The 68251-nt window shown below is 58.5% G+C and overlaps 2 protein-coding genes and 3 non-coding genes across 7 annotated transcripts; 4 read left to right on the top strand and 1 right to left on the bottom strand.

Annotated features, from left to right (window-relative positions):
• The first annotated feature begins 3340 nt into the window (after positions 1 to 3340).
• On the top strand, positions 3341 to 22114 carry TRPV2 (transient receptor potential cation channel subfamily V member 2). Of its 2 annotated transcripts, XM_055090232.1 has the most exons (18): positions 3341 to 3897; positions 5832 to 5965; positions 7792 to 8085; positions 8695 to 8993; positions 10749 to 10922; positions 11770 to 11925; positions 12470 to 12565; positions 13376 to 13446; positions 13915 to 14080; positions 14212 to 14278; positions 14373 to 14698; positions 15621 to 15748; positions 16568 to 16647; positions 18031 to 19859; positions 20466 to 20531; positions 20944 to 21022; positions 21424 to 21506; positions 21739 to 22114. In XM_055090232.1, the coding sequence occupies exons 1-14, from the start codon at positions 3698 to 3700 to the stop codon at positions 18123 to 18125; spliced, it is 2286 nt and encodes a 761-aa protein (XP_054946207.1). In that variant the 5' UTR covers positions 3341 to 3697; the 3' UTR covers positions 18126 to 19859; positions 20466 to 20531; positions 20944 to 21022; positions 21424 to 21506; positions 21739 to 22114. The 2 variants fall into 2 exon arrangements, 1 of the variants encoding a protein (XP_054946207.1); XR_008619187.1 differs by lacking the exons at positions 3341 to 3897; positions 5832 to 5965; positions 7792 to 8085; ... (9 more) ...; positions 16568 to 16647; positions 18031 to 19859 and adding an exon at positions 19941 to 20245.
• Positions 20319 to 20385, top strand: LOC112066056 (small nucleolar RNA SNORD49). The gene has a single exon (XR_002892415.1). It is a non-coding gene; the product is annotated as a small nucleolar RNA SNORD49 (small nucleolar RNA).
• On the top strand, positions 20793 to 20863 carry LOC112066055 (small nucleolar RNA SNORD49). Its single transcript, XR_002892414.1, has one exon. It is a non-coding gene; the product is annotated as a small nucleolar RNA SNORD49 (small nucleolar RNA).
• LOC112066008 (small nucleolar RNA SNORD65) lies at positions 21594 to 21666 on the top strand. Its single transcript, XR_002892371.1, has one exon. It is a non-coding gene; the product is annotated as a small nucleolar RNA SNORD65 (small nucleolar RNA).
• Positions 22115 to 22214: 100 nt separating the features above from the next.
• On the bottom strand, positions 22215 to 57945 carry LRRC75A (leucine rich repeat containing 75A). Of its 2 annotated transcripts, XM_024127834.2 has the most exons (4): positions 57694 to 57945; positions 33678 to 33806; positions 26161 to 26276; positions 22215 to 24172 (listed from the first exon to the last, which is right to left on the bottom strand). In XM_024127834.2, the coding sequence occupies exons 1-4, from the start codon at positions 57943 to 57945 to the stop codon at positions 23653 to 23655; spliced, it is 1017 nt and encodes a 338-aa protein (XP_023983602.1). In that variant the 3' UTR covers positions 22215 to 23652. The 2 variants fall into 2 exon arrangements, with proteins under 2 accessions (XP_023983602.1, XP_023983603.1); XM_024127835.2 differs by lacking the exon at positions 26161 to 26276.
• Positions 57946 to 68251: the final 10306 nt, after the last annotated feature.

The raw sequence follows: 68251 nt of genomic DNA on the forward strand, positions 1-68251 counted from the left end.
CAACTGGGGGCTGGACGCTGTGCTGGGTGATGAGATACAGCAAAAAAAAAAAAAAAAAAAGCAAGATCTCACCTCTTGGAGAGCTTGGTGGGTAAAGGTGTGGCTCTGGATTTGAATCCTTGCTCTGTCACCTCGCAGCCACGTGGCCTTGGACAGGGTATCTACTCTTGCCCAGCCTCAGTTTCCTCCCCTGTGAAATAAGGTTGCTCTGAGAGTTGCACATAAAGCACTTAGCACAGCGTCTGGCACATAGTGACTGCTCACGAGGCATCTGTTATTGTTAAAGACGAAGCCAGGACTTCCCTGGTGGCGCAGTGGTTAAGAACCCGCCTGCCAATGCAGGGGACACGGGTTCGAGCCCTGGTCTGGGAAGATTCCCAAATGCTGTGGAGCAGCTAAGCCCGTGCGCCACAACTACTGAGCCTGTGCTCTAGAGCCCGCGAGCCACAACTACTGAAGCCCACGCACCTAGAAGCCCATGCTCTGCAACAAGAGAAGCCACCACAATGAGAAGCCCACGTGCAGCAACGAAGACCCAATGCAGCCAAAAATAAATAAATTTATAAAAAAAAGATGAAGCCAGATGACTAAATAAATGTTAACAATACTGGACAATGAGTTATGATCAGAGAAATGCAAAGTGTCATGGAACACATAGTGGGGACCCCCAACCCAGTCCAGGGTCTAGGAAAGGCTACCCGGAAGAAGTGATGTTTAAACAGAGAGGTAGGAATTGGCTAGAGCAAGGCAGTGTGTGTTTGTTTGTGTGTGTGTGTGTGTTCCTGACAGTTGCAACAGCTTGTGCAAAGTCTTGGAGGCTTGGAGGCAACAGAAGAGAGCATGGCATCTGGAGAGACTGAAATGTGTTCAGAATGTCTAGAGCAGGGCTGTGCAATAGAATTCTCTGCTATGATGGAACAGTTCTATCTCTGTGCTATCCAATGTGGCAGCCACTAACCACATATGACTATGATCATTTGAAATGTGGCTAATGTGGCTGTAGAACTGAATGTTTGATTTAATTTTATTGTAACTGACAAATTTAAATAGCCACTGTGGCTGCTGACCTTACATTGGACAGCACAGCTGTTTACACCGGAGTGTAGTGTGTACCTGCAATCAGAGGTGAAAGTGGAGTGTGGAGAAGGGCACCCAGACTGCACCGGCTTGGTATGGACTTTGCCTTTTATTCCAAGTGTCGAGGGAAGCCAGCAGTTGGGGGGAGGGGAGTTAGGTGATCTGGTTTTCATTTTTGAAAGATCACTCTCGTTGCTGTAAGGAGAATCGATTATGGGGGTGTTGCGGACAGGAGTGAAGCAGGGAGACCAGCTTGAAGGCAGCTGTGGTCTCCCTGGCGGGGATGATAGTTGCTTGGATCAGGCAGAGATAGAGACAGATTGGTAGGTTTGCCGGGTGTGGGGTTCCTGACGGCTTGGAGTTTAGGAGTGAGGGAGAGGGAGGTGACCTAGGGCTGGATACTTACCTGGATGGTGGCTGCGTCCCCGGGCCCCAGCGCTGAGTCTGGACCAGGGCTGGTCTGGAAGGGAGGTCTAATTTCGAAGCACAGGTCGGCCTCCTGTCCGCCCCTGCTGGCTGGTGCTGGAAGCGCCTTTAGCTCAGGGAAGGAAGGCAGCGGCCGTCAGGGCCCCTGGCTGCGGGGCTGGGGGGCTGGGGGAAGGCCCCGGAAGGTCGGGTGGACGGGGTGCATTTCCAGGGGGAGGTGCTGGGCTGAGTCTCTCCTCTCCGGGGGGCGTCCACATCAGCTCTCCCTGCCCTGCGACGGGTCAACCAGCTCCCAGGCTGAGCCACATGGCCGCTGGGGGACAAGTGGTGGGGAAGGGGAGGGGCGGACGTCCGTGCAGTGGGGCGAGCCCCCTCCCCGCCCCACGCGCCACCCCAGCTCCCCCCGAGGCAGGGCCCCGCACCCAAGGGCTGCCTCTGACTGCCCCCCCGCACCTGGGGGCCTCAGCGGCAGGCAGTGGAGCGGGGGCGGGGGGGAGGAGGGGCGTGTCTCCCCGAGAGGGTGTGGCCCGTGGTGCGGAGGGTCAGTCTCCCGGCCAGCGGGTCCTGCGGGGGAGAGCTGACCCCGCTGCGGCCAGGCGGGCGGGCCGGGTGGGCTGAGCGTGCGGAGCGCCGACGGCCCCGGCCGGCTCGCGGGGCTCCCAGCCGGCCCGCGCCCCTCCGGGCCGCACTTCCTCGGCAGCCCCGCCGCCCGCCCGGACGCGCCGCGCGCAGCCTCCGCCGAGCCGGTGAGTCAGGGATGATGCGGGCTTCGCAGGGGCCCGGGCCCCGAATCCTGACGGTGAAGGGGGGCGGCCGGGAAGCCCGGGTGGGCGCCTTGCTCCCCCAGCCCTGAGCCAGGGTCTTCGAGGGGCTCCGGCTCTCTTCTCCAACTGGCCTACCAGATCCTTCCTCCCCGGCCGGGAGGATGGGGGGCCCGGGGGCCCAGCGGCTGGGCAGACAGCTGTTGCTGCGAAGACTTGGGAGCAGTGGGCTGGGAGCAGAATGGTGAGGGGCTGGGGACATCAGCCAGGCTAGGTGGCGTGTGGCCCGGGAAGGACGCCCCAGGGCGGGCAGAAAGGCGCAGGGTCGAAACTGCATGATGAGGCAGTCGACAGGCCCCGGCCTCTCCTGCTGCTGTGGGAAGATGCCCCCCCGCCGGCCCCCGCCCCCCCCCCCCGGGGCTGAAGCTGCGGAGAAGATGGTCCAGGCCCTGACCTCCCACCCTCCGCTTCCCGTCCCCAAGCTCTGCTCTGCTCCCTGCCCACCTCTCCTCCCGGCCAGCCCCCTGCCTCCCCCCTCCCCAGCTCTGGACTCTTTTTCCTTTTTTCTACCCACCCACTGGGGGCGCCCCGGGGCTTCCCCCTCCCCGCCCTGGGGCCCCGCCCTGGCGAGCGCTGGCGGCTGTGGTTTCAGCTCTCTCGGGAGGGTGAGCTGAGCTCGCCTGCCTGGCCTCGGGCCTGCCGGGGCGCTGCTGGGTGCGGGGGGGCTTGGGCACCAGCGAGGCGTCTCCCTCCTGCTGTGAAGCCCCTAGAGACCCTAAGGCACAGAGAGGTGGCACTCCTCAGAGACTGCAAGTACAGACGGGCCCTGAAAGGTTTTGAGAACTGAAGAGGAACGTCAGGTAGGCCGCGGTGGTTTCAGACTAGGCTCTGCCAGCAGCTTGGGACCTTGGTCAAGTCACTTCCCCTTTCTGAGCCCTAGTCCTCCTGGCAGCAAAATGAGGGGTTTGCTAGGCCAGGGGTTTCCCAACGGTTTCCCCAGAGCACCCCACACCCCCTGTGTGGGAGGTTGAGTGACCTGCCCCACCCAAAGCTGCATTTTTTTTGGATGTAAATATTGGCCACTGGGCAAGATGTTGTGTAGAGAAAGGGGTGCGCTGTTAACACAAATGTTTTTGGACCGGGGGCTGTGGCCTCTCAGAGATCAGGAAGTCCCAGAGGGAAAGTCAGGGACAGTTGTGGTCCCTGTTCCTCCAAGAGATCCTGGTGCTCCGTCCTCTTGCTGCCCTCCCCGCTCCTGCTGGGCTGAGCTCCCGCGCTGGCGGCTGGTCTACTTGTACCCAGCTTCCAAACCTCTCTGGGCCCGGGCTTCAGCCAGCCCTCCTACCCCCACTCCTACTGGGAGAAGCAGATGCCTCTGACATCTCTGTCCCCACAGAGGTTCCAGCCAGAAGGAGCAGCCTCCTCCGCTTAGGATGGCCTCGCCCTCCAGCCCTCCCGCTTTCAGGCTCGAGACGTCAGATGGAGGCCAAGAAGATGGTGCCCAGGTGGACAAAGGAAAACTGGGCGGTGGTGCCGGGCCGCCCCCCATGGAGTCAGCATTCCAGGGCGAGGACCGGAACTTCTCGCCTCAGATCAAAGTGAACCTCAGCTTCCGAAAGGGGGCAGGTGCCAGGTGAGGCAGCAAGCGGGGCCGGGGGAGCCGGGGGCCTCACCGCCAGCAGTCAGACTGGGTGGCCTAGCCCAGCCCCAGTGCCCCTGTGCCACAGCCTTGGGGGTCCTGGCTCTGGCTCTGATGGCTCCTGGGCCTGACAGGCTGAACCCTGCTCTGCTCTCTGGGGTTGCTCCTTCCAGAACCTTCCCCATTCTTGGCCTTCTGTCTCCTGGGGTTGTGTTCTTCTTGTAGGGACATACTCTTTCACCTCCTGGCATGTCCCTTGTTGGTGCCGGCCCCTCCCCAGCCACAGTGCCTGCGGGGGGTGCTAGCAAGATCCACGCTCCAGTCCAAGAGAATCAAGGACATCTGGAAATGTCCCGGGTGTTCCCGGGCTCTGCTCCAAGGCTGGACCTGTTGCCCTGGGGTCGTGGACTCTGGGGATTGAGGACGGTGGCCTTCTGCTTGGAGCCACCTTCACTGTGACTTTCCCGTGATGTCTTCTAATTCAGACTGTGGGAGCCACTCTCGCGGGAGCGCCACCTCCGGTCCTGTGGGTGTGGGGGAAGGGTGCGCCTGGATCCCCGCAGTGTGAGGTCTGACATACGAGGCTGGAGAACCTGCATGGGCCAGGCAGCACTCTGCCAGGGAAGCCCCTCCCTCCCTGCTCATGCCTGGGACTCGGCCCCCAGCCTCGGCCTCCCAGCCCAGAGCCGCCTGTCCTGTTTGCGCTGCAGGACCGAGGTCAGGTTCAGACCAGGGCAGGAGAGGATGCTTGCAAGGCTTCTGGGAGCGGGGTCACCTGCCCGAGGCAGAACCGGCCCCTCGGTGCCCTTTGGTGCTTCAATCTGTGCTCCCGTTGGGCCTCCTATGCCAGGACCGTGATGCCTCCCTGTGACAGGAAGTGCTTTGTCCAAATAGCCACTCCCCCCCGCCAGACTGCCCACGGGACTCCCCAGTCAGCCGCGGTGACCTCTTGGTCACGTCGTGGCCGCATGGCCTGCTGGACGGATGATGCTGCGTCTGGCCAGGCAGCTTCCTGCCCTGTCAGTCACGCGATCATGGCTTAAAACATGACTGATCCCAATAACCCCCCCACTTATCAGAGCCCCCAACCCTCTCTTGGTTGATCCATTCCATGGCAGACCTGAGGGTCCCCGAAGCATCAAATAGTCCCCCCTTTCTTGTCCCTTCATATCTGCTGGTCGTGGTACCAGGAGTCCCAGGGGCGAGCCCAGGCGGGGACGCCCACCGCTGGATTCAGAGGGGCTACCAGCCCCTCCTGGGGCCTCTCCCGGAGGTGTGGCTTCTCAGGAAAATTCTGTGAGTGTCTGGTGTCCGCTCGGGACCCCACGTCTCTGAGAAACCTCCGTCTGTCCAGCCTGGAGTCTCCCTGGGGTTGGGAGTCGGGGTCTAGAGTTAGTTGAACAGCCAGCACCCCACACCCCGTGAGCTCTGCACCATGTGACTCTGGGAAAGGGACTCTACCTCCTTGTTTGTCTGATGGAGAAAACGGAGATTACTCACGCAGGGCAGAAGTGAGGGCCAAAGGGGCAGGTACTCCATTGTTCGTCCATAGATGGTTTCGGAGAGGACGTGGGGCTTTTCTTGGTGGAGGCCAGCGGCACGTACGGCCCCCAGCAGTCTGTGGGCACCTCCGGGAGCCCCGCCCCGCCCCAGAGCCCAGCTCAAGAGCCATGAGAGCTCCTGGGCTGAAACGGACCCACGAGCCTGTCGCGAGCAGCGGGGAACCTGGCGAATGGCAGGAGATGCGCGCGGTCAGGACGCGTGGCCCGGTGCCCCAGACGGGCCCCTCCTCCGGGCGTCTGAGCACTAGCCGTCCCCTTGGTCTGCCTGGGTGCGGAGAGGCTCTCAAAAGGGGCTCCCTGGGAAGCGGGACCTTCTGGGGGCCCGGGGCTCTCCTGCAGCGTCAGTCACAAACCACGTCCCCACAGGCAGCCAGACCCAAACCGCTTCGGCCGTGACCGGCTCTTCAGCGCGGTGGCCCGGGGTGTCGCCGAGGACCTGGTGGGGCTACCAGAGTACCTGCGCCGGACCAGCAAGTACCTCACGGACTCGGAGTACACAGGTAGGCCTGCTGCTTGGGCCAGAGCCGCCGTGTGCTGTGCCCAGACCAGGCTGCCGCTGGGAGGTGACCACAGCCAGCAGCTGAGGGGCGAGGAGGGGTGGTGTTCTAGCAGCCCTCCCGCCAGAACGACCGCAGGGCCCCGCCGACAGAGCGCAGGACAGCCCGCCCGCTCTCACACTCGCCGCACCGGCTCCCGGCCCGCCTCTGCCGCCCTCAGCCGCTTCAGTGGCCGAATGGATGGATATTCACGGCCTGCCTCGACGCAGCCTTTCCCTGTCTCTCTCTCTTTCTCAGTAACAGCATCGCTGAGACCTAATACACGTACCTTACACTTTATCCATCTCAGAGCATTCTCTGCCCCAAATCTAAATATCTGTATTGTTTGGGGATATCTGATTAGGAAAAGAACGTGTGTGCCTTCTAGAAGGTTCAAATAGGAATGAAATGTATAAAGCTGAGGGTAGAAACAGTCTGTCGTCCTGGACTCCTGAAAATGATTTGGGGTACATGTTTTCAAACTGTTTAAATACATTAGGCATATATTTACAGAAATGGGGTCATGCCGTTGATGAAAATACATAATGATGTGCTTGGAATGGGCTTTCCCCCAACTTAGTCCATTTCAGTACACAGGCCTCTAACTCAGTCACTGTAACAGCCTGCAGGGTTTCCCATCCTGTACATTTACCACAATTCACTTAACTAACCCCTTACTGGTGGCCATTTACGTTGCGTGTAGTTTTCGGCCTCAACACACTGTGTGCCAGGCTCTCTGTGGGCTAAGAATTTTGTATCTAATTCCATGTGATCCTTACAATAACCCTGGAATGGTCCCGTTTTACAGTGAGGAAAACTGAGGTTAAGAGAGGCCAAGGGGCTTTCCTGGTGGCGCAGTGGTTAAGAATCCGCCTGCCAATGCAGGGGACACGGGTTCGAGCCCTGGTCCAGTGGGCCACAACTACTGAGCCTGTGCTCTAGAGCCCATGAGCCACAACTGCTGAGCCCGCACACCACAACTCCTGAAGCCCGCGTGCCTAAAGCCCGTGCTCCGCAACAAGAGAAGCCACTGCAATGAGAAGCCCACTCACCGCAAGGAAGAGTAGCCCCCGCTCACCGCAACTAGAGAAAGCCCGCGCGCAGCAGCGAAGCCCCAGTGCAGCCAAAGATATAAATAAATAAACAGGAGGCCAAGTGACTTGCCCAGAGGAGACAGAGTCATTAAGTGGTAGAGCCACTTAAGAAATACTGCTCCAGGGCTTCCCTGGTGGTGCAGTGGTTAAGAATCCACCTGCCAATGCAGGGACACGGGTTCGAGCCCTGGTCCGGGAAGATCCCACACGCCGCGGAGCAACTAAGCCCGTGCGCCACAACTACTGAGCCTGCGCTCTAGAGCCCGCGAGCCACAACTACTGAAGCCCGTGCTCCTAGAGCCCGTGCTCCGCAACAAGAGAAGCCACCGTGACGAGAAGCCCGTGCACCACAATGAAGAGTAGCCCCCGCTCGCCGCAACTAGAGAAAGCCCGCGCGCAGCAATGAAGACCCAACGCAGCCATAAGTAAATAAATTTAAAAAAAAAGAAATACTGCTCCAAATGTTCTCGTGTAGACAGTGTTGCACACACGACCAACTCTGTCTTAGAAACTTAATTTCTAGGGCAGAAACTGTAGTCATACCTGTCGGTATTCTAACACCTGCTGGCTGGAGTCTTAACTCCCTGCAGCATGGCTGGGCTCCCTCCAGCCGGCCGGGGTACTTTGGGGCATGGGCTCACTGTACAGGCGGGTGGGTGGCCTGAGCACCGCGGTGCCCCCCCCCTCCTCCCACAGAGGGCTCCACGGGGAAGACATGCCTGATGAAGGCCGTGCTGAACCTTCGGGACGGGACCAACGCCTGCATTGAGCCGCTGCTGCAGATTGACCGGGACTCGGGCAATCCTCGGCCTCTGGTCAACGCCCAGTGCACAGATGAGTACTACCAAGGCCACAGCGCCCTGCACATCGCCATCGAGAAGAGGAGCCTGCCGTGTGTGAAGCTCCTGGTGGAGAACGGGGCCGACGTGCATGCCCGGGCCTGTGGCCAGTTCTTCCAGAAGAAGAGCCGAGAGATCGGCTTCTACTTCGGTGAGGAGCCTTCTTGGATAAACTGAGCTGCAGAGGGGGTAAGGCCTTGACCGAGGTCACAGGGTTAATGTGACCCTTAAACCCAGATCTGTCTGACCCTGAGGCTCAAGCTGCTAATAGCTCGGCCGCCTGCAAAAGCAGTCTGTCTTAAGAGGTGTTTTATCCTTGTCTGGCCAAGGCAGCTCACCACACATGAGCTCAGACCAGGGCAGGGGAACGGGGGCGTAGAACTGGTGCGTGAGGAGGCTCGACCAGACGGGGCCTGGAGAAAGGGGTGTCTGGGCCCCGGCGAAGCAAAGAGAAAGAGGTGGGGGGCGGGAACCCTGGTGGGCAGGCCCCCGTTCTGCTCCCTTAGGTGGTGAAGAGCTTTGGGCCCCTCTCCCTTGGGTCAGAGCCGGACAGAGCCACCTTGACTGGGGCCCCTAGGAGGCTGCGGGGCCCGGGGCCTTCTCCACTCACTGCGCCGGCCTGGGTGGGCCCGGGACCCCAAGGCAGCGCGCATCCCCTCCTGTGGGCGCCTGACCCGCCTCAAGGAGCTCCAGGGAGCGTGAGAAGCAGGCGGGTGGACTCTGGGAGGCCCGAGGCCCAAGCTGTCCCCTCGTCCCCCAGGCGAGATGCCCCTCTCTCTGGCCGCGTGCACCAAGCAGTGGGACGTGGTGACCTATCTCCTGGAGAACCCGCACCAGCCCGCCAGCCTGCAGGCCGCCGACTCGCTGGGCAACACGGCCCTGCACGCCTTGGTGATGGTTGCAGACAACTCGGCCGAGAACACGGAGCTGGTGACCCACATGTACGACGGGCTGCTCCAGGCGGGGGCCCGCCTCTGCCCCACGGTGCGGCTCGAGGACATCCCCAACCTGCAGGGCCTCACGCCCCTGAAGCTGGCCGCCAAGGAGGGCAAAATTGAGGTGAGTGGCCAGCCCCCCTTTCCAGGAAGCAGCAGGATTCAACCCGGGATTTCTGCAGGAAGAGCCTGGGGTGGTGCCTAGCTCAGGACCGTTTCAGCGTGCACCTCTCCTGTGTGTGTGTTTATGGATAAATTATATGTGAGCTACACAATGACTATATTACATTTTAAAACAGGGATTTTATTTTACTTATTTATTTTCTCTTGGCTGCGCAGCTTACAGAATCTCAGCTTCCTGATCAGGGGTCCAACCCAGGCCACGGCAGTGAAAGCGCCAAGTCGTAAACACTGGACCACCAGGGAACTCCCAGGGATTGTTTTCTTAAGTCACTTGGGTTTCTTCATTAGGAGACCGTCTTCTCATGTTCTTTGCTCTCAGGTTTTCTTCGTATTGATGGCTAAGTGTTCTTGATGGTGAACGTATCATCGTTTTGTTTACTATAACAGTTGCAAATTTTTCTCCCAGTTCAACATTACAGAATTTTTTATGGCATTTTTTGCGACAGAATTTTTACATTTTTATGTATCCAAGTGTTATTATCTTTTCCTTGGTTTTGCTATTGCTTAATTCCTTCTACAAGGTTTTAAAACTTTGTGTGTGTGTGTGCATGTGTGCACGTGAGTGTGTATATTCCATATCCATATTTGCTTCCAGACTTTTCTTTCGCAGTTTGATTTTTAATGCCTAAAACTTTGATTTATCTGAAAGTTATAGGTTACTCTTATAAAGAGTAAGCACGAGGGACTTCCCTAGTGGTCCAATGGTTAGGACTCTTTGCTTTCATTGCCGAGGGCCCGGGTTCAATCCCTGGTTGGGGAACTAAGAGCCGCTCGGCAAAAAAAAAAAAAAAAAAAAGCATGATCCAGCTTTACTTTTTTCCCAAACGACTTTCCTGTTGTCTGATCCTTATTATTAGGGGAACTTACAACCCACACAGCTGACACAGGGCCCAATGCTCAGAACACAGGTATTTTTTTTTTTTTTTTTTTTTTGTGGTATGCGGGCCTCCCCCCGCTGCGGCCCCTCCCGCCGCGGAGCACAGGCTCCGGACGCGCAGGCCCAGCGGCCACGGCCCACGGGCCCAGCCGCTCCGCGGCACGCGGGGCCCTCCCAGACCGGGGCGCGAACCCGGCCCCTCTGCATCGGCAGGCGGACGCGCAACCACTGCGCCACCAGGGAAGCCCTAGGTATTTTTAACGGTTAAGTTAAAAATAAACATAAGCGGAAGATTTATGTTTTTTTCCTGCCCTCCAAGGTCCCTGGGGTGTGGGTACCTCTCTTTGCCATCTAGAGGCATGACTGTGTGGCCTATGGAAGCCACTCCCCAATCTGGGAAGCCTCCCCACCATTCCTCATTTGTAAAACCAAACTGCTTCTGGACCTGTCCGGGTTAGTGGTGGCTTCTAGTCTGTTGAAAGCTCTAGACTCTGGCCACAAACGTGCACACACGTGTGTAGCTGGTAGCCTCTGATCTCATGGGGCCTTAAGGACCCTTGGATTGGGGGTCCCTCGGCCATATGCGCGTCCAGGAAAGAGGCATCGGGGCAGGAGTGCGGGAGGAAGAGGCAGGCTGGTACAGGCGGGTGGGTGGGAGTGTCTACGTGGTGGCTCAGTGCGCATGGACCTGTGTGAGAGTTCATACCATGGACCTGTGTGAGAGTTCATACGCGCAAGGGCCCGTGGGTGCAGGGCGTGTTCGCGTGTCCGGGCAGTGCGCGGCTCTGTGCACGCCACGCTCACGTGCCGGCCCTGTAGATTTTCAGACACATCCTGCAGCGGGAGTTCCTGGGGCCGTGCCAGTCGCTGTCCCGCAAGTTCACGGAGTGGTCCTACGGGCCTGTGCGGGTGTCGCTGTATGACCTGGCCTCTGTGGACAGCTGGGAGGAGAACTCAGTGCTGGAGATCATCGCCTTTCATTGCCAAAGCCCGGTGAGCCTGCTTCACCCCGAGGGCGGGGGTGTGCGTAGGGGGCCTGGCAGAGCTCCCTGCAAGGTCCACAGTTCGGGGCTGCCTGCAGGACCGCCCCTAGCCTTTAACCGAGCAGTCGGGGTGTGGCTGCACGTGCGAACCCGGCCGCTGGGCACACGCTTACCATGGACCTGTGTGAGAGTTCATACGCGCAAGGGCCCGTGGGTGCAGGGCGTGTTCGCGTGTCCGGGCAGTGCGCGGCTCTGTGCACGCCACGCTCACGTGCCGGCCCTGTAGATTTTCAGACACATCCTGCAGCGGGAGTTCCTGGGGCCGTGCCAGTCGCTGTCCCGCAAGTTCACGGAGTGGTCCTACGGGCCTGTGCGGGTGTCGCTGTATGACCTGGCCTCTGTGGACAGCTGGGAGGAGAACTCAGTGCTGGAGATCATCGCCTTTCATTGCCAAAGCCCGGTGAGCCTGCTTCACCCCGAGGGCGGGGGTGTGCGTAGGGGGCCTGGCAGAGCTCCCTGCAAGGTCCACAGTTCGGGGCTGCCTGCAGGACCGCCCCTAGCCTTTAACCGAGCAGTCGGGGTGTGGCTGCACGTGCGAACCCGGCCGCTGGGCACACGCTTGCTCCACACGGGCCGCTCCCACCCGACACGGGGGTCACACCGGGGTCCCGGTGGCTACCACTGGGGGCCTCTCTGTTGACCAGCACCTGCTCTGGACTGGTCACTCCACAGCCACGAGGGTGGGGTGGCGGCCGGCGGGGAGGGGTCGTTCGGGGCTCCGCACCCTCTCCGCTCTCCCCTGGTACCTCCACATGGACTTGCTGAACGCGCCTCTGGCTCTCGCCTTCCCATCCCAGCACCGGCACCGAATGGTGGTTTTGGAGCCGCTGAACAAACTGCTGCAGGCGAAGTGGAATCTGCTCATCCCCAGGTTCCTCTTCAACTTCCTGTGTTACTTGACCTACGTGTCCATCTTCACCGCTGTCACCTACCACCAGCCTGCCCTGGACAAGGCAAGGCAGGGAGGGGCACATCCTGGGGAGGCCGCCTGGAAACAATCCTGGCAGAAGATGGCGCAGGGATTACAACCCCGTCCTGCAAACGCTGACCCGAGGCCTGGCCGCTTGGTGGTCCGCCCATGGCGCTTACACAGCTGGTCGTGATGTGGAAGTAACAACGTAGTAGTAACAACAGCAATAATAGTACTTACTGAGTGTGCAGCACACGTGAGAAAGTGTTCAAGTGATTGACGACGTGTGTTAATGTATTTAATTAATTTCACAACAACCCTCTGAGATGATGAACTCTCATCATCGCCAGTTTGCAGTTGAGGGAAGGAAGGCACAGAGAGTTTAAGGGACTTACCCAGGGTCACACAGGCTGTGAGTGGTGGACTTGGGACCTGAACCCAGGGAGTCTGGCTCCAGAGCCCATGTTCGCTCTGCCGCTTGGGGGGCCTCCCCAGAGCTCTCACGAGGAATGGGCCCCCAGCCTCGCTCTCAGCGGGGAGCTGCTGCGGGGGGACCCCAGGCCCGACCCGAGTGTGTCTTCGTGCAGGCCTTCCTCCCGCTGGAAGTGACCGCTGGGAACTCCATGCTGCTGCTGGGCCACATCCTGATCCTGGTCGTGGGGGCCAACATCCTCATGGGCCAGGTGAGGGCTCCTCCCATCCCCCAGCCCAAACCTGGGATTCTGCTACAAGCAGCCTGGGAGTGAGTTCACCACAGTCCCTCCTTTCCGGGAAGCTGAACCCCACACCTGGCCCCATCCTGGCCAGCCTCAGGGCAGCTGAGGGCCGAGGGTTCTGGCCTTGCGTTTGGGCTGGGTACCCTCCCTGCTGTGCTTTCTGGGGTGCCCACGGGGCAGCAGATGTCTCCTGTGATTCCTTGGCAGTGCCGGCTCTGCTCCCCTGGGAACGGAGCTGGAAGGCCCCGACCCCAGGTCCCCGGCTCAGTCCTCACCTGGGGAGCACAGAAGGGTGGCGGCAGGGGGAACTCAGCCCAGTGCCTGCAGCACGGCCTCTTCAGGGCAACATGCTGCCAGCTTGCAGGAGACAGGCCGGGCCGTGGCACTGAGGCTCTCTGAGCGAGTCTTTGAGGGCGGGCAGGACTTGGGCACCCAGGCCAGGTTGGCTGGAGCACCCGGCGGTCCCTGTGAGGCCGGGCGGGGGAAGGGAAAGGAGCCTCTTTCACCATATGGAGTATGAGTCCTCCACCTGGATCCACAGGGAGACGGGAGGCCCCTGGCATTGTCTGGGTGTCTGCACTTTTTGGAGACAGGGTCCAGACTTCCTCGGCTATCAGCAGGACTCATGAGCACCCCCAAAATTCAAAGCTGCCGCCCGAGCCCCTGAGGTGGTCCTGGCGAGACTTTTACCAGCAGGCCGGCCGGTGGCCCTGAGGGCAGCGGGGCTGCTTGTGGCCTGGAGACCAGGTGTCACGGCCTGTCCTCCTTCCCCCGCAGCTGTGGTACTTCTGGAGGCGCCGTCTGTTCATCTGGATCTCGTTCATGGACAGCTACTTTGAAATCCTCTTGTACGTGTGGCCTCACTCCTCCTCCCCTGTCTCCTGCCTGGGAGAGGGCACCAGGCGGGCTTTGGGGGTGAGGCCCCTGGGCCCGGGAGCTCCGGGAGGCTGGGAGCAGCTCACAGGCCAGACTCCGGAGTCGGGCTGCTGTCCGGTCCGGGTCCTGAGCATGATGCTCGCATCGACCGAGCCCTCGCTCTGCACCAGTGGAGCCCGAAGTCTTTACGTGCGTGTCTCCCTGAATCCCCGCCGACACTCTCCGAGCCGGGCGTCATTACTGTTACCCCCGTTGTACGGGGGAGGGAACTGAGGCCCACGGGGGTTGAATGCCTTGCCCGAGGTGGAGGTCAGCGTGCTTGGATCCAGTCCCAGACGGAGGCGGACCTTCTCATCTCTGAGACCGTGGAGGGAGAGGCAGCAGGGGTCAGCGCTGGCGACAGCAGGCCTGCGAGCTGACCCCGCCCTGCCTCCACGCAGCCTGGTCCAGGCGCTGCTCGGCGTGCTGTCCCAGGTGCTGTGCTTCCTGGCCATCGAGTGGTACCTGCCCCTGCTCGCGTGCTCGCTGGCGCTGGGCTGGCTGAACCTGCTGTACTACATGCGCGGCCTGCAGCACACGGGCATCTACAGTGTCATGATCCAGAAGGTGAGAGGCAGGGGTGGCCCCGTGCAGCCAGGCGGGGCAGGGCTGGACACCGCACCCCGGGGGGCTCCTTGTGGGCCCCGCAGGCAGGTGCCTCCCCCAGGCTGAGCCACCCACCGGCCCGTGCCTTCTAGGTCATCCTGCGGGACCTGCTTCGCTTCCTCCTGGTCTACCTAGTCTTCCTTTTCGGCTTCGCTGTAGGTAAAGGCCCCCCGTCCCCTACCCACTCCCTGCCCCGCCCCGGAGGCTGCCCGCTGGTCTCCCCCGGCTGAGGACCCCCTGCCTATGTCCTCAGCACTGGTGAGCCTGAGCCGGGAGGCCCAGGGCCCCGGGGCCCCTGCGGGCTCCAGCAGCACGGAGATGGCGGGAAAGGGGGACAAGGAGGGCCACGCGGCCCCGTACGAGGGCGTCCTGCACGCCTCCTTGGAGCTGTTCAAGTTCACCATGGGCATGGGCGAGCTGGCCTTCCAGGCCCAGCTGCGGTTCCGCGGGGCGGTGCTGCTGCTACTCCTGGCCTACGTGCTGCTCACCTACGTTCTGCTGCTCAACATGCTCGTCGCCCTCATGAATGAGACCGTCAACAGCGTGGCCAGCGACAGCTGGAGCATCTGGAAGCTGCAGGTGCCCGGCGAGGTGCCCCGTCCCCTCCGGTGTTCTGGGCCCGGCAGGGGTGCGCAGGGCCCACCGAGCTGGGCCCCCGAGCCGGTCCGGCCCTCACGGGGCCTCCCTTGTCCACTCCTTCCCGCGCAGGGCTGACGTGAGGCTGCAGTGGGGCCCGAGGGCGGTGCCTGGCGCCCAGTAGGTGCTCAGGTGTGTCAGTCACCGTCATCGTTAGCATTAAGTGCTTCCTGAGAGCCTAGTGCAGGGCTAGGCACAGTTCCAGGCGCTAAAGACCCGGCGGAGAACAAGACGGAGACCCCGCCCTCACACAGCCCCCTTCTGTGTTCGTCGCTTGTTCCGTGGGGCTGGCTTGGTGGACAAGGCAGGCGGGATGTGCGAGCCTGGAGCTGGCCCAGCCTGCAGGAGCTGGGGGAGCAGGGGCTCGGGTAGCGGGGGGCTGATGTGACACCTGCCTGCCGTGGAAGCAAGAGCTGCTTCTTGACTGGGGAGGGTCGGGGGTGGGCCTAGGCAGTTGGTGCAGGGAGAACCTCACCCGGGGGGGCTGGACTGTGGGACCAAGTCACCGTTGACCTCGGGCAAGCCCCTTATCTTCTCTGAGCCTCGCCTGCAAAGTTCTGTGCCCGCCCGCTTGTGTGATAGCAGCAGGCACATGTGACGTTCCATAGCCGGTGGAATTCCAGAACCTGTAACGATGCAATTGCAAGGAACTGTAGGGCGCTCGTCACATGCTGACTTCCCAGCAACCACTCAAGGCCTGCTGGCCTCAGTCTGTTAAGTGGGGAAAGAGACTGAGAGGGATGCAGGGCCTGACACCACGTAGGTAGTCAAACCTCGGGGCTGGATGCAAATCCATGCACTTAGCAGATGCTGAGTTCTACTGTAAAGTGCTGGCCACTCTGTCTGATGTATCCTTTGTCCCCAGAAAGCCATCTCTGTCCTGGAGATGGAGAACGGCTACTGGTGGTGCAGGAGGAAGAAGAAGCGGGCAGGCGTGAGACTGACAGTTGGCACCAGGCCGGACGGTCGCCCCGACGAGCGCTGGTGCTTCAGGTGAGTGGAGAGGCTGGGGGGCGGCCTGAGGACCGCTGAAAACCAGGCGACAGCGGCTACGGGTCAGGTCTGGTGGGAAAGGCAGGGCCTCGGAGCACCAGGGGCCTCCGCCCTGGACAGGCGAGGTCAGCCATGCTGGATCTCAGGCCCGGCCTCCACTGGCTGCTCTTCGTGTCTGGTCACCTTCCTGTCCCACTGACTGAAACTGGAGGTCCCTCCCCAGTGGTCCCTGACCGACGCCTTCTGGTCTGAAATGGGGCACAGTTAGGAGGCCAAGAAGCCAGAGGCATCCTCGGGTTAGAGCATGCTAAGCTTGCCCTGGCTGGTCTGCTCTGCCCTCCCAAGGCCCCCATCCTGACCACGGAGGCTACAACCCTTCCGCGGAGAGCAGACGCTCCCATGGGGGCGGGAACCTGGTGACAAGTGCACGGCCAGCAACGCACTTTCCTGAGGTAGCAGCCAAGCAAGGGCGGCGGGTCTTAGTCACGTGGAGTAGCCGTGAAAGGGCCCCAGAACCTGGGAACACACAGATCCAGCTGATCTAAACTCGTCTCTGGATGCTGGGGGCAACCCAGGTCGCCGTGAACAGCCAGAGGGGACAGACGCCTGTTCCCCCCGGTTGGGCGCCTGGCCGGGGCGCTGGTCTGAGAGCCGAGAGGACGGGGCTCGCGGGGGCTGCTGGGTGGCCCAGTGTCCCGTGGAGGGAAGCTCCGTCCTCCTCCCAGCCCTGGTGTGCGCCCCTCGGGGGCCCCTCTCCTGGGGCCGAGCGCTCCGCCGCCTCGGCCTCCTGGAGCCTCACAGCTGCCCTGTGGCCCGCAGGGTGGAGGAGGTGAACTGGGCTGCGTGGGAGCAGACGCTGCCCACGCTGCGTGAGGAGCCCTCGGGGCCAGGCGGCCCTGGTGAGTAGCTGTGGAGGGTGTGTGTGCGCGCGCGCGCGTGTGCGCCTTAAGGGTTTGCCCCTTAAAGCGGCGCTTCCCCCCTCCCGCCCCCGTCGCCTGGGAAACCGGCTCTTGGGCACCCTCCCCTCCCTCCTCCGGGCGGCCTGGGCGGAACGGCCAGCAGGGGGACAAGTTAGGGAGGCCCCCCCACCCCCACCGGCCAGCCTCGCTGCTGCCACACCGCTGAGAGGCCACTTCCTCCGCCTTTGCCCCCGTCAGGCCCGCGTCCCCTCCATTCTAGCGTGGCGCTGGCCCCCTCCACCCCGACTCCTTCGCCCCCTCCACGCCCGGCAGGCGCCCACCTCAAGTCTTCGTCCCCCCTCCTCTCCTTTCTCGTGCTCTTTCCCACCCCTCCACTTGCCGTGGCCACCCGAGACCCTGTACGTGAGTCTCCTCCGGCCGCCCGGGCTCCTGGGTCCCTGACCGCGGCCCTCACTAAGCGACAGCTTTCCTGCGCACCCGGCTCTGTGTCGCCATTCCTCCGAGTCCCGCCGTCCCATCGTCCCATCCCTGCAAGACTCGGAAAGTCCCCTTGTCCCTCATCTTGCCCCAAGCCACCCCGCCTCCCTGCCGGAGCCTTGTACGTCGGCCTGCCCCTCCTGGCCCAGGCCGGAGGCCTTGCGGGTCTCCCCCTCCCCCGGTGCTGAGTGTCCTCGGGACCTCCGGTGGCTGAGGCCCCGCCGCCGGCCGCTCTGCCCTGCGCCTCACCTCTCCCACGTCTGCACCACGGGGGGGCTGCTTAGCTGGCACCCAGACCCCAGACAAGGCTTTAGGTCCAGGCTCGTCCTACTCCAATCCCTCGTACGTAGACAAAAACTACACACAGCCGCACCACACACCGCCTCCCACTCCCTGGCAGGCCGCACCCCTCCCCCGGGGTCAAGACCCAGAGCCGTTGTCCAGCCCCTTCCCCGCACCTCCCTCCATGTGCTCATCGTCCCGTCCCTTCCTTACCTGGGCTCTTGTCTCTGTACCCACCGGTGGCGGGTGTGTGTGTGTGTCTCGTGTGTGTGTGTGTGTCTCGTGTGTGTGTGTGTGTGTCTCCTCTCTCCTCTGAGCACCTGCCGCTCCCCTTCCTCTGGCTCCTCAGCACATCATCTCGGCTGTTCTGGTTTCTAACACAAAGGCCTGTCACCTGCAGGGACTTTCAGCTCCTGGGAGGAGGTCCCTGACTGGCACCTGGCAGGGGTTCAAGAGATGCTTGCGGAAGCAGGGAGGCAGGAGAGGGACTGCTGGGGACCCCGAGGCTGCTGTCCCCTGGCATGATGTGCTTTCATGGCTGTGGCTTCCTCCTGTTTCCCTGGTGCCTGCGTCCTGGGGACACTCCCTTCCTCCCATTCACAGGCGCCCTGAAGAACCCAGCCCTGGCCTCCCAATCCAGCCAGGACAGTGCCGTGGAGGAAGACCATGTGCCCCTCCAGCTCCTTGAGTCCCACTGATGCAGCAGGGGGCCGGGAGGACAGAGCACGGAATGTTTCCAGCCCCACCTACTGGCTCTGGGACCTCAAGGGACTTTGGTGGCAAAAATAAGTAATTTTTTGTGGCTAGCTCTCCTGGAAACATTAGTTGAGTAAAGGTACTGGGCCCCTGGGCTTCCCTGGTGGCGCAGTGGTTAAGAATCCATCCGCCTGCCAATGCAGGGGACACGGGTTCGAGCCCTGGTCCGGGAAGACCCCATATGCCGCGGAGCAACTAAGACCGTGCGCCACAACGGTCTCTAGAGCCCACATGCTTCAACTACTGAAGCCTGCATGCCTAGAGCCCGTGCTCCGCAACAAGAGAAGCCACCGCAATGAGAAGTCCACACACCGCAACGAAGAGTAGCCCCCGCTCATTGCAACTAGAGAAAAGCCCGCGCACTGCAACAAAGACCAACGCAGCCAAAAATAAAAAAGAATTAAAAAAAAAAAAAAAAGGTACTGGGCCCCTGAGCTGGTCGGCGTCTGCATGTCTCTGTGAGCTCACGTCTGTGTCTGGGGCCGGGCTGCTTCCGCCCTCTCCTGGGCACAGGGACCCTCACCTACCGCCCCACAGCTGCCCTCTTCGGGGTGCAGGCAGCTAGCCGAGGCGCTGTGCCTGCTGTCACCGCAGACGCGAGGTGGTGGATACCAGCAAGCACAGCCGCCTGTCCTTCCTCTCCCACAGCCTCCAGACACCCCTTAAAGCCACCCCAGGACGTCTCTCAAAGCCTTTGCGCTCCTGGGCTTACTTAGTTCAGGCTGTGGATTATTGCCTCCTCTCCCCGCTGGCTTCCTGCGCAGTTCCCACCCTTCCAAGCCAGAGGGACCGTCCTGAGACACAAGGGCAACAAGTTACCCCCGTCTCTGAAGGCTTGAGAGGCTCCCGGCGCCCACGGGGGCCCTAGCTGGCATCCCCAGCCCTCCGCGGTTTTGCAGACGCCTCCTGCTCTCCTTGGCACCTGCAGTATATCCTTCGCGCAGGATGGTGGACCTCGTGTGTGTCTGACTCCTAGGCTTGGCTCTCCCTAGAAGCCTCCCCTCCCTCCATTAAAATGCTAGGCTTATCTCTGAAACCAGCTCAAAAACCTATGTCCTCACTACCGCCTTTCCAGTTTTCACCCTTAGGATACTGTGTGTTCGTAAGACGCGCGTGCACGGGTTGAATGTTTTTTAAGTGGCAAGAGCCGAGCCTGTTCCCACGCTGGGACGGAGGGAGGTTTCGCCGCTGGTGAGACGGGGCACAGCTGGAGAAGTCCCGAGGGAGAGAGGACGGAGGAAGGAGACTGAGGAGGGGGATAGGAGCGCAGGGGGCTGGAGAGGCTCGTGCTGGGCGAGCAGACGGCACCGCCCCACAGGGCCAGGAGCAGCTACGGTGTGTGCACACTTGCCGCGCGCCCAGGCTCTGCAGGGTTTCAAGGGCGTGATCGCACGTGATGCGCAGAACCGACGTCTGCGGCCTCGGTCGCTCCACCTTCCAGAGGAGCAACCGGAAGCTCACGACGGCGGACTCTTTGCTCGGGACGACCCGGAGGCGGGGCGGCCAGGCGGCGGGGCGGCGGGAGAGTCTCCAAGCGGCAGGCGCGCACTGGACCTGCGCACGCGCGCTGGGGCTCGCTGCGCCCCTGTGACCCAGAATTCCACGGCCTCGGAAGAGACCATGGGCTCTGCAGGAGGGGGGAGTCCGAGGGCGGCGCCTGCACCATCGGAAGTTCCGTGAGTCTTTTGCCATAATCCCCCTCCCTTCTGTGAGGGGTGGGATGTTCCGACTGCTTAAGAGTCTGGGACGGCTGTTGTGGGGCCTTTCCACTGTAGGTATTGGGCGGCTGGTGCTGAGTTCCTCTAGGCCGGTCCGCGGGCCGCAAGGGCGAGGGAGCCAGAGCTTTTCTAATTTCTCGAACGATGTCCTCGGGGAGCCTAACTGGAGGGCGGCGGGCGGCTGCGTCCACGCGGGCCTCGGGGCGGGCGCCGTGGCCTTGTGTCCGAATTTGGCGGCCGAGGCCCGAGGACCGCGTGCGTCTTCGTCCGGCCGGGCAGCCGCCGTCTCGGGATCCCTGACCCCCGGCTCGCCGCTGGGAGTGAGCACCCCCCGAGAGAGCTAGGTAAGCGGGGCTGCCTGCACTCTAGGGCGCGGCACGACGTTCGTAGTGGGGCCGCAAGGGAGGCTTGCTCGGCTATCCTGATGATTCCGTAGCAATTGCCGTCAGACGCGGGGACTGACGATTTCTACGCCTATCCGACCGCAGTCGCTGACACCTGACGCTTTACGTTACTGTAGCTGCCAGAGTCTGTCCTAAATGCACGCCCTAATCCTTGTTTCAGAGGGCAGACACACTCGCTTTTGGAGACGGGAGCAGCATCCCTACCCGAGGTTAAGAGCCAGTCAGGGTAAGGATTAATACGTATTGTAAGTTAGCCGTGTCGGTCTTGCAACTTTAAATGCACTGATAACTGCCTGGTGTCTTATCCCTGTTGTCGTTTTCATGCATTTGACATAATTATGCCCTGCCTCGTTGCATAACTGCAACGGTTAGGAGGTTGCGGCCCCTAGTTATGTCTAAACCGCATCTGTATTCAGAAACGGATGCCTTAAGGCGGTTTTAGCCGAAGCCCAGGTCTCTGGGGCGGTACTTTGGTGAGGTGCTTGGCTGCTCTGATGAAATCACTAATAGGAAGTGCCGTCAGAAGCGATAACTGACGATACCAGTTCCTGACTGACTGCAGTCACGCGTCCTCACCAGTAGCTGGTGCCCGGGAGTAAGCTGGTCTGGACTGTGACCCATAATCTCTCTTCACTCAGGTTGCAAGTTCGTGAAGGGTGGCCAGCGCGTGATCACCAACAGCTGGGTATGGGAGCCCGAGCACAGGCCTGCTCCGAGGTAAGCTACCTTTGGGCTCTGGAGAGGTTCGTGGTTGAGGAGGCCTAGCTGTTGAGTTGATTGATGTGAAGTTGCTACTGGACCAGATACTGGCAGTGTTGTCCGGCTGACCTAATACCTTGTGTCGGTGCAGCCCTTGAGCATTATTGAGAGAATATCTGAGAATGCTTTTGGTTCGGGATGTCCGGACCAGACTGCTGAGTGAGCCCAGGAGTTCCTTTTGATGTCATGGCTGTATAGTCCCGAGCAAACTGCTTATCTGCTCTGAGGTGCTATGAAAATTGACAGCCTTAGGTCTGTTTGCAATAACGTGACTGAACGGAGGTGAAAACAGTGGGAACTGCCTCCAGTCGCTTTTGGCATCTGCTGTCTGTCCATGGGTGCCTCGTTCATCCCGCCAGGTTTGGAGCACTGAAGAGTGGGATCGGCGCAGCAGAGTTCTAAAGCGGGCGGCGGTGACGGCAGCACCCCAGCCCGAGAAGAGGTAAGATTTGGTCTGCACAGTGACCCCCCCACGGTAGAATGGAGAGGCAGCTAGTTTTGTTGAAATGGATTTGCAGAAAAGGATATCAAATGATGAAATCACCTAAAAAAGCTGGAATTACCGGCAGATTGTGTGGTGGTGAACCTACGGTTTTCTGAAGATATCTTTTAGGCTGTGAATGACTGTTCTTGGAGTATAAAGTGAGATTAACTGATACTTGGTTTCCTTGCAGGCTGTGCTGCAGCAGGGGCAGAATTTTTTGAAGTCCAAAGGACCAGGCGTGGCCAACAACTTGGACCCTGAAAACCTAGGCCTCCCACGTTTGGTGTAGAAACGCTCACCTTGTGCTGAGTATCAGAGGGCCATTCTTACCAATGAGAGAGCCAAGAAATGGATTTGGCAACCTTCTTCTGGGACCGCGTGGACTGGCACTTCTGGTGTCACTAAATTCATGAGCTTTCTTGTACGGTCCCTTAACCAAAAGGAGCTTTTGTACTTTTAAATATTGTATAAATGTGTTCTTGGGTGAGAGCCTGAGGTTTCTGAACTGGAAGCTTCCTGAAATTTGTATCTCCATGCAGTTGACCATAAACAATGTAATAAAAGTATGGCCTTTGGTATTGGTTCTTACAAATGTGTATTTGAAGAAAAAGTCCAGTTTGACCACTGCTGACAAATATTAGTGGTCCAGGTATTAGTACTTGTCACCTTCCCTTAACGTAGGTCTAAGCTGTTCTCCCCTCTTGAGACTTGGGGCGAAAACCCCAAAGCATCTTAAGGCATCTGTAACTCGTGAGTCCAGTCCGTCCCTCTGGGCTGTCTGCCCTTTTGCGTAGCCTCCCTCTAGCTCCTGAAGCTCTACCCACACCTGCCCGGACAGCGGCAGGCAAGGTCCCACTGTCTGGCTCTCCACCCACCCCCATCTTGCCACCTTCCGGTGTGAAGGTCTTGGCTACCCTACCTGGCATGAGGCTGGAGGCATGTCAGGCTGGGCTTCCCTAGTCCTCCGCTGTTTGCCTGAGGGGCTCTGTCTGGTTCACCAACACTGGGCACCCAAAATGATTTTCTCTGGCTCAAGAAGGGTTGGTTCCCCATCTCCCTGGACCTGCTAATTGTATCTGAAAGGGATGGCTCTTTAACCCGTAGGCCTTGGGTAAGGGGAAGGTAGGGTGAAAACCTTGGCTTTCTCCCCTTGGGAACCTCCAGTTTATTTTCTTCCCCTTCTCCCAGTTGTCTTGCTTGGAGGTACCTCATCTTTGTGGTCCTGGGTTTTCGGGAATGTGCTCAAAGTATTTCTTTGGGGACTCCTTGGGGAGGGGTTTATGGGAAAAGGGTCCTTTTAAAAGGAAGCAAGGCTCACTCTGGCCTGTACCCCAGGAACCCTGACGCATGTGGCGTGCCACTATTCTGCAGAGATGCTGTGCGGTTTCTGAGTGGCATGCACTGTCTGCCCCAGACTTCTAGGATGTCCTCAATATTGAAGGGTATAGGGGGGTGGCTGGTCCCGTGGCTAGGCCTCTGGGGTCACAGGCTGAAGGGTGAGCCTTGTATATGGAGGCGGAGACCGGGAAGTGGGTCCCAAGGGGCCTGGGCGCCACAAGGAGGGGGCAGACACCCCTCAGTCCAGATGGGGATGAGGCTCCTGGGGTCTCCAGCAGCCAGTCCCCTACCCCAACCTCCAGCCAGGAGCTAGAGATTCTGACCTGCCTTGATCAGGGGCACATCCAGCATCTGGATATCTGTAATTCAGGACTGGAAAATCCCGGGTGAGATGCAGAGCCCCCACTGTACTTCCTTTTCTGGGGGTGGGGGGGAAGCTCTGACCGTCCACATTAACTCAAGCTTCCAGCATCCCCAGCCCCTACACGGCACCCACAAGTTGGGAAGCTGAGGGCTGGTTCCTCTTGAGCCAGGGATGACTGCTCAGGAGCCAAAAGGCAGATGTGGATTGACAAGGGGGTGACGGAGAGGACCAGAGAGGAATTACAGCCCTCCTTTCCTAGATGCCACCATCTGGCTTCCTGGGTCGGGGGGAGGTGCTGCCAGGCCCATTCCGGATGGTGGCCTGCGACCCCGCTGGGAACGCCCGCCCTGCCTCAGCCATCCTACCCCAGCAGGACTCCCTGGAGAGGCCCCCAGCTCCCTGTCACGTCTGAGACGCACCCGTAGTCTCCCTGCCCTCCTGGTCCCCTCCAGGGTCCTCCTGGCCCACAGTCTCGTCCCGGGCCTCGTCCCCACTGCCCGGGCCCTCGCCCAGCTCCAGGATGGTGGGCAGGTGGCCCTGCTTGGGGGAGCGCTTGCGCAGGCCGAGCAGGAAGGGCTGGGGCAGCGCGAAGATGTCCACGTTGTTGCCCAGGTCGATCCACGTGACGCTGGGGAACTGACTGGGGTCCTTCAGGGCGTCGGTGAGGTCGCGCAGCAGGGCCCGCGTCAGCCGGTTGCCGTTGAGGGCCAGCGTGGTCAGCCGGGGCAGCGCGCCGAGAGCCGGCAGCAGCTGCAGGGCCATGTCGTCCGTGAGGCCCGTGAAGCCCAGCTCCACGCTGCCCACCTGCTCCCCGCAGCGCCGCAGGTAGCCGGCCACCCGCTCCAGGTCGCGGGGGGTCAGCGGGATGCCCGACAGGTCCACGGTGTTGTCCGGAGGGCTCCCGGCCAGGACTGCCTTGAGGCTGAAGGGGAGACGAGACAGCAGGGTTCAAGCGGGCGGGGCAGGCTTCTCTCCGGAGGCAGCCTCCACTCAGCCCTCTGCCCGCGGGGCAGAAACCAGCGGCCCCGGGCCCCTGGCACTGCCCACATCTCAGCCTGGCTGCCCAGCGGGCAGAGCCTGGGGGTCACAGGGCAAGGCCCAGGTGTTTCTGCAGTGACCAAGGGGACATTCTGGGGCCAACGCTGGGGTCTGCACTGGACTCCTTCCTTCCTACTTTTTTTTTTTTTTTAATTATTTATTTTATATTTTGGCTGCGCCGGGTCTTAGTTGTGGCACGCAGGATCTTTAGTTGCGGCAGGCGGGCTTCGTCCCTCATGCGACCTTTAGTTAGTTCTTTAACCTCTGCGCCTCTGTTATTTGCCTGAGAAATGAAGCCAACTGGGTGCCACAGGGTTGTCATGTGAAATAAACGCAGTCAGAACGGCGCCCTGTGCAGGAGGGCGGCGAATGGCCGAGCTCCCTGCTCCCCCACGAGTGCCACAGATCTCGGAAGCCTTTCCTTCAAGACCATCTTTCCTGCCAGACAGAGGGTCCTTGGGGGGGCCCTCGGGACAGCAGGCGGGGGAGGGCGCAGGGGCCCCGAGCCTGGTGTGGGCTGCTGTCCACCCCCTTCCACTCCCTACCGCCCGCCACCCCTTGCTCTTCTTTCTCACCCGCTCCCTTGCTCGGGGGCCCAGATCTCCCAGCTTCCAGATACCCCAGGCGAGCCCCGAGGCTCCAACCCTGGGAAGGACAGGGAGTTGGAGGGGGCTCAGCACGTGTTACCATCAGCAGCCCTGGGATCACAGCTTGGGCTTCCTGTCGGCCTCATAGGAGAAAACAACAGGCCAAGGGAAGAGCTCGGTAAGAGTCCCAGCGGAGGGAGCACAAGTGCAAAGGCCCTGAGGCTGGTAGAGCTCAGCGTGTCTGTGAACCAGCGGGAAGGCCAGTGTGTGGGTGGGGGCGAGGGGGGGACCATCACTTGGGCCTGAGTGGGTTTCAGTCAGCGGGACGGGGAGGCGTCCGAGCGGAGTGAGGCTTCTGAGCGAAGAATGGACTGAGCGCCTTGTGCGCTGGGGAGACAGGAGGCCCCTGGGTCCCAGCAGAGCTTACCCTCCCGCTTTTCCCTCCTCCAGAACTAGCGCACAAGCAGACAGAACTGCTCTGCCCCCGCATTTGGTCCCTGCCCTCAGCCCGCTTGGCGCCCCCTTTGGCGACTTCCTCCACCAGGGAAGGGCCCTTGGGGATCCATCTCCTCTCCTGCCCTGGGGGGCGGGGCGTGGTGTCCAGAAGAAGGGAAGCGGGCCCAGAGCTCTTCTCTTCAGCGAGGGGGCTGGCCGTCCCCTCCCGTCTGCGGGACCTGGAGAAGGAGCCTGCGCCAGCAGGGCCCTGCCAAAGCCTTCAGGACACCGGCCCCTCCGCTCCGTGATTCGCAAGCAGTTCCCCTCTGCTTCTTTCTGTGGTGCTGTTCTGGCCCCCAGGTCCTGTGTCCCAGTGTCCCCTGTGCCCCCAGGGTGCAGGGGGCCACACGAGCCCTGAGGGTCCTCACTGCTGTACGCCGGGGACAAGGCTGGGGTCTGGGTCCCCCTGGGAGACATCAGGAGGTCTGGGGGGAGGGGGTGGGGCGAGTGCCCGCATTCAGCGCACCAGGATCAGAAACCCCTCTTGTCCCCCTCCCCCAGCATCGGGACGGGCGCGCACCCCCAGATCCCACCACACAGAGCGGGGCCCAGCCGCCAGCATCTCCCAGGGCTCCTGCCCACCTGGAATGCCCACCCCGCCTGCCACTTTCCCCCGGCCCCCAGCCCTTCACTTCACCTTCTCCAAGCAGCTCTTGCCCTCCCCCAGCAAGGCCCCGGACGGGGTGCGGTCTCCCCAGTGCCCGGCCCAGCACAGCTGGCTTTGAGCTGCCCTTGTAGGAGGCGGCTGGGCGGCGGCGGGGGAGACCCGCCTCGGGTGACCGCGACTCACCAGGCCTGTGGCTTCCTCTTCACCAGCCCGCGATGGCGCCTCCACTGGGAATGGGGGCTGAGGTGGTAGGTCAGCTGCCGGCACAGCTTCTCCATGGCGCCCAGCGCGTCGCCCTCCTGCAGAGGAAGCCACAGGTCCCTGAGTCGATGGAGCAGGCAGGGAGCCCAGGCCCCCACCTCCAGCTTCCTGCCTCTGCGGGACCAGCACGGACCCCAGGCCTAGCTGGGGAGGCCTGCTGTGCGGGCCCAAGGTGGCCGCCCTGAGCAGGGAGCAGGGGTTGCAAACTCATCTGCACGATGGTTTCAGTTTCTGTGAATTCGTTGCTATCGTTGAAAAACCTGAGATTTCTATAGAAGTCTGGATTCCAGGTGATCGGACAGTTGACCCCTTAGCCAGGGTCGCCACGGTCCCCGCCGCTCCCCGACGCCCAGGGCCATCTTGCTCACTCGCTCGCCTGAAAGATACCCGCTGGGTACCTCCTAGGTGCCGGGCACTGGCTCTAGAAGCTGGGGATTCGACCACATGCAGACGTCCTTGCTCGCGTATTCCACACAGCAAAGGGGACAGTGAAATACTTTACCACGTCTCTTCTGCCCACGTCAACGGTGGGAAAATAAAAGAATGAGGCGCCAAGTGGTTCCCGGCCCAGTTCATTCATCTTTGTTACCTGTCTGGCCCCATCAGCATTTGACCTTGAGACCCTGGGTGTCATGGCCTGAATTGTGTCCCCCCGCCAAGTTCTTAAATTGAAGTCCTAATCCCCAATACCTCAGAATGTGGCTGTCTTTGGAAATTGGGCCTCTAAAGAGTAATTGAGGTAAAACGAGATCACCGCGGTGGGCCCTAATTCTATGTGACTGGTGTCCTCATGAGACGAGATCAGGACACAGACATGTACAGAGGGGAGACCATATGAGCACACAGGGAGAAGACGGCCGTCTACACGCCAAGGAGAGACGCCTCGGAAGAAACCAACCCTGCTGACGCCTTGATCTCGGACTTCCAGCCTCCAGAACTGTGAGGAAATACATTTCTGTTGTTTAAGTGGTATTTTTGTCACGGCAGCCCCAGCAAACAAATACGCTGGGTTAAAGGATGCAGCAGAGAGATTTTAGAGGCTCCAACTCTGTCAGTTCAACAAAGAGTCCCCGAGGCCTGGGAGACTGAGTGGCCCAGAGCGTGTGCTCCCACCAGATGGTCCAGTGCCAAGGGCCAAGGCCAGGAAGTGCCAGGCACGGATGCAAACCCACTTGCAGACAGCAACGCGATGTGGTGAGGTCAACCACGAGCCAGGGGCCAGTGCCAGGCAGGGCGCCTGGCACAGAGTGGCTGCTCAGTAAAGGCTGGCTTGATTATTACCATTATCATCATCACTCTGCGAGTGCAACATCATCTGCTGTTTGGCCCTCCAAGGTTTCAGGTTACCTGTGGTCAACCTCGGTCTGGAAATATTAAGTGGAAACTTCCAGAAATAAACTCAGAAGTTTACAATTGTGCGCCATTCTGAGTAGCGTGAGTAGTTGCGTGCTGTCGCACTCCTTCCCGCCTGGGACAGAAATCATCCCTTTGTACAGTGCATTATCGCTGTATATGTTACCTGTCCTTTAGTAGAGGAAAAACAGTGTTTTTAGGGTTTGGTGCTATCTGCGGTTTCAGGCATCCTATGAAGGTCTTGGAACGTATCCCAAGGGTCACGGTGCTGGCCGGGGTGAAGGCCAACTTTGGAGGCCAAAGGGAGAAGGGGAGGGGCTGGCACATCTCGAGCTGAGGGTCTGCACCCAGGACCCCTGCATGCTGGAATCACCCAGAGCTTTAGACAACACTGCTGCCTGGGCCCCCCCGCAGCGACGGGTGGGCAGCTCGGGCACGGCGACTTTTAAAAGCTCCCCCGGTGATTCCCGTGCTGCCAGGTGGACACACTTTAAAGACAAGAAGGACCAGCGGGTGGGGTGTGCTGGTCTGGCCGTTATCACCCCTGCGACCACCCGGGACAGAACGTGGCCAGTTTCCCACAGCACCCGTTCCAAAGCCGAGGAATGAGCTCCTGGCCCTAAACCTAACCTCCCGCAGGGGTTCCCAAATCAGGCGCCACGGAATCTCTCTCCCTCCGCCCTCCGGGCCCGGAAGGAAGAAACAGGAAGCGGCAAAGCAGCCGCCGCAGTGCGCCGACGCTGCCACCAGGGGGCAGCCGCGCGCAGGGCGAGGCCCCCAATCTGAGCCTGTTTCCTCACTTACTAAACAGGGACGGAAGATGTGGTCACTTCACAGCGGACCTGAGACCAAACGTGAGCTAATGTCCTCGGAAGTGAGAGCCCCTCCGCTTGTCTGGACTAAAGAAACACAGCTAACCTTTACCGAGTTATATTACCTTCGATGCGCTGGGCACTAACTCACAGCCATCCCATGAAACAGGGGCCCCTATAATCCCGCTTGACAAATGCGGGGACCGAGGCACCAAGAAGTGGAGCGGATGGCAGGCCACTCGACGTGCAGGACGGCATCAGGATCCAAACCCCGCAGTCGCTCTGAGGCTGGGCTCTGCTCTGCCCTTGAGGGATGAATCTTCTGCGAAGGTTGGTTCAAGTAGCTTCTATCGTTTGCAACCAGAAAAGCCTCAAGCAAGCCCACCTACGTTTTCCCAACTCCATGACTTTTGGAAGCCCCCTCCAGGCCTCCTCCTGCAGGAAGAGGACTAAGCAGGAGTCGCCCAGCGTGGAGGACGAGGAAGGAAGGGGAGGCAGGAGGCGAAGAAGGAGGATGCTGGCCCCTCTCCTCTTATTCAGAAAGCGGCGGAGCCCAGCAGCGCTTGTGTGGGACCACACCCCTCTCCCAAGCCACAGCTGACCGGTCCAGAGGCGGACCCTGGGGGATTCCCGACCTGGGACAAGACTCCTCGGGGGCTGAACACTGACAAGTCAGCTCAGGAGCCCCGGGCAGCCATGAGGCGTGGGTAGGGGGGCGGGGAGTGAGGGCGGGTGGAGCAGAGGGAGGGGGGCAGGTGTATGTGCTGTTTGGGGTTCTAGTGCCTCTTTCAAGCTTGGCTGCCAGCGGGAAGGATAAGTCCTCTTCCTGGCTCGAGGCAGGCCGTGGGGGCTTCTGTTGCTTGCAACGGAGGAGGCTGCAAGGCAGGCTGCGGAATCTGCAGCTTTCCTTCCCACCCGCGGAGAAGGAAGGAGGGGGAGGGGCTGTGGCGCAAGTCGGGTACACTGGGCACCGGCCCAGCGCCGCTGACCGCGGGCCTTGGAGAAGACCCTGCCTGAGGGACTCACTGACCCGTCAGGAGAGAGGCCCACGGCAGACCTGCAGGCCCCTCCGGGCCGGGTCACGGTGTCCCTCCGACGCCCCCTGCCGTCTTCAACCCCCCACCCCAAGAACTGTAGCAAGCACAGCCCCGACCGCTCTGCACCCAAGGCTGCCTCACTCAGTCATCAGACACGACTGCCCTGTCTACTGCACGCTGGACGCTGCTCCAGATCCGGAGACTGCGCTGGGTTTTTTGTTCACTCCCCACCCCGTTCTCTGTGCTGGGAAGGCTGAGCTCTTACAAACGGCACCACCCGGCCCTCCTGCTCCTGGCTGTCAGTGGGACTCAGCTAACGGGAGGGAGGTCAGAGGGCAGGAGAGAAAGGCCCAGGATTAACTCTTCTCACTCTCGCCCTGCTTTAGCCAGCCTCCAAGTCGGCCCCCACGGATGCTGGCCTCCTGGCAGGGTACAGCCTCCTTCCACACTGTGTTAGGGCTGATTGGGTGATCAATACGCTACGGCAGCAGGGACAGTATGTGACGTCTGAGGCTGGCTCACGGAAGACACTGCGCTTCTCCCTTGCTCTCGGGGATCACCCCCTCTGGGATAAGCCAGCTGCCCTGATGTGAGGAAGCTCAAGCAGTCCTGTGGACCAGCCACGGGGCTCGGAGCTGAGGCTTCCCACCAGCAGCCATGGGGTATGCCACCTTGGCAGTCCCCGCTGAGCCACCAGGACTCGCAGCCTGGGCCAACGTCCTGAGCCCCTAACTAGAACCCCCCGCCTGTGCTGCTCCTGAGTTCCCGACCTGCAGCGGCGGCTCAGTGATGAGTGTCTGCTCTTTCAGCCACCATGCTTTGGGGTGACTTGCTATGCAGCAATAGAAAATACGATAAAATATACAAGAAGAAAAAAACACAGGGTGGCTCTGGGAGAGCTCCTCAACAAATCACTGAGCATACACCCTCATTTTAGTGTCTGCTGGTGGGAAGCCTGACGGTGGACATGATGGAACAGACGTGCTGGGTGGGAAGGAAAGAGTCCCTAAAACTTCCCGCTACGTGATCTGCGCTGATAGGGGGATTTGTTCTGGGTGACTTAGGGACACCCAGGCGGAAAGGTCCAGGAGGGTGGAGACTTCTGAGTCTGCAGCCAGGCTGCAGATGCAGACCTGGGATTCATCAATATCCAGTCGGGGCGGGGCGGGGTCTTGCCTCTTCCCCTTCTGCGGGCAGGCGCAGACCCAGCCCTTTCTAGGGTCTCGGCCCACACCCTGCTGGGGTACAGGAGGAGGTTTCTGGCAGGCTGAGAAAACAGACAGGACTCATTCGAGGGGGTCACCTTCGCAGTGGGAAGGGTTATTTGTCTCGTGGATGCTTCACCAGGAGCTGGACCAGAAAGGGCTACTTTCTTCGTCCCATCTCACAGCTAAGGGAGACCCCGCCCCCCCCTTTTGTCTACAACCTCTCGGCACACACTTGGGCTGATCTGAAATTCTCAGTGGACAGAGGTCCGAGCAGCAAGGCCTGGCCAGCCCTGAGCCAGCTCACATGGGAGCGGGTGTGTGTGTGTGCAGAGGCCGCCCCCATCGTCAGCTTGCGGACCCCAGAGCCAGGATCTCCCACCCATGCCTCAACCTCAGCTGGGAGAGTCCTTCCAGAGGGCCTCTCCTGCCACGTGGCCTTGGGTACGGGTAGGGGACTGGCCAGGCCCTGGGCCTCCAGCAGGGTGGACCCCACTCTGGCTGCCTCTGGAAATCTGGGTTGGAGATCAGCCTGTTGATTTCCAAGACTCTGAGTCCACAGGGGCTGGGCCTGAGGCCGTGACTTTCTTGCTTCTGAGTCCCGCAACTGACCTGCTAAGCCTGAGCACCCTGCCTGGCACGTGGTCAGTGCCCACAGACTGGCTACACCTCGGCTTCTGGGCATGAGGCTCTCGGCCGTGCCAGGCACACGCCCATGCTTCCTGTAAACCATCTCACTGAGCTCTCGAAACAGCTTTATAGGGGAGGGTATGGCTATGTCCACGTTCGAGTTGAGGAAAACGAAGTTCAGCTAATTAAGTGACCCGAGAAGGTTACAGCTGTGCAATGGACGGAATGTTTGTCCCCCCCCCGCCCCCAGTTCATACGTTGAACCCCAATCCCAACGTGATCGTGTCTGGACGGAGGGCCTTTGGGAGGTGATTAGGATTGGATGAGGCCATGCGGGTTACCGGAAGAGACCAGAGAGCTAGCTCGCCTCCTCTCTGCCACGTGAGGCCACAAGGAGGAGGTGTCCGTCTGCAAACCACAGAGCGTCCTCACCAGAACCTGACCGGCCGGCACCCTGATCTCAGCCCTCCAGCCTCCAGAACTGTGAGAGACAAGTGTCTGTTGTTTATTAGCCACCCAGACAATGGTAATTTGATGTAGGAACCTGAGCAAAACCCCCTATGCATGGCCCTCTAGCCCTCCCCGGTGGAGGGGACAGATGGCAGTGCAGGACCCCTTTGGCCTCAGCCCGCAGCCCCTTAGCCCTGTCCTGTTTCCTGGGGTCGACGTGGGCAGTTGGCCACCTGCAGAGCCGCCTGCGTTGGGGTGGGGGGGCACTGGAACTGCCCCCAAACAGGCCCCTCCTCCCCAGCCCAGCCCCGGCCTTGTGAGCCCCACGGAGCACTGATGGCCCAGAGATCCAGCACGTGAGCGCTGGCCTGTCCTGCCCAGCACTGGGGCCCAAACGCTGGGGTTCTCACCTGGGCCGTAAGCTTTCTCAGGTCGCTTCATCACCTGTATTTCGCCTTCCTCAACTCTAAGATGGGCATAAAAAACAGTCCTCTCCTACTGAGCTGCTCTGAGTGCCTGTCATCTGTCACTCCTCTCTCCTGTGGGCACTAAATCCATGCTGTGGCAAGGGCAGGGATGTGGCACCCACAGGGCCTCCCACGGCCTGCTCTCGGCTCCCCAGGAGAGCCAGGTATACCCTGAAGGAGAAGCGGGCGGTTCCAGCTGCAGCCGGTCCCCTGTGGCTCCTGCACCAGCTCCTGGTCCCCAGGCCTTGGGGCTCCCAGTCGGCCGGCGCTTATTACTGTCACACGTCTGAGCCCAGCACCCCTGCCTCTTGCTGTATCCCTCCACCAACCCACCCCACACCTGCCCCGATGGGCTCCCAGCCCTCCATGGCCAGCCCCCCACCTTGAAGTCTTGACACCAGGCAGTCCAGAGAGAAGCCAGAGAGAAGGCCCTAGACAAAGCCCCAGATGGAGGTGCCACCCCAGAGCAAGGTTCCAGCCCCTGGGCGCCCAGGCCAGGTGCGGGGTGGGCTTGGGAACCGCCTCTCGCCCTGATCCTAGGTCCTGCTCTGAAGTGGCGGCCGCCCCAGGCACCCCTCCATCCTGCTCTGGCTTCCTGCTGCAAGGAAGTGCATCTCTTGGAAGCTGCTGGAAACTGAGGGATGGGACAGAAGAAACCAAAACAGAGAGAAAAGCCCAAGTGTGGAGCTGCCCTGCCCTGGCCCTCCTGTCCCTGCCTGGGTCCCAGCCTGGACTGTGGAGCCAGCAGGAAGAGGGGCAGATCCCCCAGACCCAGAGGGGCTGGGCAGCGTCCGCGGAGCCCGGAGAGCCTCGGAGCCAGGCAGGAAGTGGACAGGAGTGAAATGCGCGGGTGTAAAATGACACTTGGCCTCAGAGAGGAGGACAAGTGGGCATAGTGGGGACTGCAGCACACAGAGCGGCATGTAGGGCCACAGCTACATTTGCTTACATGGCGCCTTCGTGCAAAGAAGACAAAGCCCATCTCTAGGCGGACGCAGTCTTGCACCCGTGCCCCCGGCTGGTGGGCAGAGAGAGGGCTGGACCAAGCTGTCTCCTGTCTCCCCGACCTCTGCCATCTCTGTGTACACATCTTTGTGCAGGGTACAGACTACACAACCGTACCTGGAGGCTCTGGCCCCATGTAACAGGGGTGGCTACTCAGCTCCAGGCCCGTAGATATGAGGAACTTCCCATTTTTCAAGGGCAGCTAATATGGGGGGGACTGTGTGAAATACTCTGAGGTTTACATGTTGGCAATGAATCCAGATTTACTGCAGCCCGTGGGCCAAACAAGGCCAGCGCTGACGGTGCCGGTACGCAGCCCCCGCCGTGGATGCTGGGCCTCAGGGCAGGGTGGGCACCTCAGGTGCTGCACGAGGGGCCCAGGCAGCGCTGACCACCCCTCCTCGGGCACCGGGCTGCTCCACCCAGGAAGCTCCCCCCTTACACCCCGGAGCTCGCTGGCTCAGACCATGGCCACCCTACCGGCTTGGGACAGTGGATGTAGCGTGCCAGGCTGATGATGAGGTCGTGTGTGATGGGGTCCACCAGGTTCCTGAAGCTGGCGTAGCGGTACAGGACGTCATCCAGCGAGGTCGACTCCATGCCTAGGTCCTGCAAGAGGGAAAGATGCCCAGAGGTCAGCGAGGCCCCACCTTACCCTGGAGCCCCGCCCAACATGCCCAGAGTACCCCCTGGCCAGGGAGGAGACCCCTCCAAGGAGGTTTCCCATCCCACACGGAAGCATTTACAGAAATTCCCCCGGGGGCCCAGACAAGCCCCCCGCGGAGACGGCCCTCCCCAGATAGCCCCCCCGCCTTTGCCTCTCCAGCTCCCCCGAGGATGAAGCCAAGCAAGGGAGGTGGGCCACAGCGCTGGTGGCTGCTTCTCCACCTGGGATGAAATTTGGAAACGGCGCGAGAGTAAAACTCCCGTGCTTTGTGACAGGACCACGTCTTGATATTTATTTGCTTTCTTTCTGCTTCTGAGGTCATTTGTACTGCTCCTTCCGTGAAGGACCCCGCCTTGGTGTTCCTTTGCCTTGGGGGGTTGGCTCTCTGAGTTGTGGGGTTGAAAGGAGAAGCTGCCAGGCACCCAGAAGAAAACCCCACCAGCCCTCCCCCTAAGAAAGGGTGTCAAGTGAGGTCCTCGTAACAGGAGGGGCGGGAGCACAGAGGCAAGGGGCACAGAGTGGGCAGGGGCCATGGCAGAAACCTCTGGGGCAGAGGTTCCCCAAGCCTGGGCAGGAACAAGGGCTGGGGGCATCTGCAGAGACCCCTGTCCACCAGCAAGAGACCCCACGGGCTTGGCCAAGAGCAGTGACCAGTCTGGGTCCTAATCCCCAGGGCCTCGCTCCAAATGTTCTGGACTGTACAAGACCCGAAGATTCTTGTCCAACCCCAGGAAAGGGGCAGGCCCCCCAGACACGGCTAAGCTTGAATTTCCCACCAGCCAAGCTGGCGGGGGCTTGAAACAGAGTTAATCGCTTTAGAGAAGTAAAGAGAGATGGTTTTCTACCCCAGGGTGTTGGACTAAACTTTGTGCCCTCTGTCTGTGGAAGAGCTTGGGTATGGCTTCTGACCCTTCTCAAACCCCCTGTCCAAGTTTCTGTTGTCCTTGGCGGGAGCTGTGGCTCCGTCCTAGCTTGGGGCCTTGCACAGAGCAGAAAGGAACAAGGCCATTCCCATCTGAGGACTGCCCCACCCTAGGTCCCCTGGGCCCCCAAGCCGTATGTGGAGCTGCCCCATCACCGCCCAGAGAAGGAAGGCTCCCAGCCCGGGTTGCCACGGCCCAGCGACCTGCGGACAGGAATGCGTGGTGACAGGTGAGTCCCAGCTGGGGTCTGCTCCCTTGTCATTTCGGTGAGTTATCCTGAACTTCTCTAAATACCTTCCCCATGTGATTCTTAGAAATCCCTGAAAGCAAGTAGGCTGGCTATCCTTATTCCCAATTTACAGATGAAGACGCTAAGGCTCAGAGCAGCAGACTTTTTTTTTAACTACCCGTCAGAATTTCAGGAATGGAATGTACCACTGGTGACTATAGTTAGCACAGCTGTGTGGTATATTTGAGAGTTGTGAGGAGAGTAGATTCTAAAAATTCTCATCACAAGGAAGAAAACATGTTTGCAAACTATATGAGGTGATGAATGTTAACTAAACTTATTGTGGTAATTATTTTGCAATATTTGCAAGTCAAGTAATTATGCTATACACCTTAAACTTAGTGCCAAGTCAATTATATCTCAGTAACACAGAAAGAAAAATAAATTGCATGTAATGAAGATGTTTAAAAAAAAAAAAGAATTTCAGGAATGGCAGGGGTGGGCTTCCACGTGGGCCTGGGGCCTGTCTTGGGAGGATGTGCCTTGTCTACCCCTGGGGTGAGCTGGGCAGCAAGCGGGCTGGAGGGCGGGGATGCTGCCCTGTGCTTCGGCCGCTGACATTTCTAAGAGCAAAGAAAGAAAGGGCTTTGCTGGGGCACCGGGAGGGGCCCTGCTCTCTGCCCCACGCGGAGCCTCGCGAGCCCAAGTCCTAGCGGGGTCCCGCCCCGCGACGGTTCCGGGAGCTCTGCCTCCACCTCCCTGTTGCAAGAAATGGGTCTCGAGCGCCGTCGAGGACACAGGGGCCGGCCTTGGGCGGTTTCTGTTCGGCAGGAATGAGCCTCAGAGGCAGCGGCCGTGCCCGGCGCCAGGTTCTCTTAATTGACACGGTCTGGCGTGGACGCGGTGAGGGAGGCGCCGGATCGGGGTGCGGACAGGTCCAGTCCTGTCGTGGACCTGTCCCCACCCTGCTTGTCCAGCCCCTCAGCCTCCCGGGAGGCATCCGGGGCAAACTACCTGTGTCACTGCGTCTCAGCCTCCTCGTATGTAAAATGGGGACGGTGACCCCGCGTCACAGGTGGGCGAGGGACATAAACCTAGTAACACAAGGTAACGCCTCCGCAGGGAAGAGAGTCACCAGCTGAGCTCCCCTCCCCCCCGGGTGCCCCCCCCCCCCCCCGCCACGTGCAGAGGTTCTTAGCCTCTTTGTGGACAGCAGGCCCATTTGAGAACGTGACAAAAGCCATGACCTCTCTCTCTAGAAAAGCCCGGGCGTCGGGGCAGGACAGGGAGCCTGGCGCACAGTCCACGCCGGCCTCACGGTCAGCAGGGCGTGCCGGGGCCGCGGGGACGCCAGCTGTCACCGAGCAAAGTGCAGACTCCGGCGCCGCCCTCTGTGTGGTAGGAGAGGCTGGGAATACAGGAAGCGGAATTCAGACTGTCAGTGCGTGGACGAGAGACCTCTTCCCCCTTGGGGTCCGTCTCCCCATCTGTGAAATGGGCAAACGGACCACACTCGTACTTCCTGAGCCGTGTCCCAAGACCTTGGGGCTGACGATGACAGGAGAGAGGCCAGAAGAGCCAGCAAGGCTTCGGGCCCAGCTCTCCGCAGAACAGCTCTCTGGCTGCCCTTCAGGGGGTTTTTTTGTTTGTTTTTGTTCTTTAAAGTAGTTCTGTTGCCAGAGAAGTTTGAAACCCTGGGACTGGACGGCTGCTTGGGTTTCTTGGGTTCCTACCAGCCCTGCCCCGTCCTCCCATTCCCCGCCTTTCCAGGCCAGCAGAGGCCATCCCATCCTGGAAGGACCAAGAAAACCCTAGCTGCTAACCCAGCACCCTGGGGCAGGTGTGGGAGGATGGAAACTGTCCTTCCCCAGCCCCCCGCCCCCCTGCCACGTCCCGCCCTGCATGGCCCCACCCTGCCTGTCAGTCTGGGCGCCCAGCCTGCTGACAGTGGGTCCCTCTCTCCATGCCGCTGCTGTTGTCTGGGGTCATGGAATTGTGGCTGGGGAGGGGGCAGAGGGTGGGAGGAAGGGAGGGGGAAGGGAGGGCATCCCCCCAGGAAGGCAGATGTGGCTCTGCTCCCCGGCGTACTCTGGGTAAGTTACGTGTGAGTCACGGCCACCGCCCGCCCGGTGAATTCCAGCTGGGGTGGGGCTCCCGGAGGTCCCAGGGCTCCGGGTTACAAGAAGCTGTGACAGGGAGACCCAGATGGGGGCCTGACAGACGCTGCTGCACTTTGATCGCTTTATTCCTGTACTTCGACCCCACCTAGGACCCCAGAATGCTTGTGCGGCTTTCAGACACCTCACACGTCCTGAGGGCCTCGGGCCACGTCTGGCGTCCTTGGTGTCCTCTCCGTGTCACCAAGCAAGCCACCCACACTGGGGACAGGTGTGTCACGACTGCACTGACAGTGCTACCGACCCCGGCCACCAGGGACCTCAATGTTCCGCTCTGCCCTGGCTGCCGGTCGGGGTGGGGGAGTGAGGGCGGCGGAAGAACCAAATCCACGTGCGGCTCCTCCAGGCTGCCCCGGGCAGAGGGGCTGGCCTGCCTTGCAAATACCGGGCGCCGAGGAGACTCCTAGCTTCCTCACTGCGAATCTAAACGGTACCATCTCTGGGACCTGTGCGTGTGGACGGTTCCCGATCCGAAAACCTGGGAACATCAGCCCGAGTCACTGCTTTGGGCAGCTTGGCACGGAGAGTGTCGCTGGCCTGCGACCAAGGGGGTGAACGGCAAGCACGTGTCACCTCGAAGAAGTGGGGCTCCCATGTTACTGAAGCTTGAAGAACCAGGTTTGGGGACTCGCTCCAGTGGGAAGAGTGAGGGGTACGGCTTTCCAAAAAGCGAGCAGAGATTCACAGTGTTTCTCAAAGTGTGAAGGGGGTCCTCAAGACCCTTTCAGGGCCTCTTTTCCAATGACACAGCAGCAGGATGCTACATTTTCTTCGTAGACTTCAACCAGAACAACCTACTGCAAGACACCGAATGCAGAAGCAGCGCGTGTGAGAATCCAGCTGTCTTCTACCACGCCAGCCACATACGCAAGGGAGTCACAAAAGTATGAAACAACGCCGCTCTTCTCACTATATTTTTTCTTTTGGAAAATAGTTATTTTCACAAAAATTTCTTTCACATTGCAAGCTTATTAACTTTAAATGAATGAATAAATAAATCTTTAAAATATTTTTGTTTTGATTTCTTATACAGCAGATAGCATTTATAAGGTGTGACCCACACAGAGAAAACCTCTTTGAGGGCCTCAATAATTTAGAGCATAAAGGTTCCTCAAAAAATTAAAAAGAGAACTACCATACAATCCAGCAATCCCACTTCTGTGCATATATCCAAAGGAAATGAAAACGTACTATCAAAGAGATATCTCCACTCCCATGTTCACTGCAGCGCTATTCACAGTAGCCAAGACACGGGGACAACCTAAGCGCCTATCAGCCTATGACTGGATACAGCAGTTGTGGTCTATATACACAACGGAATACTATTCAGCCCTGAGAAAGAAGGTAATCCTGCCGTTTGCAACAACGTGGCTAGACCTTGAGGACATTATGCTCAGTGAGATAAGTCAGAGAAAGACAAATACTGTATGATTTCACTTATATGTGGAACCTAAGAAGAACTGAACTCTGAATAACAGAGTGGATTGGGGCTGGGGGGTAGGGGAATGGGAGATGCTGTTTAAAGGTCCATACTTGCAACTAGAAGAAAAATAAGTCCTGGAGACTAATACACAGTACAACTATGAAAGACAACAAAACTATTGTTACGAACACTAGAAGAAATGATATTTATGGGACAAGACAGGGGTGTTGGCTAACGCTACAGTGGCAACCATATTGCAGTATAAATGTATCAAGTCAATACATTGTGGGCCTTAAACAATGTTATAGGTCAATTATATCTCAATTTAAAAGTTAAAAAAGTATAAAGAGGGCTCTTGGACTTCCCTGGTGGTCCAGCGGTTAAGACTCTGCGCTTCCGCTCAAGGGGGCATGGGTTGGATCCCTGATCGGGGAAGTTCCGCACGCCACGCAGCATGGCCAAAAACAAAAACAAAACCAAAAACAATTAAATTAGAAAAAATAAAGAGGGCTCTTGATAGCGAGAACAGCTGGAGAACCGCAGGCTAGAAGCATGGGGTACGCTGGGGGAAAGGGGCTAAGCTGAGCCAGGCTAGGAGCCAGGCTAGGAGCCAGGCTAGGAGCCAGGGAGCCCCTGGGGAGGGTGTAGCTTCCGTGCTATGCTCTCTCCCATCACTGCGACCCTCAGCGAGGCTCCCTGTTGACGCGGGTGTAGTTCTGGTGGTGGAGCAGGGCGGGGGGTCCGGGAGAGGAAGCTCAGGCCATGCCCACAGCTCGTGTCTGGTGTCGGGGAGCGGTAGCAGTATCAACCTCGGGGGCTGGCCCCGAGCTAGCGAGCTGGCACCGTGGGGACCCCGGGCAGCTTCAGAGGGCGCAGCCCAGGACCTCGGCAGCGCTTGGGGTGGAGGGTCAGCGGGGAATTTTGACCCTTGCCTGACTGCCAGCCTCTCCCCTTCTTGGTCTTTATGGGTATAATCAGAGATTTTAGATCCAGGTCACTGCTCTTATTGTTTCAGTTTGTGGGTTTGTTTTTTTTTTTTAATAGTTAAAGGTACTCTATCGACGGTAAAGTTTGGCCACCTGCATTCAGTCTGAACACAGATTTGCAAGTCTTTGGGACGGAGCTAGCGTTCAGGGCCACCGCTCAGCCCTTCCCTGGAGCTGCTCCCATACCTGCACCTCATGCCGTCGCTGCCGGAGAACGTCATCCAGAATGAATACACGGGTGGTTATTTCCTGAGCCCTAGCCTACCTGAAAAATCCTTTATGTTAACGTCGCACCTGAAGGCAACCTGGCTAGAGAGAAACTAACCTTCAAAACGCGGTAGCCCCCTGGTACTCAGCATGGCAGGCGACTCTGAGGCAGCCTGGTTTTTGTGTCTTTAGATGCTTTTTCTGCCCAGACGTCCATGGGATTGTCTTTGCCAATAACCTCTAGCTGCCTCTCCTGGATGGTACCAGCACACGGTCCCCTTCCCAGGAACATCAGTTCAACATACAGTGTAGCCCAAAAAGCAGCTGATGTCTTTACAACAATCTCACAAGGTCACCAAAAGGGCACCCTCGTGACAGCCCACCAGAACTCCTAACATCCCTTCCTTGTGTCTCCCCCAAGACCCCACGTGTCCCTCAGCGGCTCATCTCGACCCTGCAAACCATCTCAGCACCCAGCCCTTCCCTTTCTAATACAAATCAAATCAACTTCTCTGGCTCATCCAGTTCTTAGCTCAAGCCACCGCCAGCCCCCCTCCAACCAGAAGATGCCAGCGTTGATGAGGATGGACACACAACTGGAGCTCCTGTGCGTTGCTGGTAGGAATGTGAAGTGGTGCAGCCACCGTGGAGAACACTACAGCGATGCCTCAAAAAATTAAAAACAGAGTTACCATGTGACCCGGCGACTCCACTTCTGGGTACATACGCCAAAGAACTGAAAGCAGGGACTCAGACAGATCCTTCTACGCCTGTGTTCAGAGCAGCATTATTCACAATGGTCAAAAGGTGGAGACAACCCAAGTGTCCATCAACTTCTACAGATGCATGGATAAACAAAGTGTGGTGTATCTATGTCTACGATGGAGTAAGAAGGAATGAGATCTGACATATGCTGCACTGTGGATGATCCTTGAGGACACTACGCTGAGAGAAATCAGTCGCAAAACGATGATTCCACGCATATGAGGTGCCCAGAGAAGTCAACTTCATAGACACAGAGTAGAACGGCGGGTGCCAGGGGCTTTGGGGAAGAGAGGCTGGGGAGTTGTTTCTTGCGGACCGAGTTTCAGTTTTGCAAGATGGAAAGAGTTCTGAGGATGATGGTGGTGACGGTTGCAAAACAACGTGAATGTGCTTAACGATACTGAAGTGTAGAAATGGTTAATTTAAGATGGTAAGTTTTATGTGATGTGCCTTTTGCAACAATTTAAATTTAAAAAAAGGTCCTGCGACCCAGGCAGGCAAAAACAGACACCTTCCTGAGATACGAGGGGGCACATGTTTCTGGCCATTGTTCTTCTGCCTGCCACACCTGGTTATGACAATTTTTCCCCACTGTGTGTCTAGTTTTGGGTGTTCTCTTTGAATTTACCTTCAGTGTTGGGCTCATTCCGTCTACAAACATGGATCTTTTTGTAGCCTGTCTCCTCATCAGGAGAGCGGATGCCGGCTCTGAGCGCCTTCTGAGCTGCCCTCTTCTCGTGTCCACCCCGTAAGACACGCCGCGGACAGGCCGGCTTCGCCTTCTGCCACTGAGCTCGTGTCCGGCACCGTCAAGCCCGCCCCCACTGCCTCCAGCCAGGGCTGCGTGGAGGCCAGTGTTTCGAATCCTTGCAATTCTTATTTTGCTCATTAATCTCCCTTCTCATCTCATCCTCTGTTGTTGTTGTTTTTTTTTTGCGGTTCGTGGGCCTCTCACTGCTGTGGCCCCTCCCGTTGCGGAGCACGGGCTCCGGACGCGCAGGCTCAGCGGCCATGGCTCACGGGCCCAGCCGCTCTGCGGCATGTGGGATCCTCCCGGACCGGGGCACGAACCCGCGTCCCCTGCATCGGCAGGCAGACTCTCAACCACTGCGCCACCAGGGAAGTCCTCACCCTCTGTTTTTTTTTTTTTTCCATCTCTTTTTTGCCTCCTTTCGTGGCATTTTGTTCTTTTCCCACAAAGTTCATTTCCCCCGGATCCTGCCGTAGATCATTCCAGAGTCGGGGTCCAGCCTCCACAGTATTTATCCGACGCACAGGGTTATTTTCCCCACTTGCTCACCCCCGAAGGAGGGGTGGTCTAGTGAGACCCCCATCCACCATCTGTCTAGTTTGATGTTGTGATTTACAATAAGAAATAGATATTTGGTCTTTGTCCTCTTTCTGGCACAGAGCTCCTAAAACCTGCGGAATTTCCTAACTGATGAGAGAGACAAAGGTGTCTTTTGTTATGAGATGACTTTTTAAATGACTTTATTTTTGTTAATGAGGTGACTTTTGGAAGGCCTCTTGGTCACCTGAGGATGGGGCCGGGGGAACCAACCATGTCATTAGAGGTTGGAACCTTCAGCCCCGTCCCTACCTCAGGGAGGGGAGAGGAGATGAAGAGAATCAGTCACCAATGGCCAACGAGGTCGAGCCCATGTGATGAAATCTCCAGAAACTCTCCAAAGTGCGGGGTTCGGAGAGCTTCTGGGTCAGTGAGCATGGGGACGTGTGGAGAGTGGACACCTGGAGGGCATGGAAGCTCCGTGTCCCTCCCCACACCTGGCCCTGTGCCTCTCTCCCATCTGGCTGTTCCTGAGTTACATCTTTTTTTTTTTTTTAATTTATTTATTTTTGGCTGCGTTGGGTCTTGGTTGCCGCGCGCGGGCTTTTCTCTAGTTGCGGCGAGCGGGGGCTACTCTTCGTTGCGGTGCGCGGGCTTCTCATTGCCGTGGCTTCTCTTGTTGCGGAGCACGGCCTCTAGGCTCACACGGGCTTCAGCAGTTGCGGCACACAGGCTTCAGTAGTTGCAGCACGCGGGCTCAGTAGTTGTGGCGCACGGGCTTAGCTGCTCCGCGACCCGTGGGCTCTTCCCGGACCAGGGCCCGAACCCGTGTCCCCTGCATTGGCAGGTAGATTCTTAACCACTGCGCCACAAGGGAAGTCCCGAGTTACATCCTTTTATAATAAACTAGTGAGTAAAATGTTTTCCTGAGTTCTGTGAGCCACTCTAACAAATTAATCCAACCCAAGGAGAGGGTCGTGAGAACCTCCAACCTATAGCTGAATGGTCAGAAGCACGGGTAACAACCTGGACTTGTGATTAGAGTCTGAAGTGGGGGGCCGCCTTGTGGGATCCCCTTAACCTGTGGGATCGGACACCATCTCTGGGTAGAGAGCATCAGAATCGAGGTGAATTGTGGGACACCCAGGTCGTGTCGAGTAACTGCTTGTTGGTGTGAAAACCACACCCGTACGCTGGAATGTTAACCAGAATCTTGACCGTGTCCCACGGCTGCCTCCCTGGATAAGAGCTGAGTCCACCTCTCAGGTTCTGGTTTGTAAGGAGCCCAGCCTGGAGACCACACCCCGGACACTGAGCTAATGTGACTCTGACCTTGGGAAGGGACATCTCTGCCCACCTGCACAGCCTGGGCCGCCAAAACTCCAAAGATGGAGTCTGTGGAAGCCCACGGTGGTGTCCATATCCCAGGACTTCCCCACCCCTGGCTGAGCCCGCGGGCCACGCTGGACTGCCAGCGGCCACCGCTCGCGGGTTCCCCTCCTCCCGCCTGCCTGGTGGAGGTAGCGTCTGAGGGTGGCTTTCTCCAAATACACGCAGAGATGCCTGGGGAGGGTGCAGTGAGGGCAGCCTTCGACAGTACTGTCTCTGCCCCCGAATCATGGCTCGCCTGGCTGACTTCCTGCGACTGGGGAGAAGGCGGCTTCCCCTTCTCCTGGGCGGGCTCAGCTTCCGGGGGAGCCGGGGCAGCTCCATCTGTCTCAGAGCTGGAAGGGGTTCCTCCCAGGCCGCCCACCTTTCTTGGCTTTCAGGAATTTTCATCTGTTTTTGGTGTGTCTCCGCAGGTATTTTAGGCGGAAGCCACTCAGGAGGCTGCCACGCACTCGCTATTTTAAACCACGAGCACCCCCCTGCCTTTTAAGTTCCAGGTTTCGGGCCTGTTCCCAGGAGGAAGGCCCTGCGGGAAACGAGCTTGTGTCTGTCTCTCTCCTCCAGGCATGAAGCGTGTCTGTCTCTCTCCAGGCATGAAGCGTGTCTGTCTCTCTCCTCCAGGCATGAAGCGTGTCTGTCTCTCTCCTCCAGGCATGAAGCGTGTCTGTCTCTCTCCTCCAGGCCTGAAGCGTGTCTGTCTCTCTCCTCCAGGCATGAAGCTACGGCTCCTGCAGCCGAGCCCGGGGAAGGAGCAGGCAGCAGGCTCCGCGTATTAACCAGAAGAGATAGACGGCGGCGTTGAAGCCACCGGAGCCCGCGTGGGCGGGCGATAAGGAGGCAGTGATGGAACGCGGTCCTCCTCCGGAGCATCAGAGGCCACTCTCCCGGGGGAGGGACACAGTCTGGAGTACTGGCCCGCCTGGGTGACCGATCTCCGCGTCCCCTCCCCGCTGACATTCTGGCTGCCTCGGGGATTCCCAGGGGAGGGACGGGAACTGCCAGGCGCTGTCAGGGAAATGCAGGCCCAGGAGGCCGCCAGGGGGAGAAGCCAGAGGAGCTCGGCGTGAATGAAGACCACGGCCTCTAAGGAAGGTGGGCAGAGTCCTAAAAGTGCCACCGGGGACGGAGGGGACACCTGGGGCAAGGTACACACCACGCGTGAGAAACAGAAGCGGAGGCCCCGGGCTAAACGGCGGCGCCCAAAAGACAACTCCAAGTCCTCAGTCCCCGGAACGTGTGAATTTATCTCATTTGGAAAAAGGGTCTTCGCAGATTAAGTTAAGGATCTCAAGATGAGATCATCTTGGGTTACCCAGTTGGGCCCTAAAACCAACGACAGGTGTCCTTACAAGAGACAGAGGAGAAGGGGACGGGAAGATGGACGCAGCCAGAGCCACCAGCAGCTGAAGCGGCAAAGGGTGAAATCTCCTGGCAGCCTCTCAAGGGAGCGTGGCCTGCCGACGCCTTGATTTGAGGCTTCTGCTCTCCGGAGCAGTGAGAGAAGTTCTGTGGTTCTAAGCCACCAAACACTGGTCGTCTGTGACAGCAGCCCTAGGAAACTAATACACCGGATGGAAACAGCGGTGGCATTTTCCCCAGGGGATGCACCAAGGCGGAAAGGTTAGGGCAAGCGGGCGGGGACCCCTTTCCTCCTCTGGCCTGTGCTGACCTCAACCAGCAGCACAGCTGTGGGCAACTGGGACCGTTATCGGCAGAAACCTCCTCGCTGCTTCCACCAGCCCTGGGTCCTCTCTGGATGCGTGTACCCCCGACACACTCTCCTCTGCTGTCTGCTCCCAGAGGTGGGACTGGGCCAGTCAAGAGAGGCTCCCTGCAGGGAATTCCCTGGCGCTCCAGTGGTCAGGACTCCGTGCTTTCACTCCCGAGGGCCCGGGGTTCAATCCCTGGACAGGGTTAACTAAGAGCCCGCAAGCCGGGTGGCACGGCCAAAAAAAAAGAGAAACGCTCGCTATAGGACCACATCCCCTGAGATGGCTTCCAGCCCAATGTGAGAAAGAACATTTAAAAACAAGTGGTAACGGGAATCCTGACACGCACTCCAACAGGATGAACCGGGAGGACATGATGCTGTATGAAATAAGCCAGTCACAGAAGGACACGTACTGTACGATTCCACTCGTATGAGGTCCCGGAGGAGTCCAATCCGTAGAGACAGAAGGTAGGATGGAGGTTGCCAGGGGCTGGGGAGAAGGGGATGGGGCATTAGTGTTTAATGGGGACAGACTTTCAGTTTGGGCAGATGAAGAGTTCTGTAGATGGATGGCTGCACAACACTGTAGATGTGCTTAATGCCACTGAACTGTACAGGTAAAAGTGGTTAAAATACGTTTTATGTTATCTACACTTTACCACAATTAAAAAAAATCAAGTAGTGAGTTTACAGACACTGGAACTATGTAAGCAGTGGGGAGAGATCCCTCAGTGCCGCTGTAGCAGGAGTTCTGCACCAGGAGGGAAGGTCGCCGCTAAGGACTCTTCCTTCTGGCCCCCTGGGATGCGTCATTAGCGTGGCCTTGGATGCACGATCCCAGAGCCAAGGTCCAAGAGGACACTGCTGAACAGCTGAAGAGGTGGGGCCCTGAGGGCAGGAAGAACAGGGAAGGACGGACGAAAGGAAGAGCAACAGACAGAGTCTAACCCAGCGATGGAGCCGCCTGGATAGGGGAGCTGGAGGAGGAGGGGAGTTTGGGGCATTGAGGACAGAAGGTCTCTCTCGGGCTCATCCGCTGCCTCTTGACCCAGAAGGGGGTGGATTACACCGGCAGATACTGGCGTACTGCGGCTCAGATACACCTAGAAATTCATAAATCTGGCATTTCACACACTTGTAACATTTTAGAGAAGCCCCTAAGTCAGAATACCTAACAGATGAGGCCTGCAATTCCGATTTGAAAGGGGTAAGTGAGTAACTGACTTTAGGCTTATGATTTTAAGCAGGACGCTGAAGGAGGATGTGGCCAAGTTTGTGACAGTTTTGAAATGTTTAACAGAATTTAATATTCACCTTATTTATAAGCTTATTACATTTTAAGAACTGTTCAGGAGCTTGGGAAAGTCCTGCTTTTTAGGATGGCTATTTATAAACTTAAGGAAACTGGACGTATTAAATTTGTAAAATCACTAAAATGTTTAAAGAAACTTAACGAAGTTATAAGCCCTCTACCCTTAAATGTGATCATTTAAATCTACTAGATTCATAAACAGAATAATGGCATTTGTAGCTTAGACTTAAAATCTTAGGGAAACAGTAGGCTTTAAAATTTTTAGCTCAGTATGTTGAATTGTAATTGAGAAAATCTAGCACCCATAAGTACTGTGTGTGTCTGTGTATATGTGCGTGTATGTGTGTGTGGTGTGTGTGCACAAACACATCCCAAGGACACCATAAACCTCCCAGGGACACGACAAAGAGGCCGAGGTCCGGGCGGGCACCTGTCCTCGTGTGTGTGTCCAGTGTAGCCCGTCCCCGGGGAGGGAGGCCAGAGGTGCACACGCGCAGACACAGACACAGACACACAGACACACACAGACACACACACAGACACACCCCCACACCACCCCCGCCCCCCGCCCCCTACACACACTCGCAGACTTCAGAAACACCAAACAGCAAAGCAAACTTGAAAAATTCATAAAAGCAACCGCCGCATTGGCCTCTCCCTGAAAGAAACCCGCTGGTATTGGCCTGCTTGCTGGCAAGGCTGCTCCCGCCAGCTCCGGGGTGGGCGCTGTCCCCTCGGGCCCCCGGCCACCGCTGCCCTGCCCGCTTGCCTGTCCGGCTGAGGGGCAAGGACGGTTCTCTCATCCCATCGCAGGGCTGCCGTCCCCCAGGGGTGGCTGCGGACTCCTGCTCCTCCACGACCACCGGCCCTGCAGGGTTTGAAGGCGGGCACCCTGGCAGACGACCCTCCTTAACTGTGACAAGTGCCTGGTGGGTCTGCTCTCCCCGCCAGGACGCAGCATGCTGGCTTCACGGCTGCACGTTATTTGTGTTTTAACTTTGAAGTCTTTAAAAATGACACTCTCTGCACTAACCAGGCCTCTGGAAACAGATGTTTGACCATTGCCAAGTGTAATGCAATTAAAATCCAAGAAACAGCAGTAGCAACAAATAAATAAAAGGACACTTTCTCTTCAGAAAAACCTAAAATCAGCTGGGAGGCACAGCAGGCCTGAAGAGGGTTTGCTCTGCCCCCTGTGGTCACAGGTCCGCCCAGGCTCTGCTCAGAGCGGGACAGGAGCCCCCCAGGCTCCAGGCCTGAGTTAGCCCCTAGGTCACTGTGTGGCCCCGGGCTCGAGCCCCCCACCCCTGCACCTTCCTCCCATCCGATGTTTTAGCTACTGCTTTAAGACTGAAAGGCTGGGAGCATTCGCGCTACTTCCCAAGCTTATTTTCCAGCCTCCCGCTCCCCAGAGCATCTTGTGGGCTTATGATTCTGCAGAAAGGCTGGGGCCAGCAGGTCCCTGAGGTCCACCGGCTCCTACATTCCACAGATTCTCAGCACTCTGTCATCCATCCTGCGCCCTCCTGATCTGTGCTTGGGAAATAATCCATTGTTGATGGCTTCCGGTGAATGCATTTAAGCCCATCTGTCTTTCCAAGTGGTTACTGTTGTCCATTTTAAATCAAAGGTTTGGTCCATTGTGGAAGGAAATGCAGAAGAAGAAGGGGTGGAGGAGTGACTTCAAGGCTCCTTCTGGCTCCCTGACAACCTGCTTTCCAAGCAGGACAGGCTTCAGGGGACAGCCCACTTCTGAGAGTGAGAAGCCGAGGACCGGAGGGCTGTGATCCAGTGGCAGTGCAGGGGGACCCCGGGGGCCTCTGGAAGTTTCTTACCCGCCTCCCCCAGACATCAGCCCTTGGAGGACAAGTGTTAACAGTCAGGGTTCTCCAGAGGACCAGAACTGATCAGAGGGGTGTGTGTGAGAGAGAGGGATGCGTGAGGTATAGTGACCGTGGGATCTGGCAGGTCTGAAGGCAAGCAGCCCGGGGCAGAATTCCTCCGCCTTTTCTCCCGAGGGACTTCAACCGAGATCGCATGAGGCCAACCCACACTGCAGAAGGTCACCGCTTTACACGAGGTTGACTGATTTAACGTTAATCTCATCTAAAAAATATCTTTGCGGCAATATCGAGACTCACATTTGACCAAGAACTGGGAACCATGGCCTCGCCGAGATGGCACATAAAATCACCGCCCCCCCACAAACTAGGGGTCTTTACCACTTTAAATCTCTAGGTCAGAGGCAAGGCCCGGGCCCAGAGCAGAGATGAGTCACACCGGACAGGGAGTCCAGCGGGACAGGGAGTCCAGCGCGGATGCAGCTCACACCCAAGTGCAGGGGCTAAGACGTCCCCCAGGTCCACGGCCGCGGGCGAGGCCCGGCCTGCGCTCCAGCTCAGCTGATTTCCCCAAGACCTTTTCTCTGGGCAGCGGGGGCGGGGGGTGGTGGTGCAGGAGTGGACCCAGGGAAGGAGCCCCGGCCAGGTGGACTCTTCCCCATCTGAAGGCCCTGCTCCTCCTCGGGACCTCACTGCCCCACAAGTGGAAGAACCAGGGGCCACAACCAGCAGCAGCAAGAAAGAATCAGCGAGCCTCAAAGGCTGTGAAGGGCAGTGTCCTTGGGGAGGGAGGGCTTTTGCCTGGTCTCTGGGAGGTCATCGAGTTTGTCCACAGCTTCCGGGGACCCTGGGAGGGCCGGGGTGGAGGTGGAAGTGGGTGAAGTGAAAGGGCCGAGGTGACAGGCCCGTGGAGGCCCAGAGCCTCCTGCCCGGGTCCCAGGTCTCCCTCCCGGTCCCAGGGTCCCTGGGTTCTGCCCACAGGATTTCCTTGGTGGCGTCTCCCCCACAAAGCACGGCCCAGGTGCAACACACCGGCTCTCACGTCCCCAGCCAGCTGTCCCTGCTCCTTTGGTTTCCCTGGCCAGCTCCTGCCAGCTTTCCAAAACTGTTTCTCTAATTCCATCCTGCTGCCCCCTCTCCTATTCCAGGCCTGCTCCCCCAACTTCCTGAGCCTCTGTCCCCCTCAGAGTGCCCTCTTCTGGGCCCTCGCGCGTGGACCAGCCTCCCACTGAGACGTGTCACACCGAAAACACCTCTATTATTCTCCCCCTGCTTGACTGGGCCGATTCCCAACCAGCAGGTGATTTCTGGAGAGATGGGAATTCTCAGAACAGGTAACTTGGAAACTTGTGTCTGAGTTTCCATCTCCAAGAACCTCCCCGCTCCCGACGGTCCCTGGGCTGGCAGCTGTTTGGAACCCCCATGGGAGTTTTTACCCCGAAACTCCACAACTGCAGAAGAAAATAGAAAACGTAGATCGGCCGAATGATAAGAAGTTCAGAAGACTGGCTCGTACTAGGAAAAACTAAGCTGAAGGGAGTTATTTCATCTGGAGACGTGGAGGTTATTTACAGGGGGTGGAAGCATCCAGACCTAATCTCCCCCAGAAGCAGTGGAGGCGGGGATGCAAACAGTCTGGGAAGCTGGAGAGGAATCCTGGTCCCCAGGACATGGGGGAGGGGCTGGAGTCCGTGGGAGCCCAGCAAGGAAGGACTCTCTGATCTACCTGTGTCCCCGCTGACGCTCCCCGCTGAGCCTGACTCCAGACTCACTGAAGATGTCTTTGCATCTGTCCAACGTCCTTGGAGAGGCAGGAGTGTTGATCTGGAACCTTCTAGAAGAAGATGCCCAATCGTTTCAGCTCCCTGATTCAGGAGGGAGAGGGCAAGCGTCCAGCTCAGAGGCGGAAAGCATGTTTTGGCTGACACTGCACTGTTCCCTCCCTGCCGTAGGTGACGTGGGAAGGCCACGCCGAGGGGGCAGATGGGGGGAGGGGTGAGCCTCCTGACTGGCTGCAGCTGATAAAGGCTGCACTTCCGCGCGCCTTCACCGAGGACACTACGTACAGGGGTGCAGGAGGCACACTGCACAGGGGTGTCTGGGTGGGGCCGAACTCACCAAGCCGTGACCTTGTCTCTGCCAACCAGAGAGGTGTCTTCTTCTACTTCTCACAGGGGCACTGTGCGCGCCAGGAGCTGCCTCCCGTCCCACCGAAGGACTGAGGCGATGAGGCGCCACTGGGCCACCTGGACTCACTCACTGAACGGCCTTCACACCCCCAGGGCCCTTGGCTGCCAGGAGCAGGGGTGTGGCCACGCTCACTGTGCGGGTCGGGTGGCGAGCTCATGAAACACACGCCTGGCTGGGACCACCCTCTCTTCGGGCCGTGCTCCGCCCTCCAACTCCTCCAATTTCACCTTGGCCTCCACTGCCTCACCATCCCACTTTAACAAACAAACCACTGCAAAAGTACCACTTGGAGAACGTGCTGGGGGCCAGGGGGCCAAGGGCCTGGGAAGGGGGTGTGGACAGGAGAGGCACAGGCCTCAGCACCAGGACTGCTGCGAGGGGGCAGGCAGGGCGGGTGAGACAAAGCCCCAACTAGGGAGTGGGGGGCTGGCGCCCTGCAGCTCCCAGCCCAGCTCCTGGCCCGTCTGGGAGCCCCGAGGGAGGAAGGGTTTGTGCCGGTGAGCAGAGGTCGGCCCCAGGGGTCTGCTTCCCTCCAGAAGCCCCTCCCCGTGTCCCAGCTCTTGCACAAGCTGGGGACAAGGGAGTGACATCAGCGCACGACTGTGAACCCGGCTCACGTGGGAATGAACGGGTCCATCCCTGAGTCCACGGGAGCCCGGTGGAAGCTGCGTGGTGGCAGGGAACCTCAGCGGTCATCTCAGCCACACAGCCCTTCACTTTGCTGGTGGGGAAACTGAGGCCAGAGAAGGGAAGGGGCTGGCAAGTTAGAGCCTGAGCCGGGACCAGAGCCGAGGTCCCCCCAGTTCCCAGTCCCTCCGTTCCCTGAGCCCCGCTAAGCACCTGCACGAGCAGCGGCCTCCTGGATCCTCACAACCCCTCCATGAGGTGGGGGGACAATTACTACTGTCTCTTCGGCCTCCCGGGGCCTAGACCACTGCCTGGAAGAGCGGGCACTAGACCGTGGGACACGTGAATCACTCTCAGGTCTTAGTTTTGCTCCTCTGTATTTTCTTGTTTTCCTACAATGATGAGGCACTGCTTTTATAATATTAAAAAAGAAGACCCACCATTTTTTGCTTTAAGCAATATCCTGCTGACCTCACAAGACTATTTAAGGAACAAAATAAACAGGAGAAAATGCTTTATGGGCTGGGAAGCGGCACGCAGGCGGGAGGGGTGTCTCCAGCGCCGGACCTCCCGCCCAAGGCACCGGGCACCGACCAGACCAGACCACGAACCCCCCGCCGCTGACTCCTTCCAGCTCTCACGGCCCCCAAGGCTGCCTTCCTGCCATGGAGGCTGGGGCGTGGCGGCTGCAGAGGGAAGCTGAACGGATCGGGCCAAATAACAGAGACGAAAAGTCTGCTTCTCGCCCAGGGAGAGGGAGAGACACAGAGAAGGCCCAGGAGGCGGGCAGGAGAGGGGCAGACAGATGCCGCGAGGCGGGGGCCAGAGCAGGCAGGGGCAGCCCTGGAGGCGGGCACAGACCTCAGGTCCAACGTGAGGCCACCCTGCAGGCAAACACTGACATCCTCCACTCTCGCCCGACTCTGCGTCTATCCTGGTTAAGATGAGGTTAGAAACATCAAAATGCCACACCCCTTGAGCAGCCGTCGGCAGAACTCCATATGGCTGCAGCAGCCAGGAGTTTGAGCTAATAAAAGTTAAAAAAAAAAAAAAAGGCTGGGAAATGTTCCCAGAGAGCCACGTGGGCTCTGCTCGGGCCAGTGGGCGGGGCGGGGAGGAAAGCAGGCACTGTAAGGCCCGGCACCCCCCACCCCGCCCCGCTTGGCCTGTCGAGGTCACCGCTCTCATTAGAACAGCGGACTCTCCCAGCGACGCTGATGGAGCCCGCCGGTTTACACAACTGCTCCCACCCCAGTTTCTCCCAAGGAGAGTGGCTGTGACCCAGCCGGGGGGCCAGGGGATGCAGCCGAGGGGTGTGCGTGTCATCCTCTCACAGGTCGTCCGCGGTGCCGCTCCCGGCGCGAAAGGGACGGGGGGCACATGGCTGGCTGAGACCCCCACTTGGGGTGGGGATCTCCCCGGATGCTGACCCCACCCTTTGGGCGCCCCATGGGGAAGCCAGAGGAACCCTAATCACCTGGATAGCCCTTTTGCAGGTGGCTCCCGCCTGCCGGCTTGTGTGGGCTGTGTGGGCGGACCGGTGAGCCGACCGGTGAGCCGCTGGAACCCCGAGGATGGGGGAGGCTGACAGTACCAATGCCTCCGGTTACTGGCAGGGTGACTCGAGAGGCCTGAGCCAGACCCTGCTGGCTCCTGAGCGAGGACACTGGGGTGGGGGTGGGGGGGCGCGTCCCTGAGGAGAAGCTTAAAATCCTCTCCACAAGGATTTCCTGTGCCCGGTATACGATCTGTGGCCTCTGCCAGCAAAGTGCACTTGGAAATGCAATGACTCTGGGGAAGGGGAGGGAGCACCCACGCACCAAGGCGGTGTTAGGCAAGGCGGGGGGTCCGCGGTGGAGCCCAGGCTGTCTGCGGGCATCTCTGAGGGGGCGGGCATTAGCTCTAGAAGAGGGCCCCCTCCGCACCAGACCTGCAGCCAGGATAGCCGGCCCAGCCCCGGCCCTGCCGTCTCCCCCCGGCCATACTGAGGTGGCCGTGTCCCTGGCCTTGGAAACCGGTAGAGCAGGCCCTGGCATGGGTTCCTCCTGCTTCTGCAGCCCTGGAAATGCCCAGCCTGGTCAGAGAGCAGCAGCGTTTAAAAAGGCAGGTTTCTCCTTGCGGATGGAACGAACGTGATTCAGCACAAGCAGCGAGCGAGGAATGTGGAGGCCAGCCTCCGTCAGGCTCCACTCTCTCCCGCCACCTCAGCAGAGGCCCTACGCTGCACCTGCCCAGCGGGATCCCCACGGAGCCCTCGGAGGCCGGGCGCCACGCCACTCCCCTCTCCAAGAACACCACCGCCTGGCGGGCTGCCAGGCGCAGCCGATCCCTGCGGACACGGCTCCCAGGAATCCAACCACATGAGAGCAAACTCGCCAGATCTCACGACCACACCAGCAGGCCGGGCAAATAAGCCCCTGGATGCACAGCCCAGATCCAAGGGCTTGCCGAGGACATGCCGTGACAGTGGGTCCCCAGCGCATGACTCGCTAAAGATTGCAGCAGCTGGTGTTCAACACAAAGGCGGGGGTGAGGTCTCCACCCTCAGGAAGCATGTGATGTAGTCTGACAAACAAAATGGACAGCGGGCGGGGGGTGCGGGCGGGGGGGCGTGGGGAACTACGTCTGTATGGACGATCAAATCCACACAGCCTAACCGGCAACCGGATCTCGGAGTCGTGGGCTGACGTGGCTCAGGAGGGTGGCCTTGGACAGGTGAGGAGCACTCCACGGAAATGGGGAAGTGCATCCCTGGTGCAGAAGAACGAGGTCAAGGCTGAGGGTGGGGAACTCCCTGCTCTTTGTCTGGCGGCCTTCCAACCTGCTCACCTAAGCCATCTTCTTGGGGGGTTGTCGGAGGAAAAAGGCAACTCTTGCTCGTCTTTCCGCCTCCAGGAGGGAAAGAGCACCCAGCCTCCAGGCTCCCAGGGGCCCTCCACGTGCTCGTCCCTTAGCCGGCCTCCTGGGGCAGCCAGTCACCCTGGGTTCCGGAGGGTTCCTTTCTGCACTGCTGGTGAGGCTCACGTTCCCAGGAGCCACTCGGTCGGCTAAGCCTGGCACAGCTCTGCTCGGTGGGGCTGCGCCGTACTGCATGGCAATAAGCCAACCCGATCAGAGCCTCTTTATGGGAAAGCGGGGAGGAGGCGGCCACCTCAGCCTGGGGTATCCCGGGAAACCGAGCCCTTACTCTGGTGCTCCATGAAGCTGGCTGATGGCCCAGTCTGGGATGTGGGGACTCAGAGAAACCACTGCTCTGAAGAGATGACACCCCACCTCTCACGTAGCCCTGCACTCGCCCTCTCTCCCTGACTAAAGGTTACTTCTTCCCCAGGGCTCCTTGAAGATGGCAAGTGTGAGCCTAAGACTTAGGAAGCAACGTCTGGGGAAGGGTGAGGCCTGCAGGAACGGGGCCGGAGGAGGGGAGAGGAGCGGCCTCTTCTATCCACAGCTGACTTCTTTCACCCCCACGAGCACCGCCCCACGCTGCTTCTGAACTTGCAGCGAGCTTTGACCCGGAGTGAGCCCTGGTCCGGGAGACAGAATCTAAAACATCCTGGGCCCGGCCTGAGAAAAGGTACGAGACCCTGCCCGCAGCCCGCCCAGACCCCAAGCAGATTCTCCTGTTTCTTATCATCGTTGCCGTGAGAACGAGTCTTGATTTGCAGAACCAAGGCAATTTCACACACTTTGTAGCATTTGCTCTGCTCAGTACCTCAGATACCCTCTGGGAAACAAGGAAACACTACACAGAGATTATCAGCTGGGTCCAAGGTCAAAGCAGACTGAGGACCGGAAGGCAAGCTGCCCGAGCTGATCCTTGGCCCCAGGCTCTTACTGAGATGGCACGGCTCCTAAAGGGAAGGGGGCAGCTCTCTGCTCCTCCCAGGCAGCCGGCAGCTTCCCGGCATCCTGGCTGCACCCCCAGCACAGCTCGGCATCCCTGACGTTAAGGAGGCCTCCTGATTCCTCTCTGGCAAGGGACGGCCACGGACGGGCTGGAGACGCTCCCATCAGGGAAACCACCCCCCGAATCTTAGGTTGGAAAGAATCCTAGCTTCAGAAGCAGCAGCGGCGGCAGCCACTCCCCTTCAGCCCCGTGAATTGTCACACGTGGTCCCGGGGTCTCTAGCTCCACGTCCTGAGCCTGCAGCAAGTCACGTGGTCGGGGGAGGGGAGGTCCCAGATGGGTCAGAGCCTGAACTTGGGGTCTGCGAACCCTCCGAAATACTTGCAAGATTGTGAATGTTGCTGCGCGTCTGGGAAGAGTGTCTAGAACTCTTCCAGGGCCACAGAAAGCTCGCGGACTCAAGGGGGTGAAGAACCAACCACAGGGACTGAGGACCTCCAGCCTCCTCCGCCCTCGGGCTCTGGGCAGCCACACACGTCGTCAGACACAGGAGAAGGTGAGGACGGCCGTGACCGCCGGGCCGCCATCATCCCTGCCTGCTCGTCTTCATCAAGGCCACCCTGCACCTGCGGGGCCGGGACAGCATCCCAGCAGGCCCAGCCCCTGGGCTCCGCACACCCGCCTCTGCCCGCTGTCGCGGACCAGGCCTCGCTGGTCCGCCCCGCCGCGGCCGCGGGTGCTTGCGCCTCTCTCGGTGACTGACTGCTCATATTCCCTTTCTGAACAGCACCGCCTCCAGCCCAGAGGAGGACGCTGGAAAGGAGAATACGCTTTAGGAGAAGGGGCCACTTCAGTGCGCAGCACACAGGCAGCTCTACATTCCTCCAACAGCCTCAGGGTCCTACAAAACCACCTCCTGGTTTCTCACAGACATTTGGACACCCGGGGCTCCCCTCCCACACTGCCCAGGGCCCACGGCCACTTCCCGGAGGGGCCCTGATCTGCAAGTTCCCGGCAACACAGCTCTCCGGGCGCCTCGGGCAGGCCCGTCACTGGCTCCAGAGAGGCCCACAGACCTCGCCCAGAGGTCAGGAAAGCCCAGTACGTGGCCGGAACTGGAGGGCAAGTTATGCTGCTGCCTTCACAGAACAGGGTGAGCCTGGCTGACCTCTGCCCTCCATGAGCGCCCGCAATCCTGCCACTGGGAAGGGTGTCAGGACACCGACAGGACACCATCTCTCCGGAAATGCTCTCTGTCTCCGGGACCCTGTGGGGGTCACAGGGATATGCAGCTACTCTCCGAAAGAAGCTTCCCCAGGATGTGGAATCACACGCAGCCTCGAGGGTCGGCCTCACCCCGCAGGCCCCAGCGGACCGCCAGGCGGCACTGTGCTCTTTCACCCTCCCAGAAGGGCTTGTCCGGACCTCCACCGTCAGCCCCTCCACGGTCCTGAATCCTCCGAAGCACCCACCCCAGTGCGAGGGAACAGCACATGATCGGAAAGACCTTCTCACTGTCTGGTGTGCGAATGGATAAGATGGTCTGCAAAATCCATTATGCTGTTTGAAAGCAAAACAGTTTCCACAGAGGCCATACACTGGTTTCCAGTTTTTGAAAGACAAAGAAATACACACCAGGAAAGTTATGTGGTGCGGAATGTCATCTCTCTTTGATGACTGGGCTCAGAAAAGGCACCTGGGGATCCAGTGGCATCTCAGGCAGGCTTCCGGACGCTGTTTGGGAAAGTGGAGGCCAGAGCAGAAGCCTCTGCTTCCGTCTCCCTGTACAGCACACACCTTGGGAACACACACTCCAGGGTAACCCACAGCACGTATAAAGGGGGTTGGGGGTCTGCTGCAGACTCCAGGAGGGATGTGGGTCTGATTCGATTTTGGAAGCTCCCCCCGGGAAGGCTCTCCTACAGCCTCTCTCATCAGTGATGCGAGAACTTCAGAAAGGCCACCCGAGAGGCCCCCTCCCCCATCCCCTCCGGACTCCACCACTAACAGGGTCAATCTAGCAAGAACACGGGCTTGGACTCAGCTACCCTCACAAAGCCCCGCCAAGACAACCTCCGGGGATGCAGGAGGTGCACCCTCCTGCCTCTCCACAAAATCCACGGAGCAGGCCGCCCCCTCCCTCAAAAGAAAGTGAGGAAGGAAAAAAGCCAAAGAGAGATGGGGGACAGCGTCAGCCCCAGGGCAGCGCCAAAGCAGAGGGGACCAGCCAGATGTGCAAAGACGGTCCCTAACCAGCGGGGCGGGGACTGGAACAGGCTGAGGACAGAGTGCAGGCAGCCTCCTGAAGTCCCTGCAGACAGACAGTCACGTAGGAACCCAGTCCAGCCCCCCCCGCCCCCCCTCCACTGCTCCGCGGGGGCTCCCGGCTGAGCGCCTGCCAAAGTTAGTCACGGGAGAGAAAACCTTGTCGCCCACCCGAACCGCCATCCGGGACGCCCTCCTCCAGGAGGTCTCCCGGGTGCGCAAAGCCCCTGGGGACTGGCATCTCAGCAGCCCCAGGGCTGCGCCCTTGGACGCCCCCTGGGGAAGCTGACGACTGCGCATTCCTTGAGGACCCTTGACGGGGGTGACTGCCGGCGGGTAGAGGGGAAGAAAAGCGCCTCGGCCCCGGCAGGCATCCCCTCCCACGAACCGTCCCCGGGACCAGCCTCCTCCTCTGCCTGCGGAGGACTGAAGCGGGGACATTATTCCAACAGGTCCCCCTCAGCCGGGCCTCACCGGGCCAGCCTTCCTCCGCCCTGTCCTGAGGCCTCGAATTCAGGGGCAGCGCCGAGGCACCTGCGGCCAGACTGGGCTCCATCCCCGCGAGCAGGGGCCCGGGCGGTGCCCCTCGGCGCTCCGGGGCCTCCGCGGGAAGGGGCGGGGCGCCCCCGCGCCCCCTCCCGGAGCTCACCTGGCGCAGGTGCTGCAGCAGCGTCCCCGCCTCCTGCCGCCGGCCCTGGCGCACCATCCGCAGCAGCTCCTGGACCAAGCCGACGCGCCGGTGGTAGGGGGGCAGCCCCGCGCCGGCGCCCGCGCGCCCCGCCTTATCCCCGGCGCGCAGCAGCAGCGACGCCCAGAAGTCGGGCCGCTCGCGGCGGGGGCCGGGCGCCGCGCCGGGGCTGGCTCGCTCCGCCAGGCTGCCCTTGGTCTGCCGGGTGCCCATGCCGCCGCCGCCCGCGCTCTCCGGGCCGGGCCGCGACGCCGCGTCCCCGCCGCCCGGCGCGCGCGCCTCCCGGGCGGCAACTTCGGGGGAACTGTTGCGCGCGGGCGGGCGGGGGCGGCGGCCGCGCTCCTCCTCCGCGCTCCCCGGGCGCGCTCCCCCGGCGCTCGCCGCCCGCCCGCCGGCCCCGCCCCGGCCTGGCCGCCCCGCCCCCGGCTCCGCCGCCGCGCGCCTCCCGGGCCTCGCGTGCCCCCTCCTCCCCTCCCCGCTCCTCCGCTCCGGCTGGGCCGCCCGGCGCCCCTCCTTGTGGTCCCCGCGCCGCGCCCCCTGCCGGCTGCCGCGCTGCGCCTCACGGGCGGTGGCGCGGGGCGAAGGGGGCGGCGGGGGGCTTCACTCCCGGCCGGCACCACTCTCCCCAGATGCTTCCACGACCGCGCGCGGATGAGGCCCATGGGAGGGGAGGGGAGGGGAGGGGAGGGGAGGGAAGGGGAGGGGGCCCGTACGCTCGGCGACGTGGGGAAGGTTTGGAGCATGGAAGCTGTGGGGCGGGTCTCAGCCCCGGAGTCGGGTTTCTCAAAGTGGGCGCCGCTGAGCATCAGAGCCCAAGTCGTCCGAGGGCTGGTTGAGAACGCAGACTCCCGGGCCTCGCCCCAGACCCGCCCGATGAGAGTTTCCGCGGCGGGGCCTGGCGAGCTGCATTTTTAGCCAGCCTCTCGGCTGATTCTGACGGACACTCCTTTGAGACTGGGCCAGTGGCGGCGGGCGGTGGAGCATGAACCAGAAACCAGGTGCAAGGCTGCGTGTTGTGTGCGTGTTCTTTTAGGGAGAGCCCATTGCTTCCATCAGCCAGTGTCAAAGGGTTTGGACCATCCAGGTGCAAAGAACAGTTGTCTTCTCTTGCTCTCGCTCTCACAGCTCTGGAGAAGGGGCCTGGGGGTAACCCCCGTGCGAAAAAGCAGAAGCATGCCTGCAAGCAGCCCCACGGCACGTTCCTACCGTCCCCTCCCTTCCTGGCTCCACGCCAGACCAGCCCTCACCCCCTTGGTGCGGCAGATCCCCCGGGGTCAGACGGTGCTAGGAAAGCTGACCACAGCCCTGCCAGAGAGAAGGCTCAGGCACCTGGGGACCTCCTCTGTCGAGACCACGGACCACCCTGGTCTCAGGGTCACGGCTGCGGTAGGAGCAGCAGTTGTGTCGCTTGCCTCTGACCCAGGCCCTGGGTGCTGCTCTGGGGGAAGGGACAGCGTGGGCTGTAGGGCAGGGGAGGCGGATTCCCGAATCAGAGAGAGCTGAAGTCCACTGTGTCCTGAGCCCGGAGCGTCAGGCAAGTCCTCAGCTCCCTCCTGTGCCGTGTGGGAGGAGAACACTGTGCCCTGGCCTGGGAGGGTAAGAGGAGGGGTACAGAAACCCCAAGCAGGGCGCACGTGCCCCACAGAGGACTTGCCTCCTCGCACACTGTGAGTGAACGCTGGGTCAGCCCCCAGTACCTGGAGGGCGGCCTGTGTGTCCCCCAGCTGGCTTCCTCTGCCCTCTGGACGCCCCACTCGCAAGTGCCCACCTCTGCCGGCAGAGAACACTCAGTCTTCCTGAAGGCTGGCTTCGCAGGGCTGGGCGACACCTTCCAAATTCACCTGCACCCTTTGTGTGTAGAACACACCTGTTGGCATCTCCAGGGAACCCCGGCCAGGAAACACTTCGGTGCCTCTCATCTCTAACCTGCAGGAGGACCACGAGGCAAAGTGGCCTCCAGGAAACGTGCTGACCAGGCCCCTCGCTAGGGACGGTGGGCTCCACTCCCCTGGCAGGTTGGCCGGCGGGAGGGTGTGCGGCTGGAGCAATGCCATCTCAGTGGAAGAGGGCCCAGGCCATCCCCGCTGGGATCTGAGTGCCATCCCTTCCCTCTTCTCCAGAGACCTGGTTCCGTCCTTCTCCTTGCTCTTAATTTCACCCCCAATTTTCCCTCTTTTCTGGCTTGTTCTCCTCAGTATGTAATCTGCTCAAATCTCTTCCATCTATTTAGAAAGGAAACTTGTATTTGCTCCCATCCCTCTGGTTACCAAAGCCCCATCTCTCTTTTTCCTTCTCAGCCAAGTTCCTTGGAAATACCTTGTATGTACATCCATTCATTCCTCACCCACTCCAGTTTGGCTTCTGGCTGCACCACGTCATTGAAATGTCTCTTGCCAGTGACCTAGTTGCTAAACTCAGTGACTACTTTCAGTCTTCACCTTCCTTGACTTTTAAGCATCATCTGATCCTGTTGCACACTCTGTTTTGATGGAAACCGCACTCCCTTGGCCTGTAAAGAACTACTCTCCTCCAGGCTTCTCTCTTGATGTCCTCTGGGAGCTCCCTTTCTTAGCCGTATCCTTTACTCATTGCTGCTACCCTGGGTGCGGCCCCAGACCTCTTCCTAGGCAATTTTTTTTCTTTAAATTAATTAATTAATTAATTAATTTTGGGCTGCGTTGGGTCTTCGTTGCTGCGCGCAGGCTATTCTCTAGTTGCGGTGAGCGGGGGCTACTCTTCGTTGCGGTGCACGGGCTTCTCGTTAAGGTGGCTTCTCTTGTTGCGGAGCACGGGCTCTAGGCACGCGGGCTTCAGTAGTTGTGGCACACAGGCTTCAGTAGCTGTGGCTCGAGGGCTCTAGAGTGCAGGCTCAGTAGTTGTGGCGCATGGGCTTCGCTGCTCCACGGCATGTGGCATCTTCCCGGACCAGGGCTCAAACCTGTGTCTCCTGCATTAGCAGGCGGATTCTTAACCACTGTGCCACCAGGGAAGCCCTAGGCAATGTTATTTATACTCATGGCTTCATCTGACATGCACACACTGATGACTCTAAGTCTCTCTCTCCAACTCACAAGCTGGTAAGTTAACCTGTCACTGAATCTTGGATGCTAGCAGAAGACATGACGCTGGGTCAGAGACGTAGGACTTTCTATTCAGGCACCCACAGCACCTAGCGTGAGCATCAGCATATCTGCATCAGTTCCCCTGGCCTCTGAGTCCTGCAGGAGCAGTGTGCTGGGCCCAGAGGGATACTGCGCACGCAGCGGATTTGCATCACCAAGGGTGGAGGACACCCAGCTTGGGCATCTACTGCTTATATAGGGAGCCGGTAAGCAAGCCTGGAGGAAACAAACACAGCGCTGGGAAGTGGTCCAGGTGCAAAGTGGCCAGGTCCTGCCTTCTTGGCACACACGGCGAGATGTGAAGGAGTGAGAGAGGCCCGTGGAGGATCTCTCTTCCACGAGTGGGTACTTCAGACTCCACAAACGAGCACACCTCCTTCCCAACCTGCCTGCTCTGCAACCTGCCCACTCTGGGCTCTGTTTCCTGTGAGCAGCGGCGGCCAGCAACCCTGGAGCCACGGTGCACTCAGGTCTCTGAGCATCTGTGTCTGGTCCCCGAGGCCAGGAGATGGTGGCCAGGGTGGCAGCTCTCATCTGTGTGTGTTCACTGCGTGCTCCGTCTCGGGCTTTGTGCTCTCCAGTACAGTGCTCTTTCATCCTTTCTACAGCTGTGAGGTCGGTCTTACTATTGTCCTGACTTCACAGCTGAGGAAATGGACTCTTCGAGAGGTTAGTAATGGGCGGGGTGGGGATTCACACTCAGCTCTGCCTACCCTGCAAGCCTAGCTGTGAATATGACTTGATATCATGGATCCTACTGGATACACATTACACGGTACAGCCCCGGCCTTGTGGATGACCTGTCGTTTGCACCCCAATCACTGCGTCACTAGAGCCTTCTCTCTGACTTGTCTGCCCATGGCCAGTCTTGCCCCTTCTGGTGCATCTTCCACGAGCAGCAGGAGCCATCATGCTAAAAGGGGAAGCACGGCCACAGGCACACAGGCACAGACACCCTCTCCCCCTTCACTGACTTCTATCCCTGTCGGTCCAGACTACTCAACATGCATTGCTGTTCTCCGGATTCTACACTGTCATCATCCTGTGTTACTTACACCTGTCCCAAGATGCCATATTCCTTTTTTTTTTTTTTTTTTTTTTGGCCATGCCACACGGCTTGCGGGATCTCAGTTCCCCGATCAGGGATTGAACCCAGGCCATGGCAGTGAAAGCTCAGAATCCTAACCACTAGGCCACCAGGGAACTCCCAAGAGTGCCATCTCCTGTGCCTTTGCACACACTGCATATGTTCCTGGGATGTCGTCCTTCACCTCCTTAACAGATGCCTAGTCCTTCCTCAGGTCTCGGTTTAGGTATCACCTCCCTCAGGAAGCCTTCCCTGAATGCCTCCCATGCCTGCCTCCATGTGACTACAATACCCCGTGAATACGACTGCGTATCTTGTTTCTCCCGTTCGTTGGCACATGCTGCTGTTCTTCTGCCTGGAGCATCCTTCTTCATCCCTTCATTGGCCAGTCCCTCTTCTTCCCTTGCCTCCCACCAGCCGGTTAGGTGTCCATCTCGTGTTTCTCCAAGTCTGACCGCCTGTGCCGATACTGCTGTCGTGGCCGGTGATCTCATCAGGGAGGAGCTCAGCAAACATTTGCTAAATGAAAATCCCGTGCCCTCCCCCTCCCTCTCCGTGCACAGCAGGCGCTCATGAACCAGAGCACTGATATGCCAGTGGGGTGTGTTGACATAGACGACCTTCAGGAAATCCATTTGCAGGCAATTGAGAAGCAAACAGGAAGCAGCCAAGAAAGCTGAGAGCGCTAATGTAGCTTGTTCTTTCAAGAAACTTGCTCGTGGACTTCCCTGGTGGCGCAGTGGTTAAGAATCCGCCTGCCAATGCAGGGGACACGGGTTCGATCCCTGGTCCGGGAAGATCCCACATGCCGCGGAGCAACTAAGCCCGTGCGCCACAACTACTGAAGCCCACACGCCTAGAGCCCGTGCTCTGCAACAAGAGAAACGAGAAGCCCACACACAGCAACAAAGACCCAACACAGCCATAAATAAATAAATTAATTAATTAATTAAAAAAAAAAAAAAAGAAAGAAACTTGCTTGTGAATGGGCTGGTGACCAGAGGGTCATGGGGCAGAGAGGCTGCTGCTGTCCCTTGTTGGTGGTTTGTTACACGGGAGATGGATCATTTATTTAGAGGGAATTTATCCTTTCCGTCATTCTCTTTTAAGCAGGTAATTTTTGTAACATGAGAAGCACTGGCCTTTTCTCACCATCAGACCTGGAATTATGGAATTCTCATCATGATTTTTCTTTGAACACTCACTTCAGTTTCTTCTCCTGTTGTACGAATTTGAAGTATAAGATGCCTAGTGAAAATTAAAGCTCTTTCAGATTATATAAATGCTGAAGTTAAAACATCTAATGTATGGATCAAACACTAAATATTTTAATCCACGATTTAAGCTCTTATTGCTACATTTTATTTTATTATTTTTTTAAATTTTATTTTCTAACATCTTTATTGGAGTATAATTGCTTTACAATGGTGTGTCTCACTTCATCCCAGCTTACCCTTCTCCCTCCCTGTGTCCTCAATTCCATTCTCTACGTCTGCGTCTTTATTCCTATCCTGCCCCTAGGTTCTTCACAACCATTTTCTTTTTTTTTTTAGATTCCATATATATGTGTTACCATATGGTATTTGTTTTTCTCTTTCTGACTTAGTTCACTCTGTATGACAGACCCCAGGTCCATCCACCTCACTACAAATAATTCAATTTCGTTTCTTTTTATGGCTGAGTAATATTCCACTGTATATATGTGCCACATCTTCTTTATCCATTCGTCTGTCGATGGGCACTTAGGTTGCTTCCATGTCCTGGCTATTGTAAATAGAGCTGCAATGAACACTGTGGTACATGACTCTTTTTGGATTATGGTTTCCTCAGGGTATATGCCCAGTAGTGGGATTGCTGGGTCGTACAGTAGTTCTATTTTTAGTTTTTTAAGGAAGCTCCATACTCTTCTCCATCGTGGCTGTATCAATTTACAGTCCCACCGACAGTGCAAGAGGGTTCCCTTTTCTGCACACCCTCTCCAGCATTTATTGTTTGTAGATTTTTTTGAAGATGGCCATTCTGACCGGTGTGAGGTGATAACTCATTGTAGGTTTGATTTGCTGCAATACATTTTACACTGATAACATTGAACCCTTTTCATAATAATCATGCAAAAATGTTTTGATAGCCCTTTTTAAGCCAAAGAAACCAATGTTTAGAAAAAAGTAAAGAGTTTGGCCAACGCTTCCTTGAGAGCTGGAACTCCAAACCAGGTCTGCACTGCTTTAGAGAAGATAAATGCTCAACATAATTACAAATGTTTTGTTCGAAAATGTTATGTGGGTGCTGCTCATCTTTGAATGCGGGGAGAGGACTTCGCCGGGAGGAGCTCAGGAGGGGACGGCTCCGGCGCAGGTGCTGGGAGGCAGTCCAGAACATCACTGGGGGGATGAGCTTCAGACAGGCCTCAGGGAGACTCCAGCACAGATGTGGGAAAGGAGGAAGAAAGACACAAATAAGTTTGCAGATGCAAGAGAAACTAGGGGAGTAACTACCTGCTAAAATGCCAGGAAGGCAGGGCAGGGGCTTGTGAAGAGAGATGCAATGGGACCTCCACTGAAGGGAGAGGGAAAGGGAGCTGCCAGGCAGCTGGAGGGGAGGTCAGGCAGGACGGGCACGTCCAGAACCTTCTGTAGGCGGGAGACAGGGGACAGTGTTAGGGTTAGGGTTAGGTGACCACACTTTGAGAAGAGCCGGAAGAGCTGGGTGTGGGGAAGAAGTGAGCAAGAGTTTTTGCTCATTAAGGTTGCCAAGGGGCCAGGCCAGTTCTGGGCCCAGAGGAATTCAAGGCGTCCCTGCAGAACTGGCCCCGAGCGAACACTAAAGACGCGCGCGCATACACGCACAGGCACACGCGACGCAGGGCTCCTGTCTCTTAGCCCATTTTCTTCTCAAAGGAAGACCCCTTCCCCCTTGCAGCGTGCTCCCCCGCCCCCCCGCCCCGCCTACTTCTCTCCCAGCAGCTACTCCCACACGTGGTCCCTTCTTCAGGGCCCCTGAATGCTGCCCTGTGCTGGGGATGAATGTGAACCCCTGAGTTTGTCCCAAAGTGCAAGCAGATCACCTGTGACGTCCCAAACGTGGGACCAGCTCTCATCAGGAAGCTCGAAGCCCCAGGACAGCTGGCCCAGGCCTTTGCTGGAGAGGATTTAGAGAAGTGGCCTCGGCGGGGAGAAGGGCTGGCAAGGGCGGGAGAACCAGCGAGCAGCCGGGACTCCACAAGTTCCAGGTCTCCCCTTGCGGACGGAGCTCCAGAAGGACCGTCCTGGGATCCATCCGCCCAGGGCCACCGAGAAGTGCACGCAGGCGGACTGCACGATTTCCCTCTGCTTCCCAAATTGTTTCTTATGCGTGACTTGCTTTAATTTGGTTATTTAGTTAGTTATGTAACAAGTGCCCATGAACTCACCGTCCAAAACAAAACAAGCCAAGCCAGACCTATGACAACAACCGACATTTCATCCTAGGGTTCCCTGTATCCCATCACCTTGACCCCCTGCCTTTCTCTTTATATTATTTTAACATTTCTCTATATAATGGAAACATCAAACACATCCAAAGCTAGAGAGACCAGTGAATCCACATGTCCTTCTTGTCCAGATTTTAACGTTTCAAATCATGCCCGACTCTTGTTTTACCCATTTTCTCTGTTTCCACATTCCTTAGGTAGTTGTATTGTATTTATGTGATCCTAAAGGGTATCTATTTTTAGTTTGGTTGTTTTGCATCAAATTAATAAATATATATATAACATATATAAAATGATATATCAAAGAATATCTTGCTCTGTGTAATTTTTTTCAGAGCTACTATTTTCACTTAGTATTGTGTTGGGAAGAATCACCCCAGTTGCCACCTGTCACTGCAGTTTGTCCGCTTGGTTGGTGTATCATGGTACCCTGTATGAATGTACCTTGGTTTGTTTCTCCACCCTCCTGCTGATGGCCATTCAAGTTGTTTCCAGCCTTCTGCTACTGGGAAGAGTGCTCTTATGATTATTCTTTGACGTTCTGGCCGTACCCCTGGTAGAGCTCTAGAAGTGGAAAGGTTTGGCTTCAGGATTAACGGGGGGCTGTTTTCCACCAAAGTACTGCCCCACCCCCAAGACTGTATGAGAGACCCCGCCCCCATCCACGTCCTCTTCTCCTCCCTAATGCTGGTTATTGACAGGCTTATTAATTTTTTCTGATTACTCTGCCAATTAAAGTATTCGGCTGGCCAAAACGTTCGTTCGGGGTTTTCTGTAACATCTTATGGAAAAACCCGGATGACCGTTTTGGCTAAGCCAGTGGGATGTCACTGGGGCCTTAATTTGCATTTCCTCGGTAACTGGTGTCCTAGCTCAGGCTGCCAAACAAACTACCATCGATTAGGGTTTGGACTTGCTAGGGACTTGTCACCCCCCTCCTTCTTTCCTGTCTCCCCCCTTGGGAATGGGACTGTCCATTCTAAGCCCCCCAGTCTGTGGCATTTTGTTATGGCAGCCGACTAGGACAAGCGGAGATGCTGGCTAGCTCTTCACCTGCTCGCTGGCCCGTGCACCTCCTTTTCTGTTAAATGCCTGTTCACCTCTTTTGTCCATTTTCAACTGGGTTGTTGAATTTGTTTTCCACTGTCGCTGTAACACACCCCCACAAACTTGGTGGCTCAAAAGAACATCATTTTATTAAGTTACAGCTCTGGAGCCGGAAGTCTGACATGGGCGTTACTGGGTGAAATCAAGGCGCTGGCGGAGCTGTGCCCCCGCTGCAGGCTCTAGGGGAGAATCTGTTCCTGCCCCTTTCCCAGCGTCTACAGGCACCTGCGTGACTTGGCTCGTGTCCCCCTTCAGCGATCACATCACTCTGACCTCTGATTCCGCCGTCACATCCCTGCTCTCTCTGACCCTCCTGCCTCCCTCGTATAATGACACTGCCCCCGCCCAGAAGTTCCAGCGTCACCTCCCATCTCAAGATCCCTCACTTAGTCGCATCTGCAAAGTCCCCTCTGCCACAGAAGCCAACGTATTCAGCGGTTCTGGGGACTGGGGCGTGGACATCGCGGAGGACCACTGTTCCTTCCGCCTGCCACGCTTGGGCTCTTGCCTTTCTCGTGGCTGATGTGAGGAGGGCCCTGAACAGGACTGCGCAGCAGAGGCCAGTCCCACGCGGAGGCCGGCGCTGGCTGCACCCGCTCCCCACCCTCCCCACCGGCCCTGTAGGTGTCTGGGGAGAGAGCAAAGCCCTGCCACCGCAGACCCTCTGAGCCTCGGGCCACGGACGGTCCATGTTCCCAGGCGCCAGGAGACGTTCCTGCCTCACGTGCCCTGACAGCGCTTCACTTCTTCCCGACATGTTATACTTTTCAAGGCGCTTTCCCATCCACACTCTCCCTTGGCCCTGACGCTGTCACAGGCCGAGTGCAATGGGGTGACTGTGCTGGAAGCTTCCCGTCTCAGTGCTGAGACTAGCATATCTCATGCTCCTAACCCCAACCTGGGGTTCTTCCTAGGATGCTGGGCTTTAGGGGAGAGACCCAGGTGACTTGTGAGGGGACCTGGTTCTAGCCTCCCCTATCAACTGCCACATGGTGAGAGCTGGCAGGGTCATGGGGCAGGGCTTAGAATCACACAGCCTTGGTCTAAGTCCCTGCTCAACCACTTACAGTTGTGTGACCTTGGGCAGGTGGTTTAACCTCTCTGCGCCTTGGTGCCCTCTTCTATAAAAGGCGAATATTGATTTTTTGTACCTGCATTTCAAGGTTATTATGAGGATAAAATGAGATCGTGTGTGACTGGCTTACATAATCCATGACATATACTACACTTCATGAATGCAGATAGAAAGTTTAATAGATGACTACAAAAACAAACAACCTGATTTAAAAATGGGCAAAGGACTTGAACAGACATGTCTCCAAAGAAGATGCATGAATGGGCAATGAAAAGATGCTCGACATCACCAGGCATTAGGGAAATGCAGATCAAAGCCACCATGAGATACCACCTTATGCCCATTAGGATAGCTACTATCAAAAACAAAAACAAAAAATAGGAAGTTTCAGGGAGGATGTGGAGAAACTGGAACCTCTGTGCACTGTTGGTGGGAATGTAAAATGGCGCAGCCAACGTAATGGGAAAAAGTATGGTGGTTCCTCAAAAGATTGAACATAGAACTACCATATGATCCAGCATTCCACTTCCAGGTATATACCCAAAAGAATTAAAAGCAGGGACTTGAACAGATATTTATACACCCATGTCCATAGCAGCATTATTCATAATAGCTGAAAGGTGGAAGCAACCCAGGTGTCCACTGATGAAGGAACGGCT

The sequence above is a fragment of the Physeter macrocephalus genome, chromosome 14 (assembly GCF_002837175.3).
Source record: "Physeter macrocephalus isolate SW-GA chromosome 14, ASM283717v5, whole genome shotgun sequence".
Classification (NCBI taxonomy): Eukaryota; Metazoa; Chordata; class Mammalia; order Artiodactyla; family Physeteridae; genus Physeter; species Physeter macrocephalus.

Bases quoted from the DNA above. Each gene is read 5' to 3' on its own strand.
- LRRC75A (XM_024127834.2), bottom strand. From the start codon at position 57,945: ATGGGCACCCGGCAGACCAAGGGCAGCCTGGCGGAGCGAGCCAGCCCC. The intron at 33,807-57,693 runs GTGAGCTCCGGG...TCCCTCTTGCAG, and splicing joins TGCTGCAGCACCTGCGCCAG to GACCTAGGCATGGAGTCGAC. The intron at 24,173-26,160 runs GTGAGTCGCGGT...TCTCCCCTTCAG, and splicing joins AAGAGGAAGCCACAGGCCTG to CCTCAAGGCAGTCCTGGCCG.
- TRPV2 (XM_055090232.1), top strand. From the start codon at position 3,698: ATGGCCTCGCCCTCCAGCCCTCCCGCTTTCAGGCTCGAGACGTCAGAT. The intron at 5,966-7,791 runs GTAGGCCTGCTG...CTCCTCCCACAG, and splicing joins CACGGACTCGGAGTACACAG to AGGGCTCCACGGGGAAGACA. The intron at 15,749-16,567 runs GTGAGTGGAGAG...TGTGGCCCGCAG, and splicing joins GACGAGCGCTGGTGCTTCAG to GGTGGAGGAGGTGAACTGGG.